Source organism: Microcaecilia unicolor, chromosome 6, assembly GCF_901765095.1.
Source record: "Microcaecilia unicolor chromosome 6, aMicUni1.1, whole genome shotgun sequence".
In the NCBI taxonomy this organism is placed as follows: domain Eukaryota; kingdom Metazoa; phylum Chordata; class Amphibia; order Gymnophiona; family Siphonopidae; genus Microcaecilia; species Microcaecilia unicolor.
In genome coordinates this window covers 203,906,825-203,978,913 of record NC_044036.1, presented here as the reverse complement: position 1 = coordinate 203,978,913, position 72,089 = coordinate 203,906,825, and positions in this window count along the sequence as shown.

The window sequence follows — 72,089 nt, the reverse complement described above, 5'->3', positions numbered from 1 at the left end:
AAATTTTGGATGTACTCTGTAGAAGTTGTTGCTTACTTTTATAATGTGTGTAACACTGGAGTCATGTGATGTACTGCATGATTTGTGCTTAAAAGACTGCAGGAAGTTTAAAGGATTAGAAGGCTTGTTGAAGTACAGTATTTATGATACTTAATTGTGTTTTTTGAGGTCAATTTGCCAGTCGTCTGCACTGTAGTCCTTAAAATAGTTTTCAAATGGAAAATATTTTGAAGTTGTCCAAAGAAGCAGTACCCACTAAGGCTGTACCAAATATTTTCGAGATCTACATGCATGCTGCTCAGAGCCAGAAACATGCAGAGGGGAGCAGCTGCAGTCCATTTAATTGTCTGGTGGGACTCAGCTTCCCTGCCAGCAAAGGTATGCCTAGAGTGCTTGCATGAGGGGAAGGGACAGAGGAATGTGCCATCCCCCGAAATTGCAGGGCCGGTTTCACCCAGAGAGAGAGCCTTTTGTTAAAAAATTCCCAGCACACCACTGGATACTATGTAAATATTCTTGTTGCAACTTTATTGTAGGAGAAATCTAAAGCTCTTAAATCTATCAAATACACTGGTAATCACGCAACCTAACATAGCAGGTGTCACAGCTTTTCAAATATGCACACTGGCACTACATAAAAAATAAATCACTACAGCATTAAAGAGTAAAATATTACCTATTAAATTACAGCAAAATAGTGACATGCTCCCTCAGAGCTTCTGGAACTCATCCAAAATGGAGTATCTGTTCCCATGTCATTCAAAAAATAAAATCGACATCATGGCTTCACATCATTCATGAATATTGTAATAACTGTAATCCTGGTAGCAAACCTTCAGGGGGTGGTAGGCTCCCTTCAGCAGTCCACAAACAAAGTCCTTCCAGACAACACAGCTTTTAGTTCCAAGCAGTATTTTTCCCCTCCTCCACAAATCTCAGTTCAAGGAGGTTAAAGTCCCATTCAGTTTCAAAACTAAGCAACAAGGAAAAAAAACTTCCCTTTAAATCCAAGTTCTCCCCAGTTCAACAGCCTGGGTTTCAGTTTTAAAAGTCTTTCCGCTTGGGTGGTTGCAGAATGGCTGTACACCGCCCACAACACAGCTAATTGACTCCTGTGACCACCCACTGCCTTCAGTCCCTCCAACTCTGCCCCAAAGTACAATTACAGTCCATGTCAACCGGTTCCTCCAAACCTGGTGTGCTGGGCCCCCCAGACTCTCCTTCCTCCAAGCACTCCATTAACTCTGCTTCTCTGCTAGGCTGTTGGTTGGAGACCTCCTCCCCCTCCCAGGTGGAAGGAATCTTGTACTGATTTCTAACCCAAGGGAATTGAGCTTTGTCATCACGGCTCCCCCTTCTGGCCCTCGTCTGCCATAGCAACTGCTCTTTCCAATCCTTTTCCCCCTCCCTTCCACGTGGTGTCCCTACCAGGTTTTGGACCTACCCCTCCCCCCCCCGATCCCTTCTCTCAGGGCCTTGTGGGGAATGTAGTCTGGCCCCATAACTCCTCCTGACCTGCTTAGTCCCTCCAACCTCCTTACAATATTCAGAATTGAAACATCATCTATAAATATTCAACCCGCTGAAGTTGTCGTGAACCAAAATATATGGAATCTGTAATAATTAATACTGATTTAAATAAAAATCACATACCAGATTAAACATCTTGATGATTTTCAGGCTCCCTTTACTGCAGAGTTTTTACACCTTATCCTTATCCAACATACCATCATATTGCTGATTACTGGCCATATTTTAATTCTGGATTTTGCTCACACCTTTTCAGTAGTAGCTCACATTCAGGTACACTGGGTACCAGGGGCATAGCCAGATCTCAAGATGGGAGGGGGCCAGAGCCCAAGGTGGGGGGCACATTTTGATCACCACCCCCCTCCGCTGCCCACTGCCGCCGCAAATACCTTGGCTAGCGGGAGTCCCCAACCCCCGCCAGCTGAAGACTTCATCCAGCGCTGGTCTCTGGCGCCGCTGCATTGCCTGCCCTGCTCCCTCTTCCCCTCATGCCCGGCACGCTCCATTTAGTGAAACTGAGCATTCTCTTCCTCCCTACCATTCCCTAATGTGTCTGTAACACATGATCTTTATTCTACCACAACATCACTTTGTATTTGTTCATACCGGAATTGGTGATCGCTGTTACGGTACTATGTAAGCCACATTGAGCCTGCAAATAGGTGGGAAAATGTGGGATACAAATGTAACAAATAAATAAATAAATAATTTAGTGCCTGAGATAATGGAGGGTTAAGGGGCCCAACACAGGCATACTGCTCGCCCTTCTGGGACTACCGCCAGCCCAACACGGCAGCTGGTGGTAGTCTTGCCCCCGAGTGTGTGCCATTTCCAGGGAAAAAAGAAAACCCCTTGAAATGGCTTGCACAGCGATAATCCAGCAGTAATCGGGCATCACCTCGCGCTGCCCAGTTACTGCCGGGTTAACACAGGAGCCCTTATCACCACCTCAATGTGTGGTGGTAAGGGATCTCCACCACATGGCCATGCGGTAAGAGTTCTCTTACCGCATGGCCATGTGTATCTGTGGCTTTTGTACCTGCTGCGGTAAAAAGGGCCTGGCATGTGGGAAAAACAGCCTTTGCTGTTAGCACAGGGTCCTTTTTCCCACAGTTTGATAAAAGGAACCCTAAATGGCTTGCCCAAGATCACAAGGAGCAGCAGCGGGACTTAAACCTGCCACTTCTGAATGTCGAGACTAGTGCTCTAACCACTAGGCCACTCCTCCACTCCAAGTCCTCTCTTTCCACTCATATCAAAATCTCCTCCCCTGTTTCCCATCTCTGGACTGACCATTCTTCAGTTGCTTTCACCTTACACCACACTACCCATCCTAAGACCCAAGACACACCTCCTAAACCTGCTAGAGGCATCTGCAACCTATCCTTCTAAACACCTCTCTCTGAATGCCAACACTTCCTGGTCTTAATGACATAGACCACCATATGGAACTCTGAAATGGCCTTGTCTACAATCAGTTGACTCCCCCCCCCCCCCCCCCCCCTCAGACTGAGTTCATCTCACTCCATCAGCAGAAAAAAAGATCCTTGGTTTATTTTATTTATTTATTTGTTACATTTGTACCCCACATTTTCCCACCTATTTTGGCTCAAATAGGTGGGAAAATGTGAGGTACAAATGTAACAAATAAATAAACTTGAATGTAACCATGACAAATTGAATGGACTATTGATTTCCCACAAAGGTAATGCCTCTTTAAATTCTTCTGTCATAGGAGTGGCAGTCCAGATAGTGTCTCAGGCACTAAATTATACTGCTTGTGCCAACCACTAAAATCCTGGGTGTCACATTTTATCAGACCTTATGTTTCCAAGCAGATATCTCCCAGATTGTCAGACAATGTTTCTGTAAATTTCACATGATCTACTCAGTCCATAGGATATTTACCAAATCAACCCTAAGAATCCTCATTCCTTTATTTATCTTCACCAGTCTGGATTACTGTAACAGTCTTCTTCATGTCCTATGAGTTACTGATCTCCATTATTAAGATGGACATGAGGAAAATCCACTGCTTACTTATAGGATAAGCAGCATAAAATGTATTGCACTGTTTTGGGATCTTGCCAGGTACTTGCAACCTGGATTGGCCACTGTTGGAAATAGGATGCTGGGTTTGATGGACCTTCGGTCTGTCCCAGTATGGTAACACTTATGTTCTTATGAATTTAAAGGATTAAAAATTCAGTTGTAAAATTACTCTCAAGGTTGAAAATATTTGATCATTTTACCCCCCCCCCCCCCCTCCCCATACACACACACACTACATGAGGAGCACTGGCAACCAGTAACTCATAGAATTTCATTTAAAATGCTCACTGTGGTTCACAAAGTTCACTACTCTGGCTCCCCACTTTAACTGTTGCAACTACTGATCCCTTTCTTACCAACTCAAAGCCTCACACCCTCCCAATCTAATTCTCTTGCAGTCCCCTCCTTTAACATATTTGCTATGATATCACTAGAATAAGAATTTTCAGTGTGGTTGGCCCCTCTCCTTGGAACTCCCTCCCTTAGCATCTCTACCTAGAGCAATCCTATGAGAAATTCAAAATTGGCTTTAAAACATTTCTTTTTCATGATGCCTTCAATAATTAATTCTCCTCTTTTCCCTCAGGGATCTGCCCGGGCTACAAAAGCTGGATCTTTGATACAATTATCTTTCCTATTAAATAATGTAGTTTCACTCTCTTTTTCCTTTTACTCCGTTCTTATTTTATTTTTGTAAACTGTTCTGAAAGCTCCTCAATAGAGCAGTAAATCAAGCCTTAATAAAATTGAAACTTGGATAGGAAGGAGAAGAGGTTATTAAAACTGGAGAAAAGCCCAGACCACCTAGGAATGAAAGTTCATGGTGCCATACACCCTGATGAGATAGGTTTCAATTGATAGAGATGTGCAAAATGTGTTGGTTCAGCTTCTGCTTGGATTACAACATTTCAAAGCATTACAAAAATTATTTTATTTAGAAAAACTTTCATAGAAAGCACACTTGCATTCTCCCTGACTACTCTAAGTAGCATAGCACTGAAAAAAGTTGCTTTGGAGGTAGTTTGGGATGCTACTGGCAAACTGGAGGATTCCTCGCTTAATAGGCTTCATAAATTTAGGACCCCATTTACTAAGCGATGGTAAGCCCACTGTGGGCTTACCATGCACCAATTTGGAATAACTGCTGGTCCAAAGTGGGCGTCGGCAGTAGTTCCACCTTCAGCATATGGCATTTCTGGCATTAATGGTAATATTCAAAAAATATTTCCACAGGGTGGGCTTTCGCCCACTTCACTCGACAGAAATGGCATTATCCAAAGTCTGTAATGACCTGTTCCTCGCCAAATCCAAAGGTCATTACTCCATCCTCATTCTCCTCGACCTATCCGCCGCTTTTGACACTGTCAATCACAACTTACTTCTTGACACACTGTCCTCTTTTGGGTTCCAGGGCTCTGTCCTCTCCTGGTTCTCCTCTTATCTCTCCCATCGTACCTTCAGAGTACACTCTCATGGCTCTTCCTCCACCCCTATCCCGCTCTCTTTTGGAGTCCCTCAGGGTTCTGTCCTTGGACCCCTTCTTTTCTCTATCTACACCTCTTCCCTGGGCTCCCTGATCTTGTCTCATGGCTTCCAGTATCATCTTTATGCTGATGACACCCAGCTTTATCTCTCCACACCTGACATCACTGCGGAAACCCAAGCCAAAGTATCGGCCTGCTTATCCGACATTGCTGCCTGGATGTCCAACCACCACCTGAAACTGAACATGGCCAAGACCGAACTTCTTGTCTTCCCACCCAAACCCACTTCTCCTCTACCTCCACTCTCTATCTCAGTTGATAACACCCTCATCGTCCCCGTCTCATCTGCCCGCAACCTCGGTGTCATCTTCGACTCCTCCCTCCTTCTCTGTGCACATCCAGCAGATAGCCAAGACCTGTCGCTTCTTCCTCTATAACATTAGCAAAATCCGCCCTTTCCTCTCTGAGCACACCACCCGAACTCTCATCCACTCTCTCGTTACCTCTCGCCTTGACTACTGAAACCTACTCCTCACTGGTCTCCCACTTAGCCACCTATCCCCCCTTCAGTCCATTCAGAACTCTGCTGCACGTCTTATCTTCCGCCTGAACCGATACACTCACATCACCCCTCTCCTCAAGTCACTTCATTGGCTTCTGATCAGGTACCGCATTCAATTCAAGCTTCTGCTACTAACCTACAAATGTACTCGATCTGCAGCCCCTCCTTACCTCTCAACCCTCATCTCCCCTTACGTTCCTACCCGTAACCTCCGCTCTCAAGACAAATCCCTCCTTTCAGCACCCTTCTCCACCACTGCCAACTCCAGACTCCGCCCTTTCTGCCTCGCCTCACACCACGTGTGGAACAAACTCCCCGAGCCCATACGTCAGGCCCCCCTCCCTCCCCATCTTCAAATCTCTGATTAAAGCCCACCTCTTCAATGTTGCCTTCAACACCTAACCTCTACACCTCTACCCAGGAAATCTAGACTGCCCAACTTGACATTTTGTTCCTTAGATTGTAAGCTCATTTGAGCAGGGACCGTCCTTCTTTGTTTATTTTGTACAGCGCTGCGTAACCCTAGTAGCGCTCTAGAAATGTTAAGTAGTAGTAGTAGTTGTTACCTGTTGGTAATCGGGCAGTGCTGTGTGCTACCCAGTTACCACCAGGTTAGTGTGGGAGCTCTTACCGTCACCTCAATAGGTGGAAATACATGATAAGAGAAAGACATGTTGAAGTCCAAAGTGGCATTACAAACACAGACTTTACATCAACAAGGAGTTGTTGTAAGGAAAATTGAAGAAGAACTGATAACTCTGAAAGAGGGTCAAGCTTTACTGTGTAAGGGTAAACTGGTGATTCATCAGAAACTTGAAGCTCCGGAGAACTAAGGGGCTCCTTTTACTAAGCCGCATACACGTCTACGCATGCCCAATGCATGCCAATTAGTAGTTACCACCCAGCTACCGCGTGGCTCTTGCAGTAATTTCATTTTTGTTGCACATCTGATATGTGCATCCAAAAAATAATTTTTATTTTCTTGCGCGTGTCCGCTATGTGCGTCAAGTGGCATTTGGCGCACATAGGTCATTACTGCCCGGTTAATGTGTGAGACCTTACCACCAAGTCAATGGCTGGCAGTAAGGTCTCAGACCCAAAATGGAAGCACACCAATTTTTATTTTGCCGCATATCCATTTTCGGTAAAAATTTAAGAAATGTATCCCTTACAAGTATGCTGAAAAATGGATCTGCTCATGCCCAAAACACACGCCTACACTATCGCAGGCCATATCTTTTTTTGGGATGTGGTGACCAGAATTGCACACAGTATTCAAGGTGTGGTGGCACCATGGAGCGATACAAAGGGATTATAACGTCCTCATTTTTATTTTCCATTCCTTTCCTAATCTAATAATGCATGTGTCAACGTCAACACCTATTTTATAGAATTCCCCCAAAAATGTCCCCATCTTCAATGTCTATGATCTATTAATAGACCCCATGTATATGTCAAGGAAGTTTTATTCTTTTCAGATCATGTAAACTTAGAGGTAAATATTCAGCATCAGGCCAACTACATTACTTTAACCTTCTGATTCTATAAAAGTTGCCAAAAATTGTACGTACAAATTTGTGCATGTGCCCAATTGTACACACAATTTAATTGAATAATGAGCCAATTAGCACCAATAATTGGCTTTTTTTAACAAGCAATTGTTAGCACTAATTGAAATCAATTAAATGTTTGCATGTAAATTTAGGTGCACAATCCACATCTAAATTTTGAGCATTTTCTAGAAAAGGGGGTGTGGAAATGGGAGGGTCATGAACTTTTCAGGGCAGAGCGTGGATGTAGATTCGAGTTATGTGCACAATTATAGAATAATCAGATTCCACACATACATTTAGGTAGGGGTATTTTCACCATTTTCTAAATTTACACAGGACCCCTGGACTTAAACGCTATTCTATAAGCTGTGCCTAACTTTAGGTGCGGCTTATAGAATAGCACTTAAGCGGAGGGAGGGGGTTCAGTGCCACTTTTTAGGTGCAATTTATAGAATTCTCCCCTAAATGAATAAAACACCCATTAAAGATACATATATATTTTTTGTTACATTTGTACCCTGCGCTTGCCCACTCATGGCAGGCTCAATGTGGCTTACATGGGGCAATGGAGGCTTAAGTGACTTGCCCAGAGTCACAAGGAGCTGCCTGTGCCTAAAGTGGGAATTGAACTCAGTTCCTTAGTTCCCCAGGACCAAAGTCCACCACCCTAATCACTAGGCCACTCCTCCACTAGCCCTGTTCATATAAATGAACCCAGTGAAAATCCATCTGTAACTTTAAACTTTCAAAAAGTAATACACTCAGTACAAAATTAAGATGTGGGATTTGTTGGCAGAAGATGTGTGTAGTTAGCATAAGTATTTCAAAAAGGTTTAGACCAAAAAGATCATGGAGACCTGGTTCTCTCTGAATATTCACTATGGGCCAAATTATATAAATGGCACCTTAAAAACTGTCGACAAAAAAACATGCGGTTAGCGTGATTCAATAAACTACGCCTATAGTTGGGCATATTTTACAGAATATGCCTAGCTGTCATTCTTGCGACTATAATTTAGGTGCACACATTTAGGTCACCTAAAAGCAGGCCTAAATACCTGCGCCTAAGTTATGCACAGATCGAGTGTATGTGGAAAACAAACCAGTAGATCAGTATAATATCCAAAAAGCTTTATTGAAGATATCGTATATGGGCAATTGTTTCATATACGATATCTTCAATAAAGCTTTTTGGATATTATACTGATCTGCTGGTTTGTTTTCCACGTTGGATTTTGCAGATCGTCTGCCTTGTTGTTTTCTCAGATCGAGTATATTCCATAATAATGCCCGCAACTGCCCATTCCATGCCCATGGCCACACCCCCTTTTCACCTGTGCGCATTAGAATTTACGCATTGTAGAATACACCTAGAAAGTTGTGTGCGTAAATTCTAATTAAAGCTAATTAGTGCCACTGATTGGTTGTTAAATGTCAATTATCAGTGTTGATTGGCTTGTTAATATATTTAGGTTTATTCAGAGTTGATGTATCTTCTTTTGTAGCAAATAAGTCAAATCGATTTACAAAATAATTAATTTAAAACAGAACAAAAAGGAAAAGAATGCCAAAAAATATAAAGGAAAGAAACAGTCACACCCATGAATAATTAAAATTAAGCTATTAACTACTACTACTGAGTACTCCTCAGGCTCACAAAACCGTAAATGCAGAAACACACTGCCTGTGCCTGCAGTGGGTTCGATTCCCACTGCAGGCACAGGCAGCTCCTTGTGACTCTGGGCAAGTCACTTAACCCTCCATTGCCCCAGGTACAAATAAGTACCTATATATAATATGTAAGCCGCATTGAACCTGCTATGAGTGGGAAAGCGCGGGGTACAAATGTAAGAAAATAAATGATTGGAAAAGGATGGGATTTTGAAAAAAAAATTAGACAAATTAGCTCGCACAACTTGAGGCACCATATTTGTAGAATTTATGGGTAGCCAAAGTGGTTCCACGTAACTTGACAAGGCCTATGTTTTGGCAAATAGTAATGATTATGTCCTGTATAGCGTATGTGTGGCATCATTTACCTGACCTGCATTGCATCATGTTTGAGTCCATCTGGTAAGATTTCATTCTGTATTACAGTACTTTACAGATCACACCAGCATTTATTTTTATTTTATATTCCTGTTCTTTTTGTTTCCTTGGGTTTCCACGCATTTGCTTATACTCATTCGGTTTCATAGCTCTATACTATACTTTGATGTCAGATAGCTCCCATTATTCTGTACACATGTTTTAAAACTCAATTTTGGAACCTATTGCTTCTGTTCTTAAACAACTATTTACTTTTCTTTTGCTATTTTCAGCATTTTATTCATTATGTTACAATAGCCTTCTCCTAACATACACTCACTAAATAATGTTTGGTGCTTTAATATCTGTGTCACTCAACTTTGGCATGAATAATGCACTATGAAATTGAAACATCTGATTTATGTACTTGCCCCTTTTCATTTTGTTCACACATCTTATAACACAAATGACCTTCACTGGTTTTGCTGATAGTTTTGTGTACATGTACCAGTGTATTCCTCCAGGTCTGTACTTTTGTTATTAAGGTATTATGAGATATTCTTATTGTGGTTAAAATTTTACTAAGATGAGTTCACGTGTCTATTGGACAACAGTTTTTTTTTTAATGGATTTCACTAAATGCTCAACATTTACAATCTGATGTATTTCCTCTTAAGACTATCTGCTCGTATTATTATTTTTTATGAGTTCTGTTATTACTTACTTATGGGGACTGTCATTAATGTTCTAATATATATTTCATTGTGAGTGTACAGTACAGTTATTTTATGATTTAATTTAATGTGACAATGATAGTATGATCTTTTTATTTTCGTTCTGATTTTGGTTACTATTATTATCCTTGATTGTTACTTTTTTAAAATATTCCCCCATATTATATGTAGCGCGCCTAGAGATCAGCACCAGAATCCAGACATATTCTATAACAATGCCTAACAAGCTAATAAGCATTGTTACAGCACTTAAACAATAATGAGCACTAATTGGCAATAATTAGGATTTTCACGCACAACTTGTTAAACATATTCTGTAACGCAGTGCGCCTAACCTCTAATGCATGCAGGTAAAAAGGGGTACGGTTATGGGTGGGGAAATGGGTGTTTTGTTGGTGTTCTCAAATTTACACACATGCCTAAATCTACGTGCCTGGATTTACATCACGTTTTCATTGGTGTAAATGGAGGCATGTCGTCAAGATTCCAAGATGGCTTTTTACATACACGCACCTGTGTGAGCTCCTGGAGGACGCTGTGAACTGTTGCCTTTTGTGGCTCCCTCGTTCCATCGTTAGCGATGGGAAAACGGAGGGGGAAGGTGAGGGAGCTTCCCTCGGCTCCTGGACCTTCGTTGGCTCTGAGGCAAACAACTTTACAGTTCCCCAGGACGCCGCCGGGACCTCTATGTACTTCGACTCCCTCTGCCACTGTCGACGTGACGGCGTCGATAGGGAGCGGAGACGGGGTTTCTTTAAGCCCCGAGGACCGCAGGGAACCTCCACAACCAGGAAGTGAATTACTCGCCGAAGCCCAGACAGTATCCGATACCGAAGTGGTGAATTCGGAGCTGTCAGAGGGGAGGACAGAGGCGATTTTGAGTGGGACCCCGGACTTTACGCTATCAGCCGACTTGGCCTCAAAGGTATTACCGCAAGCTATTATTAATAGACTTTCTCCTACCGAGACCCCACCACACTCCCTTTTACCAACAGCTGGAATAAGTAAGCCCTCTATAGTGACACTTGAGTCACTGTGGGACATGGTATATAATACTCACTCCTCCATGCAAAGTATGTTAAAAGAAAATTCTCAAGATATAAAAATTCTTTCAGAAGCAGTCCTGACTCAGGCACAGGTGACAGCACAACAGTCCTTTAAGATTGAAAAATTAGATACTAAGATTCAAGAAATGGGGTCTTTGGAATCCGTTTTGGTTAAGGACAATAACTTTCTACACAAACATTTGGAATTCCTTGAAAATCAGTCTCGGAGACTTAACCTCCGGTTTCTTAATTTCCCCAAGTCTCCTTTAATTTCCTCAATAGAGATGGTGAAAAAATATATGACTGACATTCTGGGAATGGATAAGGACTCATTGCCTCCCATAACTCGAGCCTATTATATCTGGAATGTTAAGGGGACAATGGGAGATCCCCCTAGACGAGAAATGGGTGAAGAAATGAATCTTACTTCCTTCCTGGAAAGTTCATTGGATGTGATTACCTATAGGACTATAATGTTAGTCACCTTTGTGCTGGAGCCGGACCGGAATGCAGTATTAAGACTTTCCCTGAGACATTTAGATGATCTGTTCATGGGCTCCAAGATTAGGATCTTTCCTGATCTTTCTAGGCCGACACAAGTGAGACGTAGGGCCTTTTTGGAACTACGTCCTAGAGTTGAAGCCTTGAAAGCTAATTTTGTTTTACGTTTTCCTTGTATATGTACTGTTATGCTTGAGGGTAAACAATTTCAATTTGCAGACCCTAAACAGCTTAAAGATTTTTTGGATGCTAGAGTAGAAGTGACTGTTACATGCCCTCCTACATCGCAGGCTGGAGTTTGAATCTAGAGGTAGCAATAGTATAATATTTAATGTTTTCCTTTTTTCTTTTTTCCTTTTCTTGGAATCCACTTTTCCTTAGTTGTGGACGAAAAAAAAGCGTTAATTGTTTCCTTATGTTATTTTTTTTTTTTTAAAGAATTTACCTTATTTTCCAATGTGAGATGTATTATCACATTATTGTGTGAATCTTTAAATGATTAATAAAGATTATATTAAAAAAAAAAAAAAAAAAGTAAATGGAGGCATGTAGTTTTTCGGTGCTGGGATATTGACTGTTCATTCTATATACCGTGCCTAAACCTAGGCGCCACTTATAGAATACGCTTAGTTGGAATTGTTTCCACATGAATTTTTTAGGCATCATATATAGAATCTGGCCCATTATGATTGATTTATACTTAGTTTATATATTTTGTTTTTAATTCTCAGATCTTTGTACTCTTGATGCAATAACACAACCCATGTCTAGGCTCTTGGAACAGCTTTAACGTAGTGAATAAAGACTCATAGAGAAACAGATCTCCCTGGTCTTTTTGGTCATCCCTGCTCCATCTTTCTGGGTTATATTTCCATGGGGATCTAGTTCTTCTTTCTTTCTTAATAAGGTTTAGATCATTTTAGAGGAAAAGTTCATAAACTATTATTAGTTATGTAGGCTTGGGAAAGACACCTTGACTGCAATTTTTAGTAAGATATCTAGAAAATATTTTGAAACATCTAATCTAGATGTTTTAAATTATTTCTATTATCAACGGTGCTATATGAAGCGTATGCATTGCTAAATATACTTGCATAGCTAGACATATATACTGCCATCCCCTGCTGGTTGGGTGCGGTAATGCAGGTGAAGGCCTTCCTCTGTGCTGGATGTCTGATTTCTCCTCTCCACTCTAGACCTAAGTGAAACATTCTCAGAGCATTCCAGGGTTGGTAAGGAAGTCAGTAAATTTTTATTCTCAAGCAGTCACTATAAATCTTTTAAGGTATACAATGCCAACTTATAGCAACTTCCTATAAAGTTTAAAATTATCATCAAAGTACATTGACTTCTCATCCAGCACAGTCCCAATCCACAAAATTCAGGGAACAGCTTCCAGCTGCCTCTCTCTACTTCAAAAGAAAATATATTACCAAAACAGAATCACAGGGCCCCTGTCCATTAGGGCTGACTGGGATACTTATGTTGCAATCACCAGTTCAGCCTCTGGAAGCTTGGTTACATTCCTTGGCCAATCTGGACCTCACTGGCCTTAGGCTTTTTTTTTATTCAGTTGTAGTTCAAACCTAAACTTTCAGCTAAACAAAGACAAAAATCCTCTCAGTGGCTGCCATTCCTCTCTCACTACTTGGTCCCCCGAGGCAACGATAGGAAAACAAGAGTAAGAAAGTCATCACCTGTAATACTTCAATTTTTCAAGACACTCCAACAACCTCTTTGGGCTGGCAACAAACAAGCCAGAAAAAAACTGCCTTTCTGAAAACAAACAAACAGTGGTCAAAGGGGGTCTTTTACTAAAGCTTAGCTCAAGTTTGCCCATAGGAATAAAATGGACCCTGCTGTAGATAACTTGAGCTAAGCTTTAGTAAAACATCTCCTAACTTCCTGAGATCCAGTTCTTGATAAATCAATGTTCATACTTTCTGATTCAGTTTCAGACAGTGAGGCCATAGTATACATATCAGGGTGAGCTTATATTTCCATGGGCTGTGGCTGTTTTGCTCTCTGCCTTTCCTTGAGACCATTTTGAGGTTTCAGCAAGTGTAAGTCTGGTGTCTAAAATTAGGTATGGGAATCAGCGCTGTGTGCTTTTATAAAGAGTGCATGCCCTTTATAGAACTGCGCAGAGCACCAATTTTTTTCCAGTGTCAAATTCTGAGTGCTATTTATTGACCCCCCACCCTCCCATTATTTAAAACCATTTAACCATCCAGGAACAGATCCTGGCCAGTTAAATGACACTTAACGAGCTATCTGGCAATATTCAGCAGGTGATAGCCAGTTATCGCCTGCTGAATTTTGCCAGTTAGCGCTTAAGGGGAGATTCTACTGTATATATGGCACCTAAAAAATCAGCACTGAAATCAGTGCCAATTAAGCATATTCTATAATCAGTGTTGTAAGCATTTATAGATGAATAACTCTTCTGGGCAAAGCTACCCAATGAGTAATTCCCAGGTTCCGTTTACAGGAGTCTGGGTAAACCAACTTCCTAGCTCTGTCCAGGGGTTATATATTATAAAGGAACCTGGCTGTTCTGGGCCTACACCAGAACTTTTCTTCTGTTAGAGAGAACTGGAATAAAAGTAAAGTCACTGCTGTTGTTGCAGGAATTACCCCTATTGTTAGCAGAATCTGTGTTACTTCAGGAGTCAAACAGCACACACCAGAATAAGGGAGAAATCTTCTTTATTTGCCAGCAAACAAAGTAGGACATCAGCATTAAGTCTCTTCTTCTCTTTCTCAGCTCTCTGTGTCTTTGTGGCTTCTGTCTGTCCTCTTCAGTTCTCTTCTCTCCTTCTCAGCTCCTTCTTCTGACGTAAGCTGCTTCTGCTCCCAGTTATATACAGTTCTAACCCCCTCCTAGCCCCCCTTACTTTCCAGATGGTAAAGAATAGATTAATTCCCTGTCTGAACCAATCATTTCTATACATATATTTCAAAAATATCAGTTACATAGGTTTGATATTTTCTAAACTGACCTATGACCTGGGGCCTCTCACGCTAGACAATTGGGCACCAGAACTCTTGCATTTTATTATTATTCACATACTCAGCTAACTTCATAACTTAGGGTCATTGAGGGGCTAAGGGCCAATCTTACATTTATTATTCTCATATTCCTAGTCAACTTCATACTAACTGCTAACTGAACTCTGGCATTCATTAAGGGGTCAAGGGCCAGTCTTGCTTAATGGCATACAGATATAGTTTGTTATTACTTTCAGGACCATTCCTACATTTACCTATAATTAATCAAGACTTTTCTTGACCTCTTTCACCTATTAGCTTCATACATTGAACTAGCTAGGACTGTGGATAATTCAAACCAGATGATGACCTTTTCAACTGCAGTCTTACTTATAAAGCAACACTGAGTTGAACAGACATTCCACACAGAATTATTAATTACACAGAATAAAACATATTCTAAAATAAGCAGAAATCAAAATTCCTTATAAGGCACAATCTAAATATTTATAATGGTATCTATAATATCTAGAATATCTATATCTAACCTGTTTCCTTCTAACTAGTATTTTAAACTAATTCTTTTACCTACAATATGCCTTGCTTTGCTGATCCCCTCAAGATTTAATGGCCTCCAGCTGTGGTAAAATAATATCTATGAACTAGCTTTAACCATCCATCACTCACAAGGGTCAAAGAAAGTTTCTCTCTCTGACCTTTTTAACCCAAACGTTAAACTTCTAAATAATCTAAACCATATGGCATTCCTCCATCACTTTACTTTACAGAACTGAAGAATTAAAATACCAAATTATTTCTCTGCCCATGCTGTCTCATTCCCCCCTTTGAGACTAAAATCAGCTTATGCAGAGATAAGTCTCACAACTCAAACTCTGGAGATTATAGTGGTCCCAACTCCATACCTCCTCCCGGGGCATAACTTCTAGGAATAGGCTTGTGAATCACCATTACCCTACTCGTTAAGGTCCGACGGCATACTGCCGAAGCACATGAGGCTAAGAAACAAAACAACAATCCTGCTAAAACTAAAACTATTAGGGAAATGAACAAAGGACGTATCCATGAGGTCAATGACCACCACCAGGAGGTAAGATCTAATCCTCCTCGGTAATCCTCCACATTAAGGCTAGCCAACTGTAGGACTTTATCCATGGCATGCCTAACTACATGCGTCCTATTTATGACAATGGTACAGCACTCTGAAGAATTTAGCACTGTGCAAAGGCCACCCTGGGCTGCAAAAAGGTAGTCAAGACCCATACGGTTATACCGAGAAACTATACTTAATTCATTAATTTGATCCTGCAATGCATTGACTACCACGTTCAGCTCATGAACTAAGACATGGAGTAGGGACTGAAGTCTCCGGGTAGCCATGCCTAGTTCAGTAATACCCGCTACCGGGCCCCCAATTGGAATCCAGGCCGTGGCAGAAAGGGCTACAAGTCTCTTTTTACTCAGAGGATAAGTAGAGTTGATGTACTGAAGGGCTAATTCAATCGCTTCATCCTCTGTGGCAACGGAGGAAGGTAAGGACAAAGCCTCTCGCTTAGAGCGATGCGGGGATGGTGGCTTGAGGAGAGGAATAACTTTAGGAAAATAATTCAAGGTTACCAATACACAAAAATCATATGTGGGTGGAAGAATCATGTGGAGGACATTATCACAGAGCCAGTAATGACCAAGGAGAGGGTGAGGAAAGTTCCCAATAAATGTTGGCACAGGATGGACAAGGTGCTTAGGATGCCCATAATGCGAGCCCCTATCCCAGGGGGAACGAAGAGGAAATGGAGACTTTGCACACCACAGGTGCCAATCCCCAATTGTGACAAGCTGCTCAATTGTTATAAACCTTTCATACCCCGGGGACTTATGAAAGTAGAAAATAAGCCGGGACACTATAGTCTTCTCAGTAGTACGGTTAGGAGCCAGATAATCACCTGGGTCATAATCTGCAGGTACGGTAGTAGGGCACATAGGAGTACCTGGAGAGACTACCCACACAGATTCCCCCTTCTCTGGGAGAACATTAGTATAGTTACAGGGAATGGGAAGAACAGTTGAGATGTTTCTTGTTAAACAAAACACTCCAGAAGCTGGATAGGGAGACGTAAAAACTGGCCTTAGAGAAGATTCAGAGGGGGAGGTAGCATTATAAAAGGACCACCAAGTATAATCCTGGCTCCAAGGGCCTGAACTCGAAAAGTAGGGAGGTATAAGAGCTGTAAGCGGCACAGGGACAGGAACAGCTGGGACATCTGTGGTATAAGGAGAAAATCGGGAACACACAATACAAGGGGAAGTAATCTTTGCCTGGCTAATTAGTTCCTGGACAGAGTGTAGCCAAAGGTTGGAGCGAGTTGGGGTATTAGGAACAAGGAGGCAAGGAGTAGAAAACAACAAAAGCACCCAAACTACTAACATTTTTCTTTCTTCCTAATCTAAAACAAATACAGCAAACTAATTAAGCAATAATATTCCAACAGTCTGTGCTAGTCACAGATTACTCTAATATAATGTTCTCAGTCTTTGAGTTCTTATACCAGTTGGGATAGACCTCAACTGACAAGGATCAAGCTCTCAAATTCCAGGAAAGCCAGAATCAGGCAAGAAAGAGTCTCAGTATGAAGCCGAAGTTCAGCAGCTCCTGCGATATGCAGTTGACCCTTCTTTTCAGCTAGTAGATTCTTTGGTTCGGGTCAAGCGCAGCTTCAATGGCTCCGCTGGATCACTTTCTGCTCTCCACTGTTTAGGCTCCGTCCGATCCGTACTGGGCTCAGTCTGGTCAGCAGACTTGATTCGAGACCAATGGACCCATGGAGTTATCCCTGCGACCTTCACAGCTGTAGGGGTAGAAAGCAAAACAGTAAAAGGTCCTTTCCATCGGGGCCCCAAAGGCTGGAGCCTCCAGTCTTTCACCCAAACTCTATCCCCTGGCAGGAAGGAATGTACCTGAGCCTGGAAGGGGACAGGGTTTATTTCTCTCACATAAGACTGAAGCTCAGAAATTATCCTGCCCAAGAGGGCTACCTGCTCCTGCACCTGGGCAGACCCTAAAGTCCCTATGTCTCCCTTAATTCCCTGCAAAATGGCTGGGGGCTTCCCATACACAATTTCAAAGGGAGAGAGGGCTGTTCCTTTAGTTGGGGCGCATCGGAGGCGGAAGAGGGCTAGTGGCAGTGCCTGTGGCCATTTCAGTTGGGTTTCCTGACAAATCTTTGCTAGGCTATTTTTCAAGGTTCTATTTGCCCGCTCAACCTGCCCTGAACTCTGGGGACGGTAAGCACAATGCAATTTCCAGGTAATGCGCAATGCGCGGGACAGGGCCTGAAGTGTGGCTTCAACAAAGGCGGGACCATTATCTGAACCTATGGCAAGGGGCAGTCCATACCTGGGGATGACATCCCTAAGGAGGGCTCGAGCTACTTCAGTGGCTTTCTCAGTGACTGTAGGATATGCTTCCACCCACCCAGAGAAAGTACAGACCATGACCAAGAGGTATCGGAGCCTACCGCTCCTGGGCATTTCTGTGAAGTCTATGACTAGGGACTCAAAGGGTGTTAGTCCTCTAGACTGAACTCCTGGTGGAATACGGGGTCCCTGATGAGCATTATTCTGGGCACAGAGAGTACATCGGGCAGAGGCAGTGGCAACCAGACTATCCAATCCTTCCAAGACCACTACTCGACTGAGTAGGCGGGCTAGTGCTGTATTCCCTAAGTGTGATAGGTCATGAGCTTGAGACACCACCGGCCAAGCTAGGTGGCGTGGCACCAGAACTCTAGTATCAGGGAGATGTAACCAGCCATCAGGTCTCCTTACTGCTCCTTCCTCTTGAGCCCATTTCTCTTCCGTTTGGGTGTACATAGGCGTCCATTCTTGCAGTCGAATTTGGAACAGGGGGGTCACAGTACTTGCTGGGGGTCCTCGAGCAGCTTCCTTGGCCACCCGATCAGCATGGCGATTCCCTCGGGCCACTGGAGTATCTATCCTTTGGTGTCCCCTGCAGTGAATGACAGCTACCTTCTTAGGGGCCCAAACAGCCTCTAGCAGCTGAAGTATTTCAGGTCCATACTTAACAGGTTGGCCTGCGGCATTTATGAGTCCCTTTTCCTTATACAAAGCTCCATGAGCGTGTAGAGTTGTGAAGGCATACTTGGAATCAGTATAAATGTTGGTCACCAGTCCTGCTGCTAGCTCCAGAGCTCGTATGAGGGCCACAAGTTCTGCTTTCTGGGCTGAAGTTCCTTGGGGCAGGGCCCTTGCTTCTATCACCTTGTCCTCTGTCACCACAGCATAGCCTGCCAATCGCTTGGAGTTCTCCACATAACTGCTTCCATCTGTGAAATAAATTACATCTGGGTCCCTCCAAGGAACATCTTTGAGATCTGGTCGACTGGAGTACACTTCATCCATGGTTTGGATACAGTCATGATCCGGTGGTCCCTCAGATGCTGGCAAAAGAGTGGCGGGATTAAATGTAGCCACTGTTTCCAGGTGTATCCGTGGATTCTCACATAAGCTGGCTTGGTACTTAACCATGCGGCTATTTGTAAACCAATGGTTGCCCTTGTACTCCATGAGGGTGAGAACTGCATGGGGGACTTTAACAACCAGTTCTTGCCCCAAGGTCAACTTGTCAGCTTCCTGAACCAGTAAGGCTGTTGCTGCAATAGCCCTCATGCAGGCTGGCCATCCTTTAGCCACTCCATCCAGCTGTTTAGACAGGTATGCAACAGGCCTCTGCCAGGATCCCATCATCTGGGTCAGCACACCCAGAGCAACCCCCTGTCGCTCGTGGACATACAGTGAGAAAGGTTTCTCCACATCAGGAAGGCCTAACGCAGGGGCTTGGAGTAGGGCTTTCTTTATGGCGATGAAAGATTGTTGAGCAATAGGTCCCCATTCAAATGGTTCCTTTTCACCCCCCTTTGTGGCCTGGTAAAGGGGTTTCGCCATCAGTGCAAAATTTGGAATCCAAATTCTGCAGAATCCGGCTGCTCCCAGAAATTCCCTAACTTCCCTTCTGGACTTGGGTTGGGGAATTGCAGCAACCGCTTGCTTCCTACTGACATCCAGTCTCCGACTTCCCTGGGAAATGCAGAAGCCCAGATACTTCACTTCTGACTGACAGAGTTGGGCCTTCGAGCGTGAGACCTTATAGCCTGCATCCAAGAGTAGCTCCAGCAATTCTCTGGTAGCCTCAAAACACTTCCTGGGTCACTGCTGCAATCAGGAGGTCATCTACATACTGGAGTAAAACTCGCCTGGAAGGCTCAGATTTAAAAGTCTTAAGGTCTTGTCCTAGGGCAGTCCCAAAAATGGTGGGGGAATTCTTGAACCCCTGTGGCAGGCGGGTCCATGTATACTGAAGCTTCCGTCCTGTTACTGGGTTTTCCTATTGATAGGCGAAAAGCAGTTGACTGGCGGGGGCCACCCGAATACAAAAGAAGGCATCTTTTAGGTCTAGTGTTGTGAAATGGGTAGCTCCAGAAGGTATCAATCCCAACAGGACATATGGATTAGGCACTACAGGGTGTAATGAAATAGTGGATTTGTTGACCACTCGTAAGTCTTGGACTGGCCGGTAGTCCTCAGTCCCTGGCTTCTGAACTGGCAACAGTGGCGTATTCCATGGAGACTGGCAAGGTCGAATAATTCCATGGGATAACAGACGATTCAGATGTGCTTGAATCCCTTCCAGAGCCTTTCGGGGAATTGGGTATTGGCGAAGATGGATTGGCCGGGCACTTGGAAGTAAATCTACATGAACAGGAGGAATATTTCGGGCCAACCCTGGGGGATTATCTTCTGCCCATACCCCATTGACCTGGAAACTGTCGGCCAGGGGTAGGTCAACTTGGCCATGCGACTGATGCAGCCGCCATTCTTCTTCAAGGGGGCAGCAGAAACTCAATATGCCCTTAGGGCTGGATGTCGGGGGCCAAAAGGAGACTGAAATCTGGCCATCAGAATCAAAGGAAATTTGGGCCCTAAGCTTGGACAGCAGGTCCCGGCCTAACAAAGGGATTGGACAGTCTGGCATATACAGGAATTCATGAGTGACTGTGTGTGAGCCTAATTGGCATCTACGGGTCAGGAAGGGCCTCCGGTTCTGCACCCCCGTGGCTCCCACCACTCGGACAGTTTTTCCAGACACAGGCGCTAATCGCTCCATCACAACAGAATGTTCAGCTCCTGTATCAATCATGAATGGAATTGAGCGGCTCCCTATGGTTAGCTTGACCATGGGTTCTTGGGAGCCCAGTTTGTAGGAACCCGGTCTGTCCTATTCATCCCATTCTGCCATCTCGGCTATCCCAATGATGTCAGATTCAGGAGGTTCATACCTTCCCTCTCGAACTCGGCCTCGGCTTCCTCGATCTCCTGGTCCCCTTCTCAGTCCCTGGCGCCTCTGGGGGCATTCATCTTTCCAGTGCCCTCTTTCCTTACAGTAGGCACACTGATCCCTCTCCAATCTTGGTCTGGGATTCTCCCCTCGTGGCCGGGATTGATTGAAGGAATCTCGGGGCCTGGCTGGCGGTCCGGGGTCCCACTTTGGCTTCCCATTGGCTAGAGGTCGACCTCGGTTAAGGGTGGAATTAGTAATGGCTGCCGCCAAAAGATCGGCCTTCTTCTGCATCTTCCGGTCAGCCTCTCGGCGCATCTCCTGATCCCTATTTACGAAAACCTTTGTTGCGATCTCAATTAACTGGGTGGTATTCATCCCTGCGAATCCCTCCTGACGCTGCAGCTTCTTCCGGATATCTGGCATACTCTGGGCCACCAATGCACTATTCACCATTCTCTGGTTTTCTAGTGCCTCAGGGTCAAATGGGGTGTATGTTCTGTAGGCTTCAATTAGTCGCTCTAAAAAGGCCCCAGGGGATTCAGTTGCCCCTTGGAGAATTTCAGATACCTTTGCCAGATTAATGGGCCTCTTTATGCCTTTCCTCATACCTTCCAGCAAGTCCCGGCAATAGCCAGACAACAGATCATAGTGCTGTCCATTATTTGGATCCCAAGCTGGAGCTGCGCGAGGGAACCGAGTTCTAACCCATTCCTCTGGGTCCTGTATCCCCTCGGGAACACGCGCTCGCGTGATGGCCTCAGCATTTTGTAAAATCTTCCGCCTCTCCTCAGTTGTGAAGAGGGTCAGGAGAAGTTGTTGACAATCAGTCCAGGTTGGGTTATGGGTGGCCATAATGCTAGCCACTAGGTCCACCACTGCCTGAGGCTTTTCAGTATAAGAGGGGTAATGCGTCTTCCAATTCAGGAGATCGGTGGTTGTGAAGGGTACATACTGGTAGGCCTGTGCCTGCATAACCTGACCCTCATTATTAGGATCCGGTCGAGTGGTGGTTACCTGACGCAGGGGCAGAACTCTCAAGGAGGTGGGAATGGAACCTGAGATAGAGCTAGGAACTACCCCTCTATCATGCTCAAAAGTGATTGCAGCGGGTCTAACCCAATCAGGGGAGGCGTGTTGAACCCCTGAGGGATGGGGAGGGGTACTCATAGACTGAGAGGTGGTCACAGGAGATTCAGTCCATTGAAAGGGATGCTGGGCCCCTAATGAGTGGGGAGGGGTACTAGAGGGAGAGGCTGGGCTGTCGGGAGTTGAGGAGTCAGGGAGTGGAGTCCAAAGCGGGTCTTTGGAGGTTAACAGGGAAGGATGTGGCACAGAAGGGTAGAGGCTGGGTGAAAAGTCCATCCTAGGATGTGGCGGGGTTTGCACAGAAGGGGAGGAACTATCCGGAGAAGCCTGTGCTGGAGAGGCTTGGGCTGGACGCCGTGGATCTCTAGGGGTGGCACGGAACCCCAACAATGGACCATAAGGTGGTGGCTCAAGATCTGAGGGGTCATCAGAGAGTATGGGTTTCTCGGACAGGGTAGGGGCGGAAGCCACCGATTGGGTGGTAGGCTTCCTGGGGCTCTTTCCCTCTTCCAGTTTAGATTTTTTAATCTTTCTTTGAACGCGGCCCAACATGAATTTTACTGGGGATCCCATATAAGTTTTCAACCAAGAGGGAGGGTCAGTCACAAGGCTGTCCCAGGAATCTATATAAGGGAGTTGTTCAGAATATTCTGGTTCTCCTACAATTATGCTGTAGACCTTCCGGATTACTTCAATATCTAAGCTGCCACTAGGGGGCCACCCCACTCCCATAGATGGCCACTCAACTTCACACAAGGTTCTTAGAGTACTTAAGCTTAAAGTCTGTCCATAATCATTAATTAAAAATCCTTTCTTGAAATTCTTAAGCATACAATCTAGGGGAGTATCAATTTTTCTAGACGATGTCCCTCCCATAATGCTTACAGTTACAACACACAAAAAGGGAGGGAATTTTTGGAGTGTGGTAATGGGGTCCACACTCCCAAGACAAAAGGTAAACAGACAACAATCGCTTCCTTCCGTCGCTGGCCAATTGAACTCGCGTTAACTGGAAACGCAGCTATAAGAAGTCCACACTCATTTAACATTCAGGCATCACACACATTCAGTACAGAAAATCCCACCCAACAATTTCAGATTTCTCAGATACAGATAAGCTTTGGCGGTTTCCCTACTAATCTCCACTAGACTAGAAGGTACTAAGGCCTTCGCTCAGAGTTGATCAGACTCCCCTTCCCTCAATTTTTGAGGGGCTGGTTTACAGTTTCCTAGCTAGGATTACAATACAGAATACAGGATACAGAATACAAAATACATACCCGGCTAATGTTCCTCAGTCAGTTGGGTGCCAGAAATTGCTGCAGGGTTCAGGATCCCACCGCTGCCACCAAGAATTGTTGCAGGAATTACCCCTATTGTTAGCAGAATCTGTGGTACTTCAGGAGTCAAACAGCACACACCAGAATGAGGGAGAAATCTTCTTTATTTGCCAGCAAACAAAGTAGGACATCAGCATTAAGTCTCTTCTTCTCTTTCTCAGCTCTCTGTGTCTTTGTGGCTTCTGTCTGTCCTCTTCAGTTCTCTTCTCTCCTTCTCAGCTCCTTCTTCTGATGTAAGCTGCTTCTGCTCCCAGTTATATACAGTTCTAACCCCCTCCTAGCCCCCCTTACTTTCCAGATGGTAAAGAATAGATTAATTACCCTGTCTGAACCAATCATTTCTATACATATATTTCAAAAATATCAGTTACATAGGTTTGATATTTTCTAAACTGACCTATGACCTGGGGCCTCTCACGCTAGACAATTGGGCACCAGAACTCTTGCATTTTATTATTATTCACATACTCAGCTAACTTCATAACTTAGGGTCATTGAGGGGCTAAGGGCCAATCTTACATTTATTATTCTCATATTCCTAGTCAACTTCATACTAACTGCTAACTGAACTCTGGCATTCATTAAGGGGTCAAGGGCCAGTCTTGCTTAATGGCATACAGATATAGTTTGTTATTACTTTCAGGACCATTCCTACATTTACCTATAATTAATCAAGACTTTTCTTGACCTCTTTCACCTATTAGCTTCATACAATGAACTAGCTAGGACTGTGGATAATTCAAACCAGATGATGACCTTTTCAACTGCAGTCTTACTTATAAAGCAACACTGAGTTGAACAGACATTCCACACAGAATTATTAATTACACAGAATAAAACATATTCTAAAATAAGCAGAAATCAAAATTCCTTATAAGGCACAATCTAAATATTTATAATGGTATCTATAATATCTAGAATATCTATATCTAACCTGTTTCCTTCTAACTAGTATTTTAAACTAATTCTTTTACCTACAATATGCCTTGCTTTGCTGATCCCCTCAAGATTTAATGGCCTCCAGCTGTGGTAAAATAATATCTATGAACTAGCCTTAACCATCCATCACTCACAAGGGTCAAAGAAAGTTTCTCTCTCTGACCTTTTTAACCCAAACGTTAAACTTCTAAATAATCTAAACCATATGGCATTCCTCCATCACTTTACTTTACAGAACTGAAGAATTAAAATACCAAATTATTTCTCTGCCCATGCTGTCTCACTGTGAAATATATTAATTTATTATATAGGTAAGAAAATAGAATAATACACCCTACACTACAGCTCAGCTGTACAAATGTAGCTCCCTTATGCTGATAAGCAACTGTAGAATGTATTGTCTAACTAAAACACGGATATCACTGGTTACTAGGTTATTACACAATCCTGATTAGTAATACTGACTAGGTCATGAAGTAATACAGTTAGCAGCACATTTTCCTGATCACAAAGTTCTGACTAACCCGCCTTTGCTGAGGTAAGAACCCACTAGCTAATCCCCGACTGTAGGAAACAAATCCCTGTAATTCTCACCGAGCTGACTCTAGGTGGTCTCTCATATGAAGTGGACACAGGTTTTTCCCTTTAGACTCTAGCTGTTTTCCACAGCGAGTCCCCGTCTTAGGAAACAGCACAGGCTCTCTGCAGCATGCAGGATTACAGTCTCTCTGGCCGGTAGAGCTGAACCAACAGGTACTTTCTTCAGATGGTCAGTTCACAAGGTTGTGGACCACTTCAGGTCTCGCTGGTCTTCTTGCCAGCTACCCTTCTTCCAGTAGCACCAGACAAATTCCCTTTCTTCTCTCCTTTCTTCTTTCTCTGTCCCTTTTCTTTTTTTCTCTCTCCTCCTTCTGGTCCCCGCTCTCTGCCCCTGATTCCCAGGTGACCAGACAGCAACCAATCAGGATCTTGTCCAGTTCCTTCCCTGAGCAAGAAAAAACTTTTTTTTTCTTCCAGTTGTTACATTGTGGTATGCATTCCTGTCTCTCATCAGACTCGCTGGCACCATGGCCTTACCCCCTGTAGCTCATCAGGGAGGTGCAAGGGTCAGGTAGCCCACTGCATATCCTTGAGTTTTTTTTCCATACCTGCCAGTTATTTACCACAAGCAGAGCTCTGCCACAAACAGAAAGTTGAATCTGCTTGGTCACTGAAGTGCAGGGTCTTAGTTCACAGACTCCATCTTGACATAGTTGGATACACAGGCTGAGAGCAGCAGAGTGAGGCTCACAGGGAAATAGCCCTACAGTGTCTAGATTTAGGCATCTATTATAGAATATGCTTAGTTGATATTTCAGCACCTTAAATCTACGTGTACCCATTTACACCAGTGAAAATGTGGCATAAATCCCAGTGCATAGATTTAGACACACTGGGCCATATTCTATAACTAGGCACATCAATTTTGGAGCACCCATGAAACACCCATTTCCCCACCCATAACCATGCCTCTTTTTGCCTGCATGCATTAGAAGTTCCGCACACATCGTTACAGAATACAGTTAGCGAGTTGTGTGCCTAAATTCTAATCAGTGCCAATTGGTGCTCATTATTGCATATTAAGTGCTCTTAAGTTATCAGTGCTCATTAGCTTGCTAAGCTTATTAAATTATATGCATTGTTATAGAATCTGTGCTGATTTCTGCACCGATCTCTAGGCACGCTATATAGAATCTGGGGGTTAGTGGATAAGCGGATATATTGCCTGATATAACCAGCTATCCACTAATATTCAGTGCATCACCAGCTAAGTTTGGTGGCCAAATTAGGTTGCCAAAATAGCATGAAGAACTTAACCGGCCAGTGCTGAATATTGTCTTGGCCAGCTAAATTTACCCGGCCAGAAAGCACCTAGATATTCCATGCTGATCACCAGAAATGGTCTGTCATTGAATTTCCAGACTCAGCACTGACCGCACGCGCAATGGTTTGTGGATGTACAATTTTTTTTTGCGTATACGGTGGGCATATTCTTTGCCACTCAAAATAGTGCACTGTTATTGGCAAAATATAAAACACACATTTTCGAGTTGTTCTGTTCATTTTTGTTTGATTACAACATGCAGTGACATAGGATATGTCACTAACATTTCCCATGTCATTGCAAATAAATGCCAATCCTTATTCATCACATAGGCAGTCCCAGGGGCATAGCTTGGATGGGATGGCGGTACAGTTGTGGTATGCATATAAAATACGAAGGTACGAGGCACATACTTCCATAACAATTTTTCAGTACAGAAAAGAGTTATAGCAGAAGCAAGGTACTAAAATGGCCCAAATATAGCATAGCCACGCAGAACTATACTTATGCACCCTTTTATAGAACAAGTGTTTCCGCGCAGATCTGAGAAATGGCTGTAAATGGGAAGGACATGGGCAGGTAATGGTAATTCCCTTAACATTTTTTTATTTATTTTTGTTACACTTGTACCAGTGCTTTCCCACTCATGGCAGGCAATGGAGGGTTAAGTGACTTGCCCAGAGTCACAAGGAGCTGACTGTGCTGGGAATTGAACTCAGTTCCTCAGGACCAAAGTCCACCACCCTAACCACTAGGCCACTCCTTCACTCCATGTGCACAGTTTTATAGAATTGCTAAGCTCTATTCTATAAACGGTGTCTAATTTTAAGCACCGTTTATAGAAGAGCTCTAAGCACTATTTTTGCAGCACAATTTATAGAATTTAGTCCAAAATGTTTCACTAACACATTTTTTGTGGGCTCATCAGAAGGTGAACCTGACTTCCATTTCAAGCACAGGCTATTCACAAATATTCTTCATGGATCCCAATTTTGTTACTTTTCTAACTGTAAAATCCATTTAATTCAGCTCATAGCAGTTGCATAAATATATTTAAAAAAATAAAACTTATCTAATCATACAACTGCTATGAGCTGAGTTTAAGTGGATTTTGCAGTTTAAAAAGTAAAAAAAAATTGGGATCCAATAGAATATTGCTGAATAACCTGTGTTTGAAATGGAAGCCATGTACACCAAATGATCCCACAAACAAATAAGGTATTTCTGTGTGGTTGTGTTACAATTCCTTTCCCTTAAGGCAATTACTTATACCACAAATTAAAAAGTGTTTTTTAAAATAGGCTTAAATAGGTGTCTGTTGGACTTCACGCATAGCAACTGTCTCAGTCAAATTTACTTCACACATAAGCATCTTGTTATAAAATTATCCTATATGTAATAGCGCTCCCAAAATATCAATGCTGCCACCATTTGGATGGATAGTCTGCCAGCAAGATCTCAGATGTAAGGAGGTTTACTGGTCTCCTTTTAAGTTAAAAAGTAATGATTTGGAAGCTGGTTAACTTTAGAAATAACAAATGTCTTCAGTTATCCTAAAATAATGTAAAACAGGTTTGAAACTGATGCTAAATGCATTTTGGTCAATTCTTAATCAGGATTGTAATGCATCTCAGGTCAGTATTCAGAATTAACTTATGCTCCAGAGTAAAAACTGAACTTTTTAAGTATCAGCATTATTCCCATTTAGAATATTAAAATATTTTCATTGATATTATGGAACACAATTTTGAAACAGAATAAAAAGCTGGATCCATCTGCTCCAATATGCTGTCTGCTTTGTTGTGTGTCAATATATTTTGTTTGTATTCATCTTTCATGCTGACATTCTGAAAACCCCGACTGTCTGCTTGTGCCCTGAGGAATGGGTTGAAAACCTCTATGCTGAAGGATGCTAAAATAGCCCATTACTGCTCCATTGCTTTCACTAATTCCAATCATGGGTTGCAACAACCCCCCACAGAAAATGTGCACAATAACATATATTACCAGAAGCTAGAAGCAGTTATGCCTCTATACCATACCATATCAGAAAATCCCATAGGATTTGAGGAAATAATCCTTTTTTTATTGCAAAAGTCAGCGCTGGTAACCTGTCATCTATAAGTCAGATCATATCCCTACTTAGATTTCCTAGGAAGCAGTCAACCTGACTCATATAACCTTGGACTTAAGCTTATTTTGATCCGTCTGAAATTTTACAGGTGGAAGGTCAAATGCTAACCTTCTATTCTGGTAACAAAAAAAAAACAAGCAAATAAAAAAAAACAACACAGCTTGCTAAGTTCAAGGAAAGAAAAAAAGCATTGTAAAATACACTAATCAATTGTTAAATTGTTTCTTTTGTTTAATACACTAATCTGTTAATAAAAAGAAGACAAGTCCATTGTTAAAATATATAATACTAGCCGTTGAGCCCATTAAAACGGGCTAGTGGGTCGCCACTGCCCCCTCCCCCCAAGGTCGGCGCTGGCCCCTTCCCCCCCCCCCGAGTTTGCCGCTACCGGTACCCCCCCCCCAAGTCGCCGCCGCCGCCGCCACCCCTCCACCCAGCCCGTCTCTTCGCTATTCAACTTACATCTCCGCAGCAGGCAAATCAGCTGAGCTCCTATCGGACTTCCTTCTCTGCCTGTGTCCCGCCCTCGTGTGACGTAACGTCGGCGAGGGCGGGACACAGGCAGGGAAGGAAGGCCAACGGCAGCTCAGCTGATCTGCCTGCTGCAGAGATGTAAGTTGAATAGCGAAGAGATGGGCCAGGTGGAGGGGTGGCGGCAGCGGTGACTCCGGGGGGGGGGTACCAGTGGCGGCGACCTCGGGGGGAGGGCGAGCGGTGGCGACCTTGGCAGTTCCCTCCCCTTCGCGCAGTTTCCCTCTCTGCCCCGCCCCCCCCATCATCACATATTGACATGGGGGCGGGACAGAGAGGGAAGTCTCTACTGCGCATTTGCGAGTGAGTACGGTCACTCGCCATTTATATGTTTGATTGGAAGTAACGTGGATATCAATGACTGACCTAGGATCCTTAACTCATGCTTAATACAAGTCAAAATTCTGGGCTTTGGCAAGTTTACTTGCATAACATTGAGACTGAAAACTAAGCAAATATTAACACATGATAAGTGCAAAGACTGTGCTGTAACTGTCATAGACATGCCCAGCACATCCTCTGTAGTTGTCGCCTAAGGTACAAATGTACAGGGCAATTCTATAACTTGATGAATAGGTGGCACCTTAACTGGCACTTAAATGTCTAAGGGGCCATTTTACAAAACAGCGGTAAGCCCAACATGGGCTTACCACATGCTAATCTTGAGCTATTGCTAGCCCAACATGGGTGCCGGTAGTAGTTTCAGCCCCAACGCATGCCATTTCTCACACTAGGGGAAATCGCCCTGTAGTTTTTAGCGTGGCGCTAACCTGGCAGTAATCAGGCAGTGCCGCTCACTATCTGGTTACCATCAGATTAGTGTGAGATCCCTTACCACCACCTCAATGGATGTGAACGTTCAAATCAGAGACGTCCAAAGTGTAATAAAAAAGGATGTGTTTCTCGCAGAACTGTAGAAGGACATCCATCTTTCAGAACTGCCGTCCTTTGGCAGTTCTCCAAGAAACACGTCCTTTTTACTGTACTTTGCACTATGAATGTTATTTATATTTCATGTACCTGGATGCAGGGGCGTAGCCAGACTTTGGCGGGAGGGGGATCCATAGCCCGAGGTGAGGGGGCACATTTTAGCCCCCCCCCCGCACCGCCACCCCCCATTCGCCACTGCCACCACCACCAACAACAACAACAACTTTCACCCCCCCTCCCGCCGACAACCCTCCCCCGCCGCCGCCATCGCCTACCTTTGCTGGCGGGGGACCCCAACCCCCGCCAGCCAAGGTCCTCTTACAGCACAAGGCTTTGTTCTGTTTCTGAGTCTGACATCCTGCACGTTGTATGTGCAGGACGTCAGACTCAGAGAAACAGAACAAAGCCTTGCAGATCAACCCCAACATCATCAGGAGCGTGCAACGGCACCTCGGGGCCCAATGTATTATATACAGGGCACCTGTAGTCCTTTGTAAATGTATTTATTTAATAATGCAAATTTCATGTACAATATCGGTTTCCATGTGGCTAATAGGCAAATAGTAAGTCATAACACCACTGTCCCAGATCAAGGTCTCCTCTGAGATGAATGAGATGACATGCAAAGGAATGGCTGACATTGCAACAGCTACAGCAGGGAAGGGTGCCTCACTTCTGTATCCCCCTTTCTGGGGTGGATACTGTTTCATGGTATTCCTGCTTGAGGTCCTGCTCTTACTGGATGTCATAGCATGATTTTAAAGTAATGTAAAGCAATAGTGCTTACACCGCCCTCCTCCCCCCCCCCCCCCACAAAAAACCCCCCACTGGTTATCCAACCATAGTCACAACTCAAAATGCTAACATGCTGCTGAGGAATGAGTGTGCCCTGCCAACACATGCTGTGTACTCTGTGTCAGACCAGCTTCCAGGGTTCCCTGTCATGTCATCTCATGCATCTCACACCCCTATGTGTATAGCCCAGGGCTCACCACTGACCCCACCCTCATGCCAGCCACCCAGCTCCTGCACTATGCAAGCCATGTTGAATGTGCTGATCTCAAGGACAATCCTTTTACATAAACTGGACTATACCTACAAGTAACTCACCTTGAACTATTGAGAAAGGTGTCAGCTATTTTTCATTTCATTTCATTTTAGAAAGACACATGAAATTACTTAAGAAAAGTGATCACTTATTGTTGGGTTCCATTTTTCAGAGTCTTACAATTAGATTGGCCATACAATTTTACTAGCCATTAACCCCCACCCCACAGATTCTATATAGTGTGCCCAAAGGTCAGCGCCAAAATCGGCACAGATTCTATAACAATGCATATAATTTAACAAGCTTAATAAGCTAATGAACACTGATAACAGCACTTAACAAACAATAATGAGCACTAATTGGCACTGATTAAAAATTTAGGCACACAACTTGCTAAGTGTATTCTGTAACAAAGTGTATTGAACTTCTAATATGTGCAGGCAAAAAGGGGTGTGGTTATGGGTGGGGAAATAGGTGTTTCATGGGCATTCCAAAATTTACATGCCTAGTTATAGAATATGGCTTAGTGCACCTAAATCTACGTGCAGTGATTTGCCCCAAGTTTTCATTGGTGTAAATGGATGCACGTAGATGTAGGTGCTGAAGTATAAACTAAGCATATTCTATAATTGGCGCCTAAATCTACGCACTCATTATAGAAAACGCTTAGTCGGCACTGATTTTAGCACTGATATTTTAGGCACCATATATAGAATCTCCTCCTAAGGGGGGAGGGGGAAGTTATCAAGGTGCAGTAAAAGGTAAGCTTTTTCTGGACCTTGATTTACTGTGGGAGACACAAACCTGCAGCATCCGAGTACCATAGTGTGCTGACTCCCATGGTAAAAGAATAATGCTTCTTTTGAGCTACCTCACAAGCAGTGTTATTCCATCAGCCTTGAAGCAGCAGGCTGCCAAGCCATAGCCTGATGCTCCTCTGAAGCTGTTGGTGAAGCCCTCGACAATGACTCTGGACACACTCTGGGAGGTCATTGTGAGTTTACACCAAGTTTGCTCCTCATTTATTCCTGTTTCTATAGTCTCTTCAACTAAATTCGCCCTTTCCTCTCTGAGCAAACCACCCAAACTCTCATCCACTCTCTCATTACCTCTCGCCTTGACTACTGCAACCTACTCCTCACTGGCCTCCCACTTAACCATCTATCCCCCTTCAATCCATTCAGAACTCTGCTGCCCGACTTATCTTCCGCCTAGACCGATATGCTCATATCACCCCTCTCCTCAAGTCACTTCACTGGCTTCCGATCAGGTACCGCATACAGTTCAAGCTTCTCCTACTAACCTACAAATGCACTCAATCTGCAGCCCCTCACTACATCTCTACCCTCATCTCCCCTTATGCTCCTACCCGTAACCTCCACTCACAGGACAAATCCCTCCTCTCAGTACCCTTCTCCACCACTGCCAACTCCAGACTCCGCCCTTTCTGCCTCGCCTCACCCTATGCTTGGAATAAACTCCCTGAGCCCATACGCCAAGCCCCCTCCCTACCCATCTTCAAATCCTTGCTCAAAGCCCACCTCTTCAATGTCGCTTTCGGCACCTAAACATTGTACCTCTATCCAGGAAATCTAGACTGCCTCAATCTTGATTGACTGCACTTTTTCTCCTTTAGATTGTAAGCTCCTTTGAGCAGGGACTGTCCTTCTTTGTTAATTGTACAGCGCTGCACAACCCTGGTAGTGCTTTAGAAATGTTAAATAGTAGTAGTAGTAGTAGTAGTAGTAGTAGTAGTAGTAGTAGTAGTAAATTGCTAGATTTGGAGTCTAAGTTTAATTCTTTCATTACTAAAACTGACTTGATAGACAAAGGTATTATTGACTTTGCTGCTACAAGATGAATCTGTCTTATTAAGGAAAGTAAAAAACTTGGAAAACATGCAAAGGGGACTCAATTTGCAATTTTCAAGTTTTCACCCAGACTTGGATGACTTCAGCAAGAGAGTTATTTTTTACTTTCTTACCTACAATATTGAAGTTTCCGGAGGCTGCTAGGCCACCGTTGCAGAGGATTTTCTATTTTACCTCAACTGAAAAAAAGATCTGAACCTTCTGTTGATTTAAATATCTCAGACATATTGGAACTATCACTTTCAGAAAGAACTATGACTACTAGTGTTACACTTTTGGTGTCTTTTGTTTTTCATCAAGATAGAGACTCAGTTCTGAGACTATATTTGAAGACCTCTGATATTCCATTTATGGGCTGAAAAGTGCAGGTATTTCCTGATATCTCTAAATGGACACAATCTAGACTGAAGACGTTTTTGGAGTTGTTTTCTTCTGTAATGGATTAGGAGCTACTTTCCAGCTTAGATTTCCTTGTAAATGTTATATTACTTATCAGAATATCCAATATAATTTTTATGAGCCTACTCAGTTGAGATTTTTTTGTGAGGGAAAAGCAGTAATCTCTATCAGGCTTATTTTTGAAAGAGAAGGGCGCCCATCTTCAGACACAAATCGGGAGATGGGCATCCTTCTCTCAGGGTCGCCCAAATCGGCATAATCAAAAGTTGATTTTGGGCGTCCTCAACTGCTTTCTGTCACGGGGACAACCAAAGCTCATGGGGGCGTGTCGGCACTGTAGCGAAGGCAGGACTGGGGCATGCTTAACACATGGGCGTCCTTGGCCAATAATGGAAACAGGAAGGGCGTCCCACAACAAGTGTGCCGTCATAGCTGGCGCTACAAAATATATTTATTTTTAAGTACATAAGTGCCATACTGTGAAAGACCAAAGGTCCATCAAGCCCAGCATCCTGTTTCCAACAGTGGCCAATCCAGGTCACAAATACATGGCAAGATCCCAGAAGACTACAAAACATTTTATCCTGCTTATCCCAGAAATAGTGGATTTTCCCCAAGTCCATTTAATAATGGTCTATGAACTTTTCCTTTAGGAAGCCGTCCAAGCATTTACCACATTCTCTGGCAACGAATTCCAGAGTTTAATTACATGTTGAGCGAAGAAACATTTTCTCCGATTCGTTTAAAATTTACTATATTGTAGCTTCATCGCACGCCCCCTAGTCCTAGTATTTTTGGAAGGCGTAAACAGACGCTTTACATCTACCCGTTCAACTCCACTCATTATTTTATAGACCTCTATCATATCTCCACAGCCACCTTTTCTCCAAGCTGAAGAGCCTTAGCCGCTTTAGCCTTTCCTCATAGGGAAGTCGTCCTATCCTCTTTATCATTTTTGTCGCCCTTCTCTGCACCTTTTCTAATTCCACTATCAGGCTTATTTTCGAAAGAGAAGGGCGCCCATCTTTCGACACAAATCGGAAGATGGGTGTCCTTCTCACAGGTTTGTCCAAATCAGCATGATCGAAAGCTGATTTTGGGTGTCCTTAACTGTTTTCCATCGCAGGGATGGCCAAAGTTCATGGGGGCATATCGGAAGCATAGCGAAGGCGGGATTGGGGCGTGCTTAACACATGGATGTCCTCGTCCGATAATGGAAAAAAGAAGGGCGTCCTTGACGAACACTTGAAGACTTTACTTGGACCTTTTTCTTTTTACGACTTAGCCACAAAAATGTGCCATAAATGACCAGATGACCATCGGAAGGAATCGGGGATGACCTCCCCTTACTCCCCCAGTGGTCACTAACCCCCTGCCACCCTAAAAAAATAAATACATATTTTACCAGCCTCTATGCCAGCCTCAAATATCATACCCAGTTCCATTACAGCAGTATGCAGGTCCCAGGAGCAGTTTTAGTGGGTGCAGTGCACATCAGGCAGGCGGACCCAGGCCCATCCTCCCCTACCTGTTACACTTGTGGTAGTAAATGTGAGCCCTCCAAAGCACACCACAAACCCACTGTACCCACATCCAGGTGCCCCCTTCACCTGTAAGGGCTATGGTAGTGGTGTACAGTTGTGGGGAGTGAGGTTTTTTTGGGGGGAGGGGTTGGAGAGCTCAGCACGCAAGGTAAGGGAGCTATGTAGTGCCCCCTAAGGTGTCCGGTTGGTGTCCTGGCATGTCAGGGGAACCAGTGCACTATGAATGCTGGCTCCTCCCACAACCAAATGGCTTGGATTTGGTCATTTCTGAGATGGGCGTCCTCGGTTTCCATTATCACCGAAAATCGGGGATGACCATCTCTAAGGACGACCATCTCTAAGGTCGACCTAAATGTTGAGATTTGGGCGTCCCCGACCGTATTATCTAAATGAAAGATGGACGCCCATCTTGTTTCGATAATACGGGTTTCCCCGCCCCTTCGCAGGGATGTCCTGCGAGGATGTCCTCAGGAAAGCTTGTGTGCCCCGTTCGATTATGCCCCTCTGTATCTTTTTTGAGATGCGGCGACCAGAATTGAACACAATATTTGAAGTGCGGTTGCACCATGGAGCGATACAAAGGCATTATAACATCCCCATTTTTGTTTTCAATTCCTTTCCTAATAATATCTAAAATTATATTTGCTTTCTTAGCCATAGCAGCACACTAAGTAGAAGGTTTCAACGTATCATCAACGACGACACCTAGATCCCTTTTTTGGTCCGTGACTCCCAACGCGGAACCTTGCATGACGTAGCTATAATTCGGGTTCCTCTTTCCCACATGCATCACTTTGCACTTGCTCACATTAAACATCTTCTGCCATTTGGACGCCCACTCCCAGTCTCGTAAGGTCCTCCTGTAATTTTTCACAATCCTCCCGCGATTTAACAACTTTGAATAACTTTGTGTCTTCAGCAAATTTAATTACCTCACTAGTTACTCCCATCTCTAGGTCATTTATAAATATGTTAAAAAGCAGCAGTCCCAGCACAGACCCCTGGGGAACCCCACTAACTACCCTTCTCCATTGAGATTACTGACCATTTAACCCTACTCTCTGTTTTCTTTTAACCAGTTTTTCATCCACAATAGAACACTACCTCCTCTCCCATGACTCTCCAATTTCCTCTGGAATCTTTCATGAGGTACTTTGTCAAATGCCTTCTGAAAATCCAGATACACAATATCAACCGGCTCACCTTTATCCACATGTTTGTTCACCCCTTCAAAGAAATGTAGTAGATTGGTGAGACAAGATTTCCCTTCACTAAATCCATGTCTATAATTTCCCAGATCTCCTCTGGAACCTTTTTTAAAAATCGGTGTTACAGTGGCCACCCTGCAATCTTCCGGTACCATGCTCGATTTTAAGGATAAATTACATATTACTAACAATAACTCCGCAAGCTCATTTTTCAGTTCTATCAGTACTCTGGGATGAATACCATCCGGTCCAGGAGATTTGCTACTCTTCAGTTTGTAGAACTGCCCATTACATCCTCCAGGTTTACAGAGAATTCATTAAGTTTCTCCGACTCGTCAGCTTCGAATACCATTTCTAGCACTGGTATCCCACCCAAATCTTCCTTGGTGAAGACCGAAGCAAAGAATTCATTTAATCTCTCTGCTACGGCTTTGTCTTCCCTGATCGCCCCTTTTACTCCTTGTTCATCTAGCGGTCCAACCGATTCTTTTGCATGCTTCCTGCTTTTAATATACCTAAAAAAAAAAATTACTATGTGTTTTTGCCTCCAACGCAATCTTTTTTTTTAAGTCCCTCTTAGCCTTCCTTATCAGCACTTTGCATTTGACTTGACATTCCTTATGCTGTTTCTTATTATTTTTAGTCGGTTCCTTCTTCCATTTTCTGAAGGATTTTCTTTTAGCTCTAATAGCTTCCTTCACCTCACTTTTGAACCACGCCAGCTGTCGTTTGGTCTTCTGTCCTCCTTTTTTAATACGCAGAATATATTTGGCCTGGGCTTCCAGGATGGTGTTTTTGAACAGCATCCATGCCTGATGTAAATTTTCTGACCCTCACAGTCGCTCCTCTAAGTGTTTTTTTTCACCGTTCTTCTCATTTTTATCATAGTCTCCTTTTTTAAAGTTAAACGCTAACGTATTTGATTTCCTATGTTTACTTACTTTAAAGCTAATATCAAATCCGATCATATTATAATCACTGTTATCAAGTGGCCCCAGCACCATTACCTCCCGCACCAGATCATGTGCTCCACTAAAGACTAGGTCTAGAATTTTTCCTTCTCTAGTCGGCTCCCGTACCAGCTGCTCCATAAAGCTGTCCTTGATTTCATCTCTCTCTCTCTCTCTCTTTTTTTATTCCCCCTTAATACTAAACTAGGCCCTGCTTGCTTTTCCCTCTCTCTCTTTCTCTCTCTCTCTCTCTTTTTATTCCCCCTTAATACTAAATTAGATCCTGCAGTGCCTGATAGATTCTATCTGTTAATGCTGTGGTACTAATTTTTCAAAACTATGTGGAAAAGACTATGGAGATTAGTTGATAAAATTTGCTTTTTATATTTGTATTTTGCCTAACACTAACCTACAATTCCTCCTTTAAATCCCAATCTTTAAGTTCCCAAAGCACAAAGCAAAATAGCGTTCACTTACTAGAGAAATGTCCTCTTCTCTCAGAACTTCTCAGCGCCAAGGTGTACCTGGCTGTAATCGGGCAGTACTGCATGCTGCCTGGTTACCACCAGGTTAGCATGGGAGGCCTTTCTGCCACCTCAATGGACCCAAAATGGCTGCATGGCAAGTGGTTTACTTACCACATGGCCATTTCCTGAAGAAACGAAAGAGTACCCTTTTAACAGCTGCTGTAAAAGGGGGCCTTATTGCACATCAAAAACACACACCGATGCCAGCACGTGCCCCCTTTTGCCGCAGCTTGGTAAAAGGGGCTCTAAGTTATTTAAATGAGCTACTTACCATTCAAATGTTCATTCCAAGTAATGCACAGCTGTTTTCCTACCGATGTACAGAAAGGACCACCTATCTTAATGATGACATTTTTACAGGTGGTCAGGAGCTGTTGGTACTGTTGTTTCCTTCCCATTACCTCAGAAATAGCAGCTTCCTATTGGCTGAGGAATACTGTAGCATCTCTAGCGCTTGCCCCCACCACTTGCCAAGCAGCCATTTGCTCTCTCCTTCACCTGGTTTGCTTCCTTCCCCCATCAACACCAGCTCCACTGCTGCCAAGGGTAATTGGGCATGTCTGGATGCAGGAAAGGGAGTGCTACAGAGAGACAGCTGACTGTGATTTAAAAAACATTTGAGAAAGAAAAAGCTACACACTGCTTTCATACACACAGCTTGTATGTTCAGGTGACCGATTGCCTTCCCCCCTGCCAAGCTGTTTTAGCAAGAAACTCATTGCATCCCGTTGGTTTTGAACATCCTTCGCTATTTCCAACTTGGTAATTTTTACCGAGGTGGAAATAAGAATTGGTGCTTTAATGGGACTTTGATGCATATGCCTCTAAGATCCTTCTAGAATGATATTAAATAAACTCACTCCCTCTCATCCCAAACCTACCATATAGCATGCACTGCTATAAAATGAATAGGATAGATCATAATCACAAGATTCAGGTTAGAACAGTACTATAAAGGAAAACTCCTATGTATTTGAAGAGGTAAAGAAAAATATGCTAACACTTCAAAGTAGAATTGTCACCTCTGAAATGTTTGCACAAATACATATGAGCATAATCCCTTATAATACCTGGGAAGTGTGGGTTCCAGTTCTACTTCTTGAAGCCTGGTGACTGCTGTCTGCAATCTTTGCTGTACTGTGTTTGTATCCTGCTGATGCAGCTAGAGATCCTGCTGCTCGCTGGCACCTCAGATAATAGACTTTAATATTTCCCAGAGAGTATGTAATTGAAAGGCTGAGAAACCAGCTTTTTTTTTTCTTTTTCCCTGACTTGAATCCCAGCAAGTGAGTGCTTAAGACTCCTTTTGAGATTATAACAGCATTTATAATAACGTGCACCAGTCAAAAATATGAGGGGGGTGTGTATTTCTATATTGGTGGCACACAGACATGCTGAAAAAAAGGCCATGATTCATTCACATAATGTAAGCTTGTGCAATATATTTCCATTATATATATCCTCAATAAAATGAAGAATCTTTAATAGGTATATTCTTTTAACAGGTTATTGTTTAAAAGTAGCTGGGTGAATTTATAGACGCAGAGATTAGTTTGAAACCCTGAACAGCTTCTTTTTTTTATTTTTACAGCTCTATAAGACACTTTTCAGAAGTCAGTTTTTATTCAGTTGATACACATTCATCACATAAGCAAGGGTTTTGTTTCTAGGGGCAGGTATTTGTGTGAGAATTTGATAGCATTTCCATTGGCTGTGAATTTATCCAATATAGAAGGTATAATTTTATAATAAGGCACCTAGGTTAATAGAGCAGAAAGGTGCATATTCTATGGGACCCTTTTACTAAAGGGCAGTAAAAGCCCATAATGCAGATTCAATGCTAGAAAACAAGCAATCACAAAATGTATTGAAATATTTTATGCTCTTTTGCCTGTTTTTGTGCACTATGCACATGTTAACTATTTATTAAATTATTTTTAGAGGAAGTGTGTCATGGGCAGAGGGTATGGGTTCCCTCATTATCCAGCTACTGTGTTAGGATTACAACATGCAAAGAGGGGGATTCTATATATGGCACCTAAAAAAATCTGCGTGGAAAACATTTTCTTCTAAGCATATTCTATAAGCAGCACCTAAATTTAGGTGTGATATATAGAATGCGCTTAGCTGATATCCCAGCACCTAAAACTACATGTGTCCATTTACACCAACAAAACCATGGTGTAAATCCTAGTGTGTAGATTTAGGCACAGAGGACCATATTCTATAATTACATGTGTAAATTTCAGAATGCCCATGAAATGCTTTTTCCATGCCAATAACCATGCCCCTTTTTGTCTGCATGTGTTAGAAGTTAGGTGCAGTGCTTTGCAGAATATGCTTAGGAGCCCTTTTACAGAGCGGCAGTAAGCCCAATGTGGGTTACTGTTCACTCTTCCGGGACTACCGCTGGCCCAACATGGCCACCAATGGTAGTCCAACCCCGAGCGAGTGCCATTTCAGGGGGAAAAAGAAAACCCACAGAAATGGTTTCTGTGGTGGTAACCAGTAGTAATTGGGCATCGCCGTGTGCTGCCCGATTACCGCTGGGTTAGCACAGGAGCCCTTCTTGCCACCTCAGTGGGTGGCGGTAAAGGCTCCCCGTCGCATGGCCTTGCGGCAAGAGTTTTCTCACCACACAGCCATGTGTGCCTGGGTCTTTTTACCCACTGCAGTAAAAAGGGCCCTGGTGTGCAGGAAAAATGCCCTCTGCCGCTAGCGCAGGACCCTTTTCCCCACAGCTTGATAAAAGGACCCATTAGTGAGTTGTGTGTGTAAATTCTAATTATTGACAATTAGTTCTCATTATTGCTTGCTAAGTGCAGGTTGACAATTTGTGGAAAAAGTCATTTTTCAAATGAGACAGTTAAGATTGATGTGGGCTTTCTTCACAAAGGATATTTATGCTCTCTTGGTTTAGATGATGATATCACCTCTTCTTGATTACTTTAAGAGCCTGGTGACCAAACAGCTTACGGAATACGTGGACAAGTACTCTATACTGCATGACTCACAATCAGGATTCCGCTCACACCATAGTACCGAAACTGTTATAGTCACGCTTCTGGCTAAATTCAAACAGGAAATAGCCATAGGTAAAAGCATACTTCTCCTTGGAGTTGGAATATATTGCACTCAATGAAAAATTGGATATAATAGGCATTACTGAGACCTGGTGGAAGGAGGATAACCAGTGGGACACTGTCATACCAGGGTACAAAGTATATCGTAGTGATAGGGTGGACCGGAATGGTAGAGTGGTAGCATTGTATATTAACGAGAGCCTTGACTCAGATAGATTACAAATTCAGCAGGACACAAATCACACCCTTGAATCATTGTGGGTTGAAATTCCATGTATAAAAGGGAAAAGGGCGGTGATAGGAGTGTACTTCTGAGGAAATACAAATATACCATAAAACAGACTAAAAGACTACACTACAAGACAATAATAGGACCAAACTACAAAGATACACACAAACTCTTCCACCTCATGAACAAACTGCTAGATACCACTCCAGTCACAAACAACAACAAAGATATACCTGACGCTGACAACCTTGTGAAATACTTCAAGGAGAAAATTATACAATTAAGACTCCAAATACCTGCCAGCCCTATTGAATACGCCACACTCCTAGATTGTCTAGATCCAGAAGACGGAATATACCCAGCAGACAGAACTTGGACCGAATTCGAACTACTATCAGAAGACCGTATCTCTGAAACACTTAGAAGATATGCCAAATCCCACTGCAAACTAGACCCATGCCCAAGTAACCTCATGAAATCAGCTCCTCAACAATTCATAATAGACCTAACAAACCACGTAAACTTCATGCTACAAAACGGACTTTTCCCAAAAGAAAAAGGAAAAATTCTACTCACCCCGATACCCAAAGACACAAAGAAAAGCGCAAGGGAAATAACCAACTACAGACCAGTAGCATTCATACCACTAATAACCAAAATAACCGAAGGAGTGGTAACTAAACAACTCACTAACTACTTAAACAAATACTCAATACTGCATGATGCCCAATCAGGATTCCGATCGAATCACAGCACAGAAACAGTATTAATCACCCTCATGTCTAAATTCAAACAAATGATTGCAACAGGTAACAATATACTCCTCCTACAATTTGACATGTCTAGTGCCTTCGACATGGTAGACCACGGAATCCTATTACACATACTTGAATATTTTGGCATGGGAGGAAATGTCCTAAACTAGTTCAAGGGGTTCTTAACCCAACGTTCATACCAAGTCACATCAAACTCAGCCACGTCTGCGGCATGGACACCTGAATGTGGAGTACCACAAGGATCGCCTCTCTCACCAACCATCTTCAACCTAATGATGACCCCCTTGGCAAAACTCCTATCAAACCATAACCTCAACCCATATATCTACGCCGACGATGTAACAATATACATCCCTTTCAAACAAGACATCAAAGAAATCTTCAATGAAATCAACCAAAGTCTACGTATCATGAACATCTGGGCAGATACATTCCATTTGAAACTAAACGCAGAAAAAACTCAATGCCTGATACTTACCTCCCAATACAACACAAATGAATTCACCACTATAAATACACCTAACTTAAACCTTCCAATCTCAGAAACGCTAAAAATCCTTGGAGTTACTATTGACCACCACCTAACACTCGAAACCCATGCAAACAACACAACCAAAAAGATGTTCTACTGCATGTGGAAACTGAAAAGAATAAGACAATTCTTCCCAAGATCCGTCTTCCGCAGCCTAGTACAATCCCTCGTACTCAGCCATTTGGATTACTGCAACTCACTGTACGCAGGCTGCAAAGAGCAAATCCTGAGGAAACTTCAAACAGCCCAGAATACAGCAGCCAGACTTATCTTTGGACTACCAAAATATGAAAGTGCAAAACCCTTGCGAAAGAAGCTACACTGGCTCCCACTCAAAGAACGCATTACTTTCAAAGTATGCACATTAGTCCACAAAATCATTCACGGCGAAGCCCCAGCCTACATGTCTGAATTAATAGACTTACCACCCAGAAACGCTAAAAGATCATCCTGAACTTTCCTCAACCTCCACTTCCCTAACTGCAAGGGCCTGAAATACAAGACGTTACACGCAACGACCTTTTCTTACATGAGCACGCAGTACTGGAACAAACTGCCGCGGAACCTGAAAACGATCTATGAACAAACCAACTTCCGTAAGTCATTGAAGACACATCTTTTTGAGAAAATTTACGGAAAGAACCAAACCACATAAAGCTCACACTCACTGTTCAGTAATACATTAATACATCCATTTATGAACTCTCAACCCTTAATCTCACCACACTCATACCCCTACTCACAGGAAAATGTACACCACATACTTCATATAGCACCTCTAATTTCCTGTTCTCTCCTTCCACTGTCTCATTGTTCTTCTCAATTGATTGATTCCTTAATTGATTTTGATTTCATCTTGTCAACTCTTCACAATGTAATCCATAACCTGAATTGTAACAAATTGTATTTCCACTATTCATAATGTATTGTAAGCCACACTGAGCCCGCAAAAAGGTAGGAAAATGTGGGATACAAATGCAATAAATAAATAAATAAATAAATAAATAAATAAATACTACCGTCCGCCTCGCCAGGATGAGCAGGTAGACGCAGAAATGATAAAAGAAATCAGAGACGCAAACAAAATAGGCAATGTGATAATGGGTGACTTCAATTATCCAAATATAGACTGAGTAATTGTAACATCGGGACACGCTAGAGAGGTACAATTCCTTGATGAAATCAAGGACAGCTTTATGGAGCAGCTGGTGCAGGAGCCAACGAGAGAAGGAAAAATTCTAGACTTGGTCCTTAGTGGAGCGCATGATCTGGTGAGGGACGTTATGGTACTGGGGCCGCTTAATAACAGTGATCATAACATGATCAGTTTTGATATCAACCTTGAAGTAACTATACACAGGAAGTCAAATACATTAGCGTTTAACTTTAAAAAAGGAGACTATGATAAAATGAGAAGAACGGTGGAAAAAATAACTTAGGGGGGCAACTGAGAGGGTAAAAACTGTACAACAGGCATGGATGCTGTTCAAAAATACCATCCTGGAGGCCCAGGCCAAACATATTCCACAAATTAGAAAAGAAAGACGGAACTCCAAAAGACAGCCGGCCTGGCTGAAAAGTGAGATGAAGGAACCTGTTAGGGCTAAAAGAAATGCCTTCAGAAAATGGAAGAAGGAACCATCTGAAAATAACAAGAAGCAGCATAAAGAGTGTCAAAGCAAATACAAGGCGCAGATAAAGAAAGCCAAGAGGGATTACGAAAAAAAGATAGCATTAGAGGCAAAAAAGCATAGTAAAAATTTTTTCCGGTATATTAAAAGCAGGAAGCCGGCAAAAGAATTGGTTGGGCCGCTGGATGACTGAGGAGTAAAAGGGGCGATCAAGGAAGACAAAGACGTAGCGGAGAGATTGAATGAATTCTTTGCTTCGGTCTTCACTGAGTGGGATTTGGGTGGGATACCGGTGTCGGAAATGATATTTCAAGCGGACGAGTCAGAGAAACTTACTGACTTCATGGTAAACCTGGAGGACGTAATGGGGCAGTTCAGCAAACTGAAGAGTAGCAAATCTCCTGGACCGGATGATATTCATCCTAGAGTACTGACAGAACTGAAAAATGTGCTTGCGGAGCTACTGCTAGTGATATGCAATTTATCCTTAAAATCGAGCGTGGTACCGTAAGATTGGAGGGTGGCCAATGTAACGCCCATTTTTTAAAAAGGTTACAGGAGAGATCCGGGAAATTATAGACCGTTGAGTCTGACGTCGGTGCCGGGGAAAATGGTAGAGGCTATTATTAAAAACAAAATTACAGAGCACATCCGAGGACATGGATTACTGAGACCGAGTCAGCACGGCTTTTGTGTGGGGAAATCTTGCCTGACCAATTTACTTAAATTCTTTGAAGGAGTAAACAAACATGTGGACAAAGGGGAGCCAGTTGATATTGTGTATCTGGATTTTCAAAAGGCGTTTGACGAGGTACCTCATGAAAGGCTACAGAGGAAATTGGAGGGTCATGGGATAGGAGGAAAAGTCCTATTGTGGATTAAAAACTGGTTGAAGGATAGGAAACAGAGAGTGGGGTTAAATGGGCAGTATTCACAATGGAGAAGGGTAGCTAGTGGGGTTCCTCAGGGGTCTGTGCTAGGACCGCTGCTTTTTAATATATTTATAAAAAATTTAGAGATGGGAGTAACTAGCGAGGTAATTAAATTTGCTGATGACACAAAGTTATTCAAAGTCATTAACTCGCGACAGGATTGTGAAAAATTACAGAAGGACCTTACGAGACTGGGAGACTGGGCGGCTAAATGGCAGATGATGTTTAATGTGAGCAAGTGCAAGGTGATGCATGTGGGAAAAAAGATATAATCGAAAACAGCGAAGATGACGCAAAAAAGGAAAAAATGGGGAAAAAAATAAACAGAAGAAAAAACAAACAAAAAATAAAAACAGAAAAAAGAGATCAAAAAATTAAAAAGTAGAAAATATGCATGTGGGAAAAAAGAACCCGAATTATAGCTACGTCATGCAAGGTTCCACGTTAGGAGTTACGGACCAAGAAAGGGATCTGGGTGTCGTCATCGATAATACACTGAAACCTTCTGCTCAGTGTGCTGCTGCAGCTCGGAAAGCGAATAGAATGTTGGGTATTATTAGGAAAGGTATGGAAAACAGGTGTGAGGATGTTATAATGCCGTTATATCGCTCCATGCTGCGACCGCACCTTGAGTATTGTGTTCAATTCTGGTCACCGCATCTCAAGAAAGATATAGTGGAATTGGAAAAGGTGCAGCAAAGGGCGACGAAAATGATAGCGGGGATAGGACGACTTCCCTATGAAGAAAGACTAAGGAGGCTAGGGCTTTTCAGCTTGGAGAAGAGACGGCTGAGTGGAGACATGATAGAGGTATATAAAATAATGAGTGGAGTGGAACAGGTGGATGTGAAGTGTCTGTTCACGCTTTCTAAAAATGCTAGGACTAGGGGGCATGCGATCAAACTACAGTGTAGTAAATTTAAAACAAATCGGAGAAAATTTTTCTTCACCCAACACGTAATTAAACTCTGGAATTCGTTGCTGGAGAACGTGGTGAAGGCGGTTAACTTGGCAGACTTTAAAAGGGGGTTAGACAGTTTCCGAAAGGATAAGTCCATAAACTGCTACTAAATGGACTTGGGAAAAATCCATAATTCCGGGAATAACATGTATAGAATGTTTGTATGTTTGGGAAGTTTGCTAGGTGCCCTTGGCCTGGATTGGCCGCTGTCGTGGACAGGATGCTGGGCTCGATGGACCCTTGGTCTTTTCCCAGTGTGGCATTACTTATGTACTTATGTAATTCGACATGTCGAGCACATTCGACATGGTAAACGATAATATATTATTAAGACTCCTTGGCCACTTTGGGATTGTTGGAAACATACTTAAATGGATCAAGGGCTTTCTTACCACCAGAACATACCAAGTACAATCAAATTCAAACATAGCACCACAGTGGAAAGCAGCCTGCAGAGTACCTCAAGGATCACCATTATCACCAATACTCTTCAACATAATGATGATCCCACTGGCAAAATCCTTATCCAATCGAGGCCTTAACCCATTCATCTATGCAGATGATGTTACAATCTACATTCAATTCAGACAAGCCCTGACTAAAATAACCAATGAAATCAATGCTGGCCTGAACATCATGGACTCCTGGGCAAATTCATTCCAACTGAAACTGAACACTGAAAAAACACACTGCCTGATCCTTTCATCTCAACATAACAACTACAAACCCACAACCTAAAACACCCCAGGACACACACTCCCTATCTCAGACAGCCTAAAAATACTCGGAGTCACAATCGACTGGAACCTCACTCTCGAGAACCAAATAAAAACTGTAATAAAGAAAATGTTCTACTCAATGTGGAAACTCAAATGAATAAACCTTTCTTCCCGAGGGATACCTTTCGTAAACTAATACAATCAATGGTCCTAAGCCACGCAGATTACTGCAACAGAATATATGTGGGATGCAAAGAACAACTCACAAAAAAACTCCAGACCGTCCAAAACACAGCAGCCAGACTGATATATGGTAAAACACGATTCGAAAGTGTTAAACCCCTTCGAGAAAAGCTGAAGTGGCTCCCAATCAAAGAACGGATCATCTTCAAAATCTGCACTTTCGTCCATAAAATCATCTACGGTGTAGTCCCAGGATACATGACAGACTTCATAGACCCACCAACTAGAAACAGATTCGGATCAGCACGATCTTACCTAAACCTACATTACCCAAACTGCAAAGGGCTAAAATACAAAACAACTTATGCATCCAGCTAGGAGTGGCCTAGTGGTTAGGGTGGTGGACTTTGGTCCTGGGGAACTGAGGAACTGAGTTCGATTCCCACTTCAGGCACAGGCAGCTCCTTGTGACTCTGGGCAAGTCACTTAACCCTCCATTGCCCCATGTAAGCTGCATTGAGCCTGCCATGAGTGGGAAAGCGCGGGGTACAAATGTAACAAAAAATAAAACTAAAACTATGGAATGGACTTCCGTATGCTATGAAAACAATCCATGGCCATCTAAACTTCAGGATATCATTAAATCCCACCTCTTCAAAAAAGCCTACCCCACCGATCCAACATAACTCCCCACACCCAGCAACACAACATAACCAATGATCGTACTGGACAATTTACTATCCTCATTCCCCTTGACCCCATGACGCCTGAACCACATCTACCTCATTTGTCTACAACACAATCTTTTATTTGTTATCAACCGTAATGGCAAATACCTTTACAGTACTTTGTAAGCTACATTTGAGCCTGCAAAAAGTTGGGAAAAAGTGGGGTATAAATGTAACAAATAAACAAACAAACAAATAAATAAATAATGTGTTACATTTAGGACTTAGTTCTAAAAATCTAAAACAAACTTCAACTAATTCAAAAAAACTGCTGTTAGATTGATTTTTAGATTGAATACATTCACCAGCGTTTCTAGTTATATGAAAACACTTCATTGGCTTCCTGTTACGGAACGGGTCCTGTTTAAAACTTTCTGCTTATTATTTCAGATAGTTTATGGTACTACTTCCCAAATGTAAATTAATAAGATTTCTACATTTCTTTTTGGCACATCTAGATTATTTAAGCAGCTTATTCTTTGTCCTATGGTTTGTTGTCAAATTTGTTTTACTAGGATATTTAATTCTTTTTCCACAGTTTATATTATACCACTTTGGAGTTCTTTTCCTTCTGTTATTCAAACCAAATTAGATCATTTGAGTTTTCATAAGCAATTGGGTGAAGCTATTAGATTTTATATGTGTTATTTTTATTCTAATTTGGATTATTTTAAATGTGAATCGCATTGAACCCTTATTTTAAGGGGAAATACCGATTAATAAGAACAACCTATCTCAGACAGTCTTAAAATACTCGTCGTTACAATTGACCGCAACCTCACACTCGAGAGCCAAGTGAACTCCACAACAATGAAAATGTTCCACTCAATGTGGAAACTTAAATGCATAAAAGCTTTCTTCCCTAGGGAAATATTTCACAATTTAATACAACCAATGGTACTAAGCCATGCAAACTACTGCAACGGAATCTATGCGGGATGCAAAGAACAACTTACTAAGAAACTCCAGACTGCTCAAAATACAGCAGCCAGGCTGATATTTGGCAAATCGCAATTCGAAAGTTCCAAACTCTTCCGATAAAAACTGCACTGGCTACCAATCAAAGAACGCATCACTTTCAAAACCTGCACCCTGGTCCATAAGATTATCTACGGTGAAGTCCCAGGTTACATGATTGACCTGATTAATCTCCCAACCAGAAATAGTACCAGTTCATCACGGACTTACCTGAATCTCCACTACCCAAATTGCAAAGGATGTAAATACAAGACAACCCATGCGTCCAACTTCTCTTACATAAGTACATGACTGTGGAACGCACTGCCACAAGCTGTGAAAACAATCTACGATCACCTAAAATTCAAAAAATCATTAAAGACTCATCTATTCGGAAAGGCATACCCGACTGACCCAACTTAAATGCCTCAACTCTACAACACTTCACTACAAAAGATCGTATTGGACATTATCCTTACCTTTAACCCCACATGCCTGAATCTTATCTTCCCTATTCCACCATAACATCTTTTGTACTTGTCCCCTACTGGACTTGGCGAATGCCTTTACGGTACTATGTAAGCCACATTGAGCCTGAAAATAGGTGAGAAAATATGGGGTACAAATGTAACAAATAAAGATTTTCAGCAAGATCAGGTATACTCGTGGAACCGCACTAGAGGTTTGAAACCTAAAACGGTCACTTTTGATGACAGCTCGAGCAGGTTCAGCGAGGATGATGGTTATATGTGACCCCATAGATCGGAGGACAGCTCGTCCGTTCAGACTCAGGATTTTTTTTTAATCACAGCTCTGAGGTCAGGGAAGAACCAGAGGTAATTTCCCACCAAACATAAATCAGTACACCAGTCATTCTGCAATGAGGAACCATTGTCCACAGACTTGGTCCCAGAACAGACGAGACAAGTATTAATTAATATCTCCTGTACAGTTTTAACTCTGAATCAAGAGAATTTATTAAGTCATGGCCTGTCATTTGTGCCCGCTCCTTGTTGGGACCCCTTTGTTGTCCCAGAAAGTTTGAAACATTTTTTTCTGGTCCTTATATTTGAAAATATTTTTTTTTCTGAACCTCCATCTGACCCGCAGGGTATCTCATCTCATGGCAAACTACCATTGAAATGGATACTGCCTACTCTGTTGATCTGTCTGTTGCAGTGTTTCAACAATTAGTTTTGATGGAGCTGAATTCTAATGATTTTTCTTTGTTTCCTCATCACAATCTTACCTGTCAGGAACAACAAGCCATTCAGGAACTCAGACAACATCCTGAACTTCTGTGGTGACACCAAGTAGTTCAGGTCAAAGGTGCTTCATTTACTAGATTACTTCTAAAGGTTTCCCACTGTAACATCTGAGAACCTGGGCCATCCATGTTCAGTGTTTCAAATCCAATCCTTATTTGACTGGAACTCTAAAGGGCTCACAATCCCAACCAACATAGATTTCCTATTGGGCAATACATCAAGTGTATAAATAAAAAAAGAGGGCTTACACTATACTCCCTATGAGACCTGACTCTGTTAGTGAAGATATAAAAGGACTTCCCATGGAGGGGTACATGGTACCAACTCTGTAGTTGAAGAAGGGGATCTGAGCAGTCTTGTTCATAAAACAAGATTTTTGTTGCTCTTAAATGGTACCACAAACTAGTAGGATTCCAGTTTTCTACTACAAAAGAAATACTTTCAATAATCTCAAAACTTACTTTTATCAAAGCATCCCATATTCATAGGAATATCTTTGTACTTATGTATTTGTGTCCTATTTACATAATTAGAGCTTATGCTCATTTATTCTTGCTCTTGTTTCCCTAGGGCCTGATAGTAAAAAAAAAAAGCTGATCTAAATGTATGCTACCTAAATTTGTGTCCTATTTTCAGCCTAACATAGGGGCTCTTTTATATACCTGGTCTGATAGCACGGATGTCTCAAGCTATGGGATCAGACATGTAATATGGTACCCTGTGCGGTAAATGTAAAAGAGATGCAGGGCAAAACCTTTGCATTTACTACAGAGGCTTTGCACTTAGTGTACATTAATCTTTGCTGTTAATGTGTGGTAATTGCAAAACCTACTAAACTTTCATAAAATGGCCCCTTTGTTGTCCTTTTCCCATTCTTGAGATTGAATATATATCTTCAAACTAATGTGTTTGTGTCCCATTTACATAATTAGCTCTTATGCTCATTTATTCTTGCACTTGATTTCCTAGGTCCTGATAGTAAAAAAAAAAAAAAGCTGATATCCTAAACGTATACTGCCTAATTTGTGTCCTATTTTCAGCCTAACTTAAGGGCTTTTAAGATGCTTAGTCACAAAATATGTATCCTAAATGACCAGATGACCACTGGAGGAATAAAATAATGACACCCCTTACTTCCCCAGTGGTCACAATGAACCCTTCCTACCCCTCAAAGATGTGAATAAAACAGTACATAAAAGGCTCTATGACAACTTCATATGTTATGGCTAGTCCTATTGGAGCAGCAAGCAGATCCTGAAGTAGCCTAGTGGTGGAATGTGTTAGCACCCTCCCCCCCCCCCCCAATAAATAAAACATGAAAAACCTACTGTACCCACATATAGGTGACACTTGCAGGCATAAGGGCTATTGTACTGGTGTATAGTTTGGTATAGTAGGTTATTGGTGGGTTTTGGAGGACTTCCCTTACAATATAAGGGGTAACGGTAAGATGTATACCTAGGACCTTTTATTTGAAGTTCACTGCAGCGCCCCATAGGGTGCTTTAGTGCTCTGCTGGGATGTCTGTGTGGCCAGTATGCAAAAAATGCTGGTTCCTCCTATATCCCAATGGCTTGATTTTGTGTATATTTCACTTAGACTTTTTTTTTTTTTTTCAAAAATGGTCCAAAAAGATAGATCTTTGCAGGTTTTAAGGTCAATGTAAGAGTAGTTTTTGGCCTTCAAAGGGCCCTTTATCAGTGTGCTATGGATTGTGATCAGAGAATAGAAGTACATGTAGAAAAAACATATACAGTGCAATCTGCTTAAGTGCAAGGGTCTGGGACCAAAGAAATACATGCAGTTAACTGGAGTGTGCACTTAACCGTTGTGACACAAAGAAGCTTGACATCTGATAAACATAGGTACAGTACTGTTTATTATACGTACAATATACAGTCTTCATTAACTAACGTTAGGCTTACTTGAAGTAATCAGTCATAGTCCTCTGTACACTCTTGTGTCTGTGAGTTCCATAGACTACGTCTGCCAGACGGTAAAAACTGTCATAGCACTGACATCCAGTGGCCTCCAGATAGGCCCGCACGATGTTGAGACTCTCCAGCGCTCTTGCAAAAGTGACAGAAGGTTGTTGAATTTTGTCAGCATGTGCCTCGCTGCTCATTTCATCATCTGTTTCAATATCAGCTGTTGCCTGCGTGTAGGCACATATCTCAACATAAGTGCTGTTGTCAGCTGTTTGTAGATCGTAATCAACAGCTACCTAGTGATGAAACTCCTCTTCAGTAACACAGGCTGAGATGTCAATAGCCTGTTCATCTGACACGTTTGCAACAGCTGCATCTGTTTTGTCCCTCTCCACATCCCTATCAAAGCTTGCCCACTTCTAGCAGTTCACAATGGTTGCCTGTGTAACATGATTCCAGGCTTCTTTCTGCATATGTAGGGAATCCAACAGTGATAGATTACGAGCCAGTTCAACAGCAAGTTTATCCTTGCCAGTCTGATCATCCATAATGCTCATCAGACGACGTAAGAGCCGAATAATGTTGTTTGAAATTGGCTATTATGCCCTGATCCATAGTTTGGATCAGAGAGGTAGCGTTTGGTGGCACAATTATCACAATGCAACAAAATCTGATGCTTTTATGCCCGCATTCTAGTGTCTAACCTCTTCAGCCACTGCTTCCAAATTTCCCCAGTCATCCATGAATTTGCGTTAGCTTTGTATGACACAGGAAGACGCTTAACATTCTTGAAGCAACAGGGCTGTTTGCTCTTTCCAATGACGAGGGGTTCCAACTTCTCACTCCCATCCATATTGCAGCAAAGGAGGATCGTCAGTCGGTCCTTCGACGTTTTACCTCCTGTAGTTTTGGCTTGTTTGAATGCAAGTGTTCCATCAGGAATTGCTCACCAGTAGAGACCGTTCTTTCCAACCATCCAACAGTGGTTTTGAATTCAGTTAGTCCAAGACTTTCAGCTAGCTGATTAGTTTTTTCCATAAGCAGTGGACCACTGACAGGAAACTGTCTGCTCCTGACTTGAGAGAACCACTGAAGAAGAGCATCTTCTACCTCTTCAGCTTTTCCCGCCCGTTTTCTTTTCCGGTGTGGATTTGTATTGTTTTGCCAGTCTTCCAGAAGCTGGTCTTTCTGCTTCAAGATACGTGAAATTTCACTGGGATTGACACCTTATTCTTTAGCAATAGATGCTTGACTTTGTTTTCTAATTTTTTAAGAACTTCTCTTTATTCAGCCAGTGTTAAAGTCTTACAGTTGTGCGACGATGACAACAATGACGACTCCAGTGTACACTCTAACAACATTCTTTTGCTTCTTCTGCCTGTGGCAGTTAACCAACGAAATTTCAAATTTATCACCCCTTTGTCACGCGCCAATTGGTTTCCATATTCCGTGCGCGTGCTTATGTAGAGTCTTTCCTGCAGAGGAGCGGTCTTAAACCATGCATATAAGTGAATCTTGCACTTATCAGTGGTGTGCTAAACCGAAGTTTATTCCCATAGAAATTGATGGCGCCAAAAATGGGACCGAAGTATGGCATGCAGTTAAACAGAGCATGCACTTATCTGACGTGCACTTAAATGGAGTGCACTGTACAACCAGCAGCTGGCCTTACGGAATTTAAAGGGGGTTTGGACAGATTCCTGAGGGAAAAGTCCATTGAACATTATTAATTTTTAATTTTTTTTTTTTTTTGGGGGGGGGAGGTTGCCGGGTTCTTGAAGCCTGGATTGGCCGCTGTCGGAGACAGCATGCTGGGCTTGATGGACCCTTGGTCTTTTCCCAGTATGGCGGTACTTATGTACTTATCCATTTGTATCACCTCAGGGATCACTCTTAGCCCCTCTTAAATGTGGATCTGGTTACACAAGCTCTTCTGGATTATAATAGAAATTAGGTTATGTTCATTAGTATGGTCAATTAATGGTGATTAAAACTGGATTAAGTAATGGTATGAATGGTTGGTGGTAATAGTGCTGTTTGTATAATATAAGAACATAAGAACATAATCATTGCCATACTGGAACAGACCAAAGATCTATCAAGCCATTATCCTGTCTCCAACAGTGGCCAATCCAGGTCACAAGTACCTGACAAGATTCCAAAACAGTACAATACATTTTATGCTGCTTATCCTAGAAATAAACAATGGATTTTCCCAAGTCCATCTTAATAGTGGCTTCTGGACTTTTATTTTAGGAAGATATCTAAACTTTTTTTAAAACCCACTAAGTTAACTGCTTTTACCTAATTCTTTGGCAACAATTTCCAGAGTTTAATTACACATTGGGTGAAGAAATATTTTCTCCAATTTATTTTAAATTTACTACTTTGTAGCTTCATTGAATGCCCCCTAGCCCTAGTATTTTTGGAAAGAGTAAACAAGCAAATCAGGTTTACCAGTTCTATTCCACTCATTATTTTATATATCTCTATCATATTTCCCCTCAACCATCTTTTTTCCAAGCTGAAGAGCTCCAGACACTTCAGCCTTTTCTCATAGGGAAGTCATTACATCCTCTTTATCATATTTGTCACCTTTCTCTGTACCTTTTCTAATTCCACTATTGGGCTCATTTTCAAAACAGAAAAACATCTAAAAAGTGGCATAAAGCATCATTTGGACATTTTTCTCACAAAAATGCCCAAATCAGTAGTTTCAAATCTTATTTTTAGACGTTTTTCTATGAAGTCCACCAGAAGTACATCCAAATTTCAAGGGGGAGTGTCAGGGGCATGTTCACAGGGCAGTGCCAACACGGTAAGCGGGGTAAGCATGGCAGGGGGGTGCCGCCGCACTATGCTTACCTCGCCCTCCCTCTCTCATTACTCAACTGCCCGCCCTCTTCTATCCCGCAAGATCCCTTTCCTTTTGTTTCTCCTTTTAAATTTGCCTCCGTCCGGCAGCGCAGCATCAGTGAAGGAGGTGGCGCTCCCGATGTGTCTAGCCTTCCCTTCGCTCAGTGTTCCTCCTTCTTCTGACATCAAGGAAATGATGTCAGAAAAAGGCGGGACACTGAGCGAAGGGAAGGCTAGACATGTCGGGAGCGCCGCCTCCTTCACTGACGCTGCGCCTGCGCTGCCGGACGGAGGTAAATTTAAAAGAAAAAAAAAGGAAAGGGATGTTGGGGGGGGGGGAAGAGGGCGAGCAGTTGGGACATGGGAGCAGGAGGACAGCGGAGAGAGGAGTATGGATGCGAGGGCAGGCTTCATGGAAGGGAGAGAGGGGAATTGCTGGATAGGGATGAATGGAGGGGGCAGGGGACAGATGGGCATGGATGGATATGGATGGGAGGGCAGGGCTCAGGGAGAGAGGGTAATTGCTGGATAGGGATAAATGGAGGGGGCAGGGGACAGAGGAGCATGGATGGGAGGGCAGAGCTCATGGAGAGAGGAGAATTGCTGGATAGGGATGAATGGAGGGGACAGAGGAGCATGGATGGAAGGACAGGGCTCAGGGAGAGAGGGGAATTGCTAGATAGGGATGAATGGAGGGGGCAGGAGACAGAGGAGTATGGATGGGCATGGATGGGAGGGCAGGGTTCAGGGAGAGAGGAGAAATTGCTGGACATAGAGGGGAGAGAAGAGAGATGAAGGAGATGAAATGAGGGAAAAGGAAGAGAGGAGAAAAACTGCACATGGATGAAGAAAATAGGCAGAAGCTGAGGACCAGAAAAGAAGAAGAAAGGAGGAAAGGAAAGAAATAAATGGAAAGGAAGCCCTGGAAACAGAGTTAAGAGGACAGATAGCAGCAGAATCAGATACTGCGCCAGCATGATCAGAAAAAGAAAGTCACCAGACAACAAAGGTAGAAAAAAAATCATTTTATTTTCATTTTAGTGTTTGGAATATGTCCACTTTGAGAATTTACATCTGCTATCTTATTTTGCAATTTATAGCCAGGACTTGGGTGTTCCTAAGACTCAAGACGTTTTTCAGCCATAATGGAATAAAACAAAAACATCTAGGACTAAAACTAAGATGTTTTGAGCTAGACCTGTTTTTATAATGAATAAGGCACAAAACGGTGCCCTAAATAACCAGATGGACACTGGAGGGAATCAGGGGTGACCTCCCCTTATTCCCCAGTGGTCACTAACCCCCTTCCACCCCTAAAAATGTGATGAAAAACATTACTTGCCAGCCTCTAAGCCAAACTCAGATGTTATACTTAGGTCCATTAGAATAGCATGTAGATTCCTGGAGTAGTCTAGTAGTGGTGCAGTGCACTGCAGATAGGTGGATCCAGGCTTCTACCTCCCCCTACCTGTTACACTTGTGGAGGAAACTATGAGCTCTCCAAAACTCAACAGAAACTCACTGTACCCACATATAGGTGTCCCCTTCACCCGTAAAGGCTATGGTAGTGGTGTACATTTGGGGGTAGTAGGTTTGGGGTGGGTTTGGGGGGGCTCAGCAGACAAGGTAAGGGAGCAATGGTGAGAAGTGTACCTGGGAGCTTTTTATGAAGTCAACTGCAATGCCCCCTGTTGCTGTCCCGGGATGTCAGAGGGACCAGTCTACCAAAAATGCTGGCTCCTCCTACATCCCAATGGCTTGATTTTGTGGATTTTGCACTTGGACGTTTTTTTCTTCAAAAATAGACCAAAAAACAAAACGTCCAAATCACAAAACAGTATTTTTGAAAAAAAAAAGATAGACATTTTTCTTTTTCGAAAATGACCTTCTTTCCTGTTTAGATTTTGGGCATTTTTTTGCAAAACGTCCAAAGTCGGACTTAGACGTCATATCGAAAATGCCCCTCTATATCTTTTTTGAGATGTGGTGACCAGAGGTGCATGTAGTTTTCAAGGTGCAGTTGCACCAAGGAGTGATACAAAAGCATTATAACATCCTCATTTTTGTTTTGCATTCTATTTGACTTTCTTCGCCACTGCTGCAATCTGAGCAGAGGGTTTCAATGTATCATCAACGATGATACCTAGATCCTTTTCCTTGTCATTGACTTCTAATGTGGAATCTTGCATCACGTAGCTATAGTTTGGGTTCCTCTTTTTCACATGCATCATTTTGCACTTACTCACATTAAACGTCATCTGCCATTTGGATGCCCAGTCTCTTGCAAATTTTCACAATCCTCTTGCGATTTAACAACTTTGAATAACTTTGTGTCATCAGCAAATTTAATTTCCTCACTAGTTATTCCCTTATCTAGATCATTTATAAATATGTTAAAAAGCAGCAGTCCCAGCATAGACCCCTGGGGAACCCCACTAACTACCCTTCTCCATTGAGAATACTGACCATTTAACCCTACTCTCTGTTTTCTATCTTTTAACCAGTTTTTCATCCACAATAGAACACTACCTCCTATCCCATGACTCTCCAATTTCCTCTGGAGTCTTTCATGAGGTACTTTGTCAAACACCTTCGGAAAATCCATATACACAATATCAACCGGCTCACCTTTATCCACATGTTTGTCCACCCCTTCAAAGAAATGTAGTAGATTGGCGAGGCAAGATTTTCCTTGACTAAATCCACATTGGCTTTGCCTCAATAATCCATGCTTATTAATATGCCCTGTAATATTGTTCTTTATAATAGTCTCTATCATTTTGCCTGGCAGCAACATCAGGCTCGCTGGTCTGAAATTCTGAAATTTACCATATCACTTCTGGAACCCTTTTTAAACACCAGCATTACATTGGCCACCCTCCAATCTTCCGATAAAATGCTTGAATTTAAAGATAAATTACTTATTACTAACAACAGTTCTGCAAGTTAATTTTTCAATTCTATGAATACTCTGGAATTTATACCATTTGGTCCAGGTGATTTGCTATTCTTCAATTTATCAAATTGCTGCATTACATCTTCCAGGTTTACAGAGATTTGATTTTGTTTCTCTGACTTATCAGCATTGAACACCATTTCTCGCACCAGTATCTCTCTCACATCTTCCTCAGTGAAGACCGAAGCAAAGAATTCATTTAATCTCTCCATAATGACCTTTTCCTCCCTGAGTGCCCCTTGTACCCCTTGGTCATCTAGCAGTACAACTGATTCTTTTGCCAGCTTCTTGCTTTCAATATACCTAAAAATGTTTTTACTGTATGTTTTTTCCTCCAACACAAACTTCTTTTCAAAGTCTCTCTTGTTTTCCTTATCTGTGCTTTGCATTAGACTTGCCATTTCTTATGCCATTTCCTATTATTTTCATTTGGATCCTTCTTCCATATTCTGAATGATTTTCTTTTAGCTCGAATAGCTTCCTTCATTTTACTTTTTAACCATGCTGGTTATCGTTTGGTCTTCCTTCCTCCTTTTTTAATACACAGAATATATTTGGCTTGGGCTTCCAGGATGGTATTTTTGAACAGCATGCATACCTGATGCAAATTTTTGACCTTTGCAGCTGCTCCTCTTATTTCATCATACTTCTCATTTTATCATAGTCTGCTTTTTGCAATTTAAATGCTACCATATTGGATTTGATCACTGTTATCAAGTGGCCCCAGCACCATTATGTCCTACAGCAGATTTTGTGCTCCACTAAGAACAAGGTCTAGAATTTTTCATCCTCTTTTTAATGGAAGATTTTAAAGATTGTTTTTCAACTCTGCCTTGACCGACATTGCACCCGGGGTCTGTATTTTTGTTTGTGTGAAAGAACTCTATTTAATTTGGTATGTTAAGGGAGAGGTGGAGCCTGTTTCAAGTTCAGACTGACCACCTGGACTGAGAAACATGTGACCACATTCCCACAGTATGGCTTGTTTACCTAAACAGAGAAATTCTCAAGTTTTCTGTAATTTTCCTTAGTTCTGAACATGAGTTCTAAGCCTAATAAAAAAGGGAGTTTCTGTCAGTGAAATTGGGAGCTCGTCTGTGAATAACGTAATTACTACACAGAGAACCATATATCCTGGTCAAAGAAATGCCTGGCTTTCGCTGTGAACAGGGCCCCCCCAGCTGATGATAAGAGCCTGGATGATGTAATGATCAGTGATGGACGTATGTATATTATAATGTATTATTGCTTTTCCTGGTCTAGAAACTCCTAGCATTGCTTGGATGTAGGGACCAGTGATGTAATGATTGTTTATAGGTATTGTTTCTTTTCAGTTATATAGCTTAATTATTGTGTATCATAGAACCTCTAATAAATGTCTCATTTACCTAATATGAATCCAAAAGAATCCACAGTAATTACTGAGTAATCTATGTCATTGAGGCAGGCTGCAAAACTAGGTCAGAACACTTGTTGGATCCTGGACCAGCTGCTTCATAAAGCAGTCCTTGATTTCATCAAGGAATTTTACCTTTCTAGTATGCCCTGATGTTACATTTACCCAGTCAATATCAGGGTAATTGAAATCATCCATTATTATTGTGTTCCCCAGTTCGTTCCCTCCATAATTTCTGATAATATTTCTACATCTGTCTGTTAATCCTGGCCAGGTGGACGGTAGTACACTCCTATTACTATCCTTTTCCCCTTTACACGTGGAATTTCATTCCATAGGATTCCAAGATGTCTTTTGTTTCCTGCAGAATGTTCAATCTATTAGATTCAAGGCCCTCCTTAACATACAATGCTACCACTCCAGCAATTCGACCCATCCTTTCACTATGATATAATTTGTACCCTGGTATGATATTGTTCCACTGGCTATCCTCCTTCCACCAGATCTCAGAGTTGCCTATTATATCTAATTTTTCATTTAGAATAATATATTCTAACTCTCCCATCTTATTTCTTAGGCTTCTGGCATTCGAATATAAACATTTCAAACAGTGTTGTTCCTATTTATATCATGTTCAGCAGTTGAAAGTGATAATTTGCAATCTTTTGACTGGTTTTTATTTAAAGACGCTTGGTCTACTATGGTCTCTATCGCAACCTTGCTATTGGCATACCCTATCTTCCCTGTTTTAGTGATACCTTTGAATGATCCTTTCTTTCAAACCATGCACTTTTGAACAACTGTCAGCCTTCCCCCAGTTCCTAGTTTAAAAGCTGGTCCCACCCTGGTTAAGTTGGAGCCCATCATTTCAGAATAGGCTCCCCCTTCCCCAGAATGTTGCCCATTTCATTACAAAACCCTTCTACCTGATCATCGCCTCAGCCATACATTGAGACTCCAGAGTTCTGCCTGTTTCTTGGGCCCTGCGTGTGGTATGGGGAGAACTTCTGAAAATACTACCCTAGAGGTTCTGGATTTGAGCTTTTTACCTAAGAGACCAAATTTGACTTCCAGAACCTCTCACATACATTTTTCTATGTCACTGGTACCCACATGTACCAAGACAGTCACCTCCTCCCCAGTGGAGGAGTGGCCTAGTAGTTAGGGTGGTGGACTTTGGTCCTGGGGAACTGAGGAACTGAGTTTGATTCCCACTTCAGGCACAGGCAGCTCCTTGTGACTCTGGGCAAGTCACTTAATCCTCCATTGCCCCATTTAAGCCGCATTGAGCCTGCCATGAGTGGGAAAACACAGGGTACAAATGTAACAAACAAAAATAAATAAAAATCCTATCTAGGTGATACATGAGTTCTGCCACCTTTGCACCAGGTAGGCAAATGACTAGGCAATCCTCATGTCCACCAGCCAACCAGCTAACTACATGCCTAACAATCAAATCACCAACCACAACAGCCATCCTAACCCTTCCCTCCTGGGCTTAAGATTCTGGAGATACATCCTCAGTGTGAGAGGATATTGCATCCCCTGGTGGGCTGTTTCTGGCTACAGAATTACTTCCAGCTGCACAAGGGTATGCTCTCCTTTTAGAAGACCTTCCTCCTCCGAGGCAGCATAGGTGCTGCCAGACTGGAGGTGGGACTTCTCTTCAATGTCCCTTTAGGCCTCCTCTACTTTGTCTCCCTCAGCTCCTTCAAGTCTGCTACTCTAGCCTCAAGAGAATGGACTCATTTTCTGAGAGCTAGGAGCACGTTGCATCAAGCACACACATAACATCTCATCTACTGGAGATAATCATACATGTGACACTTAGTGCAAAGACTGGATAATACCACTCTTGCTGTGTCACAACTGTCAGGAATGGTGATCCCTTGGACCAAAGTCGGAGCTTTGGCAGACAAATCACCTAGGCTGGCACTTGCAGGAATCAGAACAGACTGGACTAAGATAAACTAAAAGACTTAACACAGGCAGGACAGAGGTAACTAAACACAATGGACTAACAGATTAAAGACAGGGTAGGACAGAGGTAACTAAACACAATGGACAAAACAAGGACTGGATCCAGACGAGGCAAGGAAAAGAAGGCAAAGGGGCCAGAATTGGAACCCAGACAGGAAAAGGCAAAACTCGGAACTAGATTAAAATTGGGACTGGGACCCAGAAATGCAAGACAAGGCAATACACAGAAGTAGATTAAAACTGGGTCCAGAAAGGGGCAAGACAAGGACAAGGCAAGACCTGGATCCGGACAGGACTAGACTGAAAGAAACAAGACAAAGCACAACTACACAGGTAAGACAGGGTAGGAGCTATGCAACAAGAATAACAGACGCAAGACAATAAACAAGGCAGGGACAGGATTCAGGATTCTCAAACAGGCTTGGTTGGAACAGGATTCTGGGATGGGCTTGGCTTGGCTGGAACAGGATTCTGGAACATACTTGGCTTGACTGGAACAGACTTGGCTTGGCTTGACTGGAACAGGAGAGACTTGGCTTGGCTGGAAGAGGATTCTGGAACAGACTTGGCTTGGCTAGAACAGGATTCTGGAACAGACTTGGTTTGGCTTGACTGGAACAGGATACTGGAACAGACTTGGCTTGGCTGGAACAGGATTCTGGAACAGACTTGGCTTGACTGCAACAGGATATTGAAAGGGACTTGGCTTGGCTGGAACAGGATACTGAAAGGGACTTGGCTTAGCAGGGAACTGGGATAGAACTAGCTCAAACATAGAGCAGGAGCAGAACCTAGCTCAAACACACAACAGGAACAGAACTTGGCAGAAACAGAGCTCAAAAGCCAGGAAGCAAACATAGCAGGCAAAGGATTAAGCGGACTAAGGGAAGACAAACAAAGAAGCAACGTGCTTACCAGCCCCCACAGCTGGAAAGGGAAAGGCCAGGCAGACTGAGAGGCAGCATACACCAAGGGCAGGGTGTGGCTCTAGAGCCAGGCTTTCAGGAACAAGGTACAAAAGCAAACACACAGAAACAAAGCAAGCACAGAAACACAAGACTCAAAGAAACACAGAACAGACCTTCAGGAGTAAGATACTCAGGAACAAATCCAAGCCAGGAAATGCTCTAAACATGTAACACAAGATTAAGACACCTCTTGCAAAGGCAACATATGAAAGCTCCCTGGGTCTTTATAAAGGAGTAGGCTGATGATGTCACAAGTAGAAAATGATGCAGAAGCAGGGAGACCAAAGCAAGGTTTAGCTTCAGGGACACCAAAGCGAGGCTTGGCTAACAGGAAGAACAACAACAAGAAATGAAGCAGAAGCAGGGAGACCAAAGCGAGGCTTGGCTTACAGGAAGAACAACAATAGGAAATGTAGCAGACTGGAGAGGTCACAGAGCTAGATACAGAGAAACAGTAAATCTGAACATAAGGCACAGCCACAACCGTGACATGCTGCTGGACTGCTGTCATGATGGTGACTGTTTCCTTGTCTGTGCTCACCTCGCCCTCTGGTGGCTAGAACCGGTGGCTGCTATGGACTGTCACACGTTCCAGACTTCAGCCCAGTTCGGTCCGGATCTTCCGGGCTGCCAGACTTGCTTTTCTTGTTTGTGCCTGAACAGCACCCGTAGCTGCCTTGTGATTCCTGCATCTGAACTTCAGCTGCTGATGGGCTTTATTAACCACCTGGAAACTTTATTAACCACCTGGAAGCTTAGCCGAGATTGGGTGGCAGAGCCGGTGGCGGGAGGCAGGGATGATGCTGGGCAGACTTATACGGTCTGTGCCAGAGCCGGTGGTGGGAGGCAGGATTGGTGGTTGGGAGGCGGGGAAAGTGCTGGGCAGACTTATACGGTCTGTGCCCTGAAAAGGACAGGTACAAATCAAGGTAAGGTATACACAAAAAGTAGCACATATGAGTTTATCTTGTTGGGCAGACTGGATGGACCGTGCAGGTCTTTTTCTGCCTTCATCTACTATGTTACTGTGTATGTTACTATGTTACTATGTACTATGTTAATATGTTACTATGTTTCTGTGTTTGCCTTTGCATTGTCTAAGGTCCCTGGTATATTGGTGTGCTCTGTGCACTTCTGCCTAGTCCAGTTTCTAGTCTGAGTTCCTTGTCTGGTTCTAGTTAGTTTGTGTGTAGTTTAGTTTTGGTTTTATTGCTTAGTTCCTAGTCTTTTTTCTGGTCCATATTCCTTGTCTAGTTCTTGGTTGTCTGTTTCTTTCTTAGTGGCTGCTTGGGAGCTTTCAGTCCTGACTCTTTCCTGTCTGTGTTTCTTTCTTAGTGGCAGCCATCAGTCCTTGTTCTTGAGCCTGTCTGCTTTCTACCTAGTGTGGTATTGTTTGTCTGAGAGTCCTAGTCTAATGTTCTGCATAGCCTCCCTTGTGTATTCTAGACCCTGTGTGTATCCTGTTGGTGTCCAGTTCCTGCCCTGTCCTGTAAGTTCTGCCGGCTGCCTGCACCCAGGGCTCAACTCCTGGGGAACGGCGGTCAAGCGCAAGTGAAGTCTAGTTGTTCCTGCTCTGCCTGTTCCAGCTTGTTTGCCTCAGCTGCAACTCCATTCCAGGGTTCCAGTCCTGTTCTGTCTTGTCTCTGGTTTGGAGGTGGTTTTGCCTGCCACTGCCACTCCACAGCAGTGGTTCAAGGGCTCACAAACCCAGTGTTTCCGTGAGAAGCCTAACAACTGCTGTCTATTTCTGAGTATTATAGAGTTGTGTAATTAAAACTTCTTAAGGTACTAGGGTTATCAGATGAATATAAAGAGCCCTAAGATTATACGGTATAATATGTAATTTATTTAGGGCCCCTTTTACCAAGTTTCAGCAAATGGGTGCCAATACCCCCTTTTACAGCAGTGGGTAAAAGGGAAGTCTCTCTTTCCTATGGCTGTACAGCAAGTAAAGCACTTGCTGCATGGCCATTTTGGGGTTAGCCCTTTAGCGCCACCCATTGAGGTGGTGGTAAGAGCTCCAGTGCTAACCCAGTGGTAACCAGGCAGCTCTCGGCACTGCCTAATTACTGCCAGGTACAGTCCAGCACTACAAAAATAAATATATTTTTGTGGTGCCGGATATGACAGTGCACTAGGGGTGGGAAGTACCAGCAGGCTGCTGCTGTTTAGTGAGCAGTAATGGTCCCAGAAAACAGCAAGGCAAACGATCTGCAAAATCCAACGTGGAAAATGAGCAAGCAGATCAATATATTATCCGAAATATTTTATTGAAGATACCGTATATAAGACAGTTGCCCGACATAGGCCGTGTTTCGCCCAAAAAAGGGCTGCATCAGGGGCTAGTCTGTATCTCTACGAATAAGAACAATGTTGTGTTTCCAAATCACCAGCAAGTAGTCTGCTATCAAAGCTGGAAAAAAATCACGTTTTAAAGCTATGGGGAAAAAGGGCATGGAGATTAGTTAATAAAGTTTGTTTTGTTTTGTATTGTTTTAATTCTGTATTTATCAATAACCTACAATTCCTCTTTTAAACCCAATCTTTAACTTACCAAGCACAGAGCAAAATAATGTCACTTACCCTGAGAAATGTCCTCTTCTCTCAGAATTTCTCTAGAAGAAAGTTAAATAGAACCTTTCCTCTCTATATAGTGGAGATTGCTTCAAAGAAACCCTTTGAAGCTAACCCAGTAATCAGATTACCCTTAGTTACCTTTGCAAATATTCTACTTCCTCACACCTTAATTAACACCCAATTCAGGTCAGCAGTAGTGCTTCCTCTCCAGCAGGCAAAGAACAGAAAATAGTTTTCTTTTATGACAAAGTTTGAGCCTTGCTACTATCCTTTTTAATACTCTTGGCTGTTAATTTTCTACCTCTAGAAAAAGTTTCAGTTTAAAACTATGGGAAAAAGGGTATGTATGTTTGCATTGTTTATTATTATTATTTTCTACTTTTATAAATTGCTTTGCTGTCTTTGTTAAAGATGGTAGTTAAAATTTCAATAAGCAAAAATATAAACAAAGATGGTAGAGAGTCTGAAACCTGAGGCCAGCAGAGGTGAGGAAAATTACAATTACAATAAAATTTCTATTCTGCTAAAAACCACCATTAGATCAATGCGGATTACAATGTAAAATAAGAGCTTTACCAACACTAGAAGAAATACAATATCATACTAAATCTACCACAGCTAACCTAATCCATTACAGACAGTTTCAGTAGACTAGTTAATTTAAATATATAGAAAATAAGTAAGTTTTTATTAGCTTGCAAAACATTCAATAAGATGCAGTCAGTCGCAGCTCCAAAGGGAGAGAGTTCCAGCATTGTGCTGAACAGTAAACAAAGCCAGAATCATGAATAGATTAATAATTCACAATTTTGAAAGTAGACAACTTCAGTAAACAGTGGTACCTAGATCTAAGTGAACAGCCTACAGTACTCACAGCAATTAACTCCACAATTTATGCACTAATGTGTAGAGCTTATACTTACATCAAGCCTCTATTGGAAGTCAATGAAGAGATAGTAAGTGAAGAGTCACATGGAGGCCCATAATCGAACGGTGCCGGCCATCTATATGGCCGGTGCCGTAAAGCGGTGGCCAAACCATATTATCGAAAAAGATAGCCGGCTATCTTTTGAAAATATGGTTGGAGCCGGCCAAATGTCAGCATTTGGGCTGGCTTTAGAGATGGTTTCCGGCAATAATGGAAACTAATGCCGGCGATCTCAAACCTGGCCAAATGCAAGGTATTTGGCCATAGGAGGAGCCAGCATTTGTAGTGCACTGGCCTCCCCTGACATGCCAGGACACCAAACGGGCACCCTAGGAGGCACTGCAGTGGACTTCAAAAATTGCTCCCAGGTGCATACCTTCCTTACCTTGTGTGCTGAGCCCCCATATCCCCCCGAAAACCCACTACCCACAACTCTACACCACTACCATAGCCCTAAGGGGTGAAGGGGGGCACCTACATGTGGGTACAGTGGGTTTTGGGTTTTTTTTGGAGGGCTCAACATTTACCGCCACAAGTGTAACAGGTAGGGGGAGGATGGGCCTGGGTCCACCTCCCTGAAGTGCACTGCACCAACTAAATACTTCTCCAGGAACCTGCATACTGCTGTCAGGGAGCTGGGTATGGCATTTGAGGCTAGCATAGAGGCTGGCAAAAATAAAATAAATTTTTTTTGGGTGGGAGGAGGTTGGTGACCACTGGGTGAGTAAGGAGAGGTGATCCCCGATTCCATCCGGTGGTCATCTGGTCAATTGAGGCACTTTTTTGAGACATAGTCCTAAAAATAAATGGACCAAGTGAAGCCGGCGAAATGCTCATCAGGGCCGGCTTTCTTTCTTCCATTATTGGGCGAAGCCGGCCATCTCGTAACCACGCCCCCATCCTGCCCCCGTCCTGCATTCGCTACCCTACCGAAACGCCCCCTTGAAGTTTGGCCGGCTCCGCGACGGAAAGCAGTTAGCGCTGGCCAAAATCGGCTTTTGATTATACCGATTTGGCTGGGTTCAGGAGATCGCCAGCCATCTCCCGATTTGTGTCGGAGGATGGCCGGCGATCTCCTTTGAAAATAAGATGGATAATCAAATTTACGCCTACTATAAATCAATTTTGCTTCCATATTCTGCAGAATTTGCAGGCGTTTCAAAGATGTCTTAGAACAATCAATATAAAGTGAATTACAATAATCAAGCTGATCGAAAAAAACGTAAGAACAAAATTCCTTGCACAAATCTAGCAAAGCACAGCAAAGGTGACAACAAAAAATAGGAGATAGTTATGATGTGTAGGTCACCTAAAGATTTTATTCAAACATCCAATGGACTCAACACAAATCGTGTTTCAGCCACAAAGGCTGGCCTCAGGATTCAAATTTGTCAGGAGATCAAATTTGTCAGGAGATCAATTAATCTGTCTGCATTAATGGAATATGGACAATACCTTCAATATGGATGAATTCAACACTCTAGCTCTCATTGTCACGTATGTGAATGTTTCCTTGTTTGTGCTCACCTCGCCCTCTGGTGGCCAGAACCGGTGGCTGCTATGGACTGTCACCCGTTCCAGACTTCAGCCCAATCCGGTCCAGATCTTCCGGGCTGCCAGACTTGCTTTTCTTGTTTGTGCCTGAACAGCACCAGTAGCTGCTTTGTGATTCCTGCAGCTGAGTTTCAGCAGCTGATGGGCTTTATTAATCACCTGGAAACTTCTGTGTTTGCCTTTGCATCTTCTAAGGTCCCTGGTATGTTGGTGCATGTTGCACTTCTGCCTAGTTTGGTTTCTTGTACAGTTCCTTGTCTGATTCTTGTTAGTCTATGTGTAGTTTAGCTTAGGTTTGTTGCTTATTTCTTAGTCTTGTTTCTAGTTTGTATTCTTAGTCTAGTTTCTGTTTGTGTCTCTTGCTTAGTGGCTGCTCTACAGCTTTCAGTCCTGTCTCTTTTCTGTCAGTGTTTGTACCCTGTTTCAGTGGCTGCTTGTCAGCTTTCAGTTCCTGTCCTTTAGCTTGTCCATTTCCTGCTTTGTGTAGTTTTGTCTGTCTGTGACTCCTAGCCCAGTTTCCTGCCTTAATGCCCATGTATATTCCTTTCCCCTCTGATCCTCAGTCTCTGTTCAGCCTAGTTGGTATTCAGTTCCTGCCTTGTCCGGTACGTCCAGCCGGCTGCCTGCACCCAGGGGCTCAACTCCTGGGGAAGGGCGGTCAAGTGCAGGTGAAGCGTAGCTATTTCAGTCACAGTTCTGCCTTGTCTCTGGTGTGGGGTGGTTTTGCCTGCCACTGCCGCTCCTCGGCAGTGTCCCAAGGGCTCACGAACCTAGTTTCTGCCTTGAAAACCTGACACTCATTTAGAATCAAATGTCAATACATCTAAAAAGTGAAGTGAAATGATATGACCAATTATGAATACCCATCGATGGCTACACAAAGTTGTACGTGTATTTATAAAAATACATCTAAAGAGGCACACACGTTGGAACTTGATCAAATCTTGATCTTAAAACCAATACAAATCACAAAAAAGGAAGAAATATATACACAAAAAGGTATATTTATTTTTTATCTGGAGCCATGTGTATATATCTATTATTAGCTTTTTAAGTATATTGACATTTGATGCTATATGAGAGCTATAGTGTTGAACACATCCATATTGAAGGTATCATCCATATTCCATTAATATGGACAGATTAATTGATCTCTTGACAAATTTGCCTTTTAGTTCAAATTTATAGACATGGTTTTTATTGACAGAATGTATCTAAGTATATGTGTTTGAGCTTGTTTGATGTGTTTTTATATGTTTTAAAGTGATGTCCATTGATTTTATCAGTATGTATCTTAGTTATTTTATTACTTCTTACACATGTTTGATATGTTCTTATTAAGCTGTAAGAGTGGGACTTCTTCATCTTCGGCAAAAAATTTCCTTAAAAATTAACTTCTGCAAAAAATAGCTTAACTGAATCAAACTTCTTAAAAATGTAATAAATGTAGATCAGCTATAAATACTTAGCTGTGGAGTCTCTTCTTATTGCAGTGAGGCAGACCGCGACCAACAGTGGCCAGGTTTCATCAAAACTGCATCAGGTTCTAATGGTCAGAAAACTCTGTAAAAAAGAAGAGAAAAATTAAACAAAGATCTCAACAGTTCAGTTTAATATCAATCTTCAGTGTCCCTTCAATGCTCACTTCTATACTCCATTCAACATATGATGGAAAAGAAACACAACCCTAGAAAAAATGGTGACTTATTATAACCGCTGACATCAGACGCCCAAGCCGGCAATGGCCAATCACTTCAGAGGCTGGTCAAGTAGTTCCAAAAAAATTAAAAAAAAAAAAGTGACACCATTCAAACTTGGCATTAAGACCCCATGGGGATAGTGTATTTAATCTAAAAATCCATTGTTACTCTTTCAGCAACAAAATTTAGCGTCTATCTCCTCCAATCAGGGATGCAGTGATCTGTTGCAGAACTGCACAGTGTAGCATTGCAAATGAATGCTGATGATCAAAACATTGACTAGCTAATGGTGATGACAGTTTCTGAGTTTTAATAGAACTCTTGTGTTCCACTAAACGTGTGGATAGCTGTCTAGGTGTCTGCCCTACATATAACTTCCCACATGGGCAAATGATGCAGTAGATGACATGGTCTGACTTACATGTTGTATTTGTAATTAAAGTATATTCTCTGTCAGTTGAAGAATCCTTGAAGATCTTTCTCTCCAGAATGTTTGAGCACATACTACATCAATTGCACATCTTATGTCCTTCATATTCTTGTATTGTCGACCCAACCACAGGCAGTGTGGACAGGCATAAAAACTCTTTCAAATTCCATGCTGGAGACAAAGATATTCAAGGATCTTGCTCATATTGTTGGCATTTCAGAATCTTTTTTTATTTATCTATAGATCTTTTTATTCTTTTCCACAACTATTTTTTAGGTAATAATCAAGCTGAGGCAGAACCACTGTTTGAAAATGGGCCTGACTCATCATATTTTTGTTTCAGCTGTCTCAGCCTGATAAAAGCTTTCCTAGTTAATTGTGATATGTAGCTTTTCATAGTCAAATTACACTCCAAAAATATCCTTAGTACCCTCAAAGATGTTTCTAAAGGAAACAGAGAACCTGAAATTTTCAAAGATGAACTAGGAGGATCCCTAGTGGAAGGAGAAAGACATAAGATCCTTATTTTATTAGTATTTAATTTTAATTTATATTGGAAGGCCCATTGTTCCATCAACCTAAGATGACTAGCTATTTCACTCACACTGTCCTTGGCTGATCTAGATAACAGAAATAAGATCGTTATGACCCAGAGTTGTCATTAAAACATTAATAAGTATTGGGAAGAGAGGTGAACCTTGCAGAACATCCACAATAGAGTTCCAGGACTTTGACTTTATTTATTCTTTCTGAACTCTATATATCCTCTTTCTTATGTTTTATTTTGTTTGATTTCTATTGATAACCTTAAAAATCTCTCAAATCGTTATATCAGTCCTCCTGCAAGACCATAATTACCTAAAATCTCCAATAAAAAAGAATAGTCTAGATGGATGCACGATCCAAGATGGCAGATTGAACCTGTACCGGATTGGTAGTGTTTTTCCTTTGTCCCGAGTCTTGTGAATGCGAAAACGTAGAGGGAAGCAGGCAGCCATGGGGAGCCAGGAGCCGCGCTAGTGCTGGATGTGACCTTGAGCCCCGACCATAGAGCTCCTCCCCTGTAGCCCCATAGTACTAGCTCCCCAGTGATGGTGACGTCATCTCTGTAATCAGGAATTGAAGCTGAGAAGGAATGTCTGGGTCTTCAAGTACAAACACCGGTGAACGATGGAACTGAAAATGTTTTCAGTTCCTTACAAGCGGTGGAGAATTCAACTGAAGCTGCGGGAGATCATTTGGCTACAGGGTAAGTACTGACGAGGTACAAATTCCATTTATTACTAGCCTTTTAGAGGAGAAACCATCTGAAGTTACGCTTGACAATTTGTGGGCTTTGATTGCAAACCTGGGTAAGACACATGTCCTCGAATTCAAGTATTGGATACACGATTAACTAAAGTAGAAGAGAAAATGGAAATAGTAGATACAGGGGTGAAACAAACTATGGACAAAATTGAGGCACAAGGAAGAGATGCTGCTCAAATTCAGGATATCCAAACAACAATAATAAAGGGCACAACTAATATGAGATGGAAAATTGAAAATTTGGAAAATTCCCTAAGAAAATAACTTAAAATTTTTGAATTTCCCTAGGATACCTTTGATGACACCTAGGGAAATGTTATGATGCTATATAAAGAAAATATTAGGGGCTTCTGATTAAGCTATTCCCCCATTCTCCCAGGTCTACTATTTACCAAGTAAACCAATATTAGATCAAATGAATTTTGAACAAGATGATCCACCTTTGGATGTATCAGCCATTTTGGAGTCCTCGGACACAGAAAAAGTTTTTCCATCTACTTTATTGGCAACAATGACACTAACTATAGACAAAGTATGGATAATGAAGAAGGTTTTTTAAGAATAAGGATAAGAAATTTATGGGACATAAAATATGTATCTTCCCAGAAAAAGATGTTGTCAATTTTTATTATTAAAGTTGGGAGTTCTTCAGATTGGGGCAACCCTTTACCTTCATTACCCATGTAAATGTGTAATAAGATGCCAGTCAGAAAAATATGTTTTCTTTGAGCCAAGGCATTTAACAGAATTTCTTGTAGTCAAAAGACCATAAACGTGATATGTAAATTATATGTTTGTCATTTATATAGGTGATATCGTTAGAGCTCTGTTAAGAGTAAGACATTGTTAATCTACAGGTTATTTACCTCTGCATGTAGATATATATTTTTTTCCTTTTAAAAATGTATTCCACTTATGTTAATCATGGATCACAAATGAGGACTTAAGAGTATCTATTCTTTTTCTTAATTATTATATAATTTTATGTTCTTTTTGAAATTATCTTGAATAGTATACCTTTCTGTACAAGTGTTTACTTGATTGGAAATTCAAATTGCAATAAATAATTAAAATTAAAAAAATAGAATAGTCTACCAAATCAAATATAGAAGACAAATCAAGTTTCGATAACATGACTTGTTAACCTTGAGACAATAAAAGTCTAACTTGCACTAGCAGCGAACTCAATAATGTTTCAGTACTGAAACCTTGTCTAAAACCTGATTGTGTTCTCAGAAGCAGATCATGTCAATCCAAGTAATCTCCAACTGCCTGGCTACTAATCTTTGGAATAGGTCTAAGCAAGATATCTCCTAAGCTTTGCGGAAACAATCCAGCTGTAAGATGATCTATAATTGTGGTATAAAGCCACACCTTAAATATTGGGGGAGCGGTTATAAGTGAAGCTTTCGGGGACATATCAAACTGGCAGCAGGATTTGGAAAACCTGTTATACAATGTGAAGAACTCTTCCATACTTGGTACAACAAATTCTGACCATGAACGATCAGCAGAAACTGCCTGTTTTTTCACATAGGCAATCAGGCATAATATCAGTATGTCCTTAGTTAATCCTGGCATAATATTTAGTTTAGACTTATGTGTTCTTACTTACCAGATATCATCTCTGCTGATCTTTATTATATTTTTCTCTAGATAGTAACTTCCCATAGAATCTCTTTACTTTGTCCTATTTTTAGAGCTCATGTATGTTTCAATCTGATTATTCCTTGTAATTTATTTGTAAATGTCTTCATTGCTTTCACTATGAGGCCTTTTTACCAAATAGATGTAAAAAGTAGACTTTATAGGGCTCATTTTCAAAACACTTAGACTTACAAATTTTCATAGTATACGTGCTTGAAAATGCACCTCAGTGCATCCTTACGCGGATCCTTCCTGCACACTATGGCCATTTTTACCACAAGGATAAAATGGCCGATTTTTCTATTTTTTTTGTATTATTGGTCATGCACTAATTCTTCCATTAGCACATTGTCATTAGTGCATGAGCCCCTACCACCACCAATTTTGTAGATGGTAACGGCTCGCACACTAACCACACACCAATGTAGTTACGCTAACCAATTAGCATGAAGCATGCTCACTCTCCACCCCCATACCCACCCCCAGTGCTAAAAACTAAGGGGTCCTTTTACTAATACACGTAGGCCCCTATGCACGTACAACACACGTCAGATTAGAACTACCACCTGCCTAACGCGTAACCCAGGCAGGAATTCTAATTTCTATGCACATCCAAAGTGTGCAACAGAAAATAATT